This window comes from Notolepis coatsorum (genome assembly GCF_963971535.1).
Source record: "Notolepis coatsorum genome assembly, chromosome: 2".
In the NCBI taxonomy this organism is placed as follows: domain Eukaryota; kingdom Metazoa; phylum Chordata; class Actinopteri; order Aulopiformes; family Paralepididae; genus Notolepis; species Notolepis coatsorum.
In genome coordinates, this window is record NC_140166.1 from 198,704,447 (window position 1) to 198,776,535 (window position 72,089).

A 72,089-nucleotide genomic window follows, 5' to 3' on the forward strand; every position below is an offset into this window, starting at 1 on the left:
GTTTGAGTTCCATTTGAATAATATTGGTAAGGCTGTTCCCGAAGCCTGTTTTTGGATTCAAACTTCGAACCTTCGTTGTCCGCCATGGCTTATACCCTGGGGGGGTTGTTTATAATTCCTTGATCGTCAGTAACGGCTTTATTTAGTATGGGTTGATATATTGATCAGACTGATTGCAAACAAAGAAATGCAAAATCGGGTTGAAAATAACGTTAGTGTCCTCTTACCGTTCGCCGATGGAGGTAAAAGAACCCAATTATTTGACGCCGATCTCCTAGATCCATTTCCGGTTTGTATGGCGCAATAAACGCCGAAATCATATTGATTATTGCGTTATGGAAGCTCCAAATGCACGCCAGTGTTTGTCTGGAGTCCCGTAACAAGATATTACTGCCGGAGGGATTTCCTCGACGCACCGACCGCCACTTCCGGTTTCACGTGAATGTAACTCGCCCGACCATCCATCAGGCGGCGGTATTGAGGCGTTGCAATATCAGAACAGGGTCTAGCTGGCTCCCGGAGGGAGGCTGGATGAATTATCAAAGCCATGGTGAAAAAATGAAATATTGATCTAAAAAATGGCTTACGCCATTCCTGGCATTCAACGCATGGCAGGCAAACACGGCTTAAGCCATTCTTGTCGCCCAATGATTAATACATTTTTTTTAAATAAAAACATAATAATTTTATAAATGTTTTAATTTTTTATCCTCAAACTAAATCCTCAATTTGAATAAAGTGATTCAAACTTCGTCAGGGTTTTTCTAACAGACGTTCGAACCTTCATTTTTATACTTTTTTTTTTATATATATATATATATATATATATCCTCAAACTAAATCCTCAATTTGAATAAAGTGATTAATCTGATTAAATTAGTCTTTTTTCTTTTATTATTTTGTTAGTGATGTAATAAAAAATAACACTTGAACAAAAAAATATGATAATATACGATTGGTAAACACTCTGATTAACCAAAACACTTAAAAGAGAACTGGATGAATTATTATAATAATATGTGGTTGGCACTTCTTTATCGTTGCTATTGTGGCAATTCTAGAGTTAATACATGTAAATGTTATTCATTGATAACCCAAAAAAAACATTATCTACTTGAGGAGAGAATGTGTATATCTGTGTTTTAACTTTGTGTACACACTTACCCGCCCATAATGGGAGTAGGTATGCGTTACTCATAAATTGTTTCTGCTTGGGGAGAAGTCTTGGTTTTGGGGAGAGTAATGCTTAGGGTTTCCAACCTGCTCTACTTCTATAAACAAAACAGTGAACAAAATGTGTATTTTGCAGCTTTAGGGGCTACAGGCATGTAGTTCACCAGTTTGATAAGAATATATTATTTGGGAAACAGAAAATACTCTGTTAGACTATAACCACTTGTAGGGCTGGGCGATATGGCCAAAAATGATATTGCGATAACGATATCGATAACAATATCATATCACGCAATATCCATATGTTATGGTTTGTAACCGACCCCAATCGCACAACACAAGACAGGTATGATGGTTTGCCAAGAAACAGATATTTATTGAACAACAGGGAAATACAGGGAAAAGGGCACTGTCCCTTTAAGGGAGAATCACAAATACAGGAATATAATATGAGGGGAAGGAAAGGTGCCTTTAAGAGGCGGGCAGGAAAAGGGAACACTAAGGGAAAGTAAGGGAACGCCTAAGGGAAGGTTAAGGGAACGCCTTGGGACAGAGGAACTAGAGACTAGGTAAACCAGGGACAAGGAGAACTAGGGAGAGAGGACTAGGGACTAGGAGAGCTAGGGAACAGGAGAAACGGGGACTAGGGGAACTAGGGACAAGGAACTAGGTGGAACTAGAAGGGGAGAACTTGGGACCAGGAACTAGGTGGAACTAGAAAGGGGAGAACTAGGGAACAGGAACTAGGTGGAACTAGAAAGGGGAGAACTAGGGAACAGGAACTAGGTGGAACTAGAAAGGGGAGAACTAGGGAACAGGAACTAGGTGGAACTAGAAGGGGAGAACTTGGGACCAGGAACTAGGTGGAACTAGAAAGGGGAGAACTAGGGAACAGGAACTAGGTGGAACTAGAAAGGGGAAAACTAGGGAACAGGAACTAGGTGGAACTAGAAAACAGAGGGGACTGAGGCCCGCGGAGGCGGGCTGGGAAACAGGGAGGAACTGGGAGGACTGGTGGAAATCATCTGGGCCGCTCTGCAGGACAGAGGAGATAGTTAATGCACAAAGGGAAAAAACAGAGCAGGTGCAGAACAGTCCAAATAACAAAGTGAACAAAGTAATAATATCTTCGTGTGACAAACACACAGGGGGAGATGTAAAGTCCAAAAATACTATTCTAAGTGAGAACCAAAAACAGAGGCATTACGCTGGGAGATGAAATGTCCAAACTAACTAACAGAGGCAATACGCTGGGAGATGAAATGTCCAAACTAACTAACAGAGGCAATACGCTGGGAGATGAAATGTCCAAACTAACTAACAGAGGCAATACGCTGGGAGAGTGACATCACAATCAAAACTCACCCAGGCGTATGCGTAAAGGTACAGGAACAGCAGCGGGAAGGGGGCAAGGGGCATTACGCTGAGTGAGTGACATCACAATCAAAACTCACCCAGGCGTATGCGTAAAGGGACAGGGACAGCAACGGGAACGGGGGGCAAAAAGCATTACGCTGAGTGAGTGACATCACAATCAAAACTCACCCAGGCGTATGCGTAAAGGTACAGGGACAGCAACGGGGCGAGGGCATCGCCACCGGGGCGGCTGGCTGTCCGAGCCGAGGGAGAGAGTGCTGGAACAGTGGCGGTGACGAGGGCATCGTCCACCGGGTAGCCGCTGTCGGAGCCGAGGAACAGAGTGCTGGAACAGTGGCGGTGACGAGGGCATCGTCCACCGGGTAGCCGCTGTCGGAGCCGAGGAACAGAGTGCGCGCCACACCTTGGTGTGCGCGTCGGAACAGGGAGCTGGAACAGTGGCGGTGGCGAGGATGTCGTCCACCGGGTAGCCACTGTCGGAGCCGAGGAACAGAGTGCGCGCCACACCTTGGTGTGCGCGTCGGAACAGTGGCGGTGGCGAGAGCGTCGTCCACCGGGTAGCCGCTGTCGGAGCCGAGGAACAGAGTGCGCGCCACACCTTGGTGTGCGCGTCGGAACAGTGGCGATGGCGAGAGCGTCGTCCACCGGGTAGCCGCTGTCGGAGCCGAGGAACAGAGTGCGCGCCACACCTTGGTGTGCGCGTCGGAACAGTGGCGATGGCGAGGATGTCGTCCACCGGGTAGCCGCTGTCGGAGCCGAGGAACAGAGTGCGCGCCACACCTTGGTGTGCGCGTCGGAACAGAGAGACGCCTCGGGGTGCGTCTGCGAGGAGGAGTGTGCCAAGCACGAAGGTCTGGAAGATGCGCGTCAGTGCGCTGGTACGGAGGAGCGTGCCAAGCTCGAAGGTCTGGAAGATGCGCGTCAGTGCGCTGGTACGGAGGAGCGTGCCAAGCTCGAGGGTCCGGAAGATGCGCGTCAGTGCGCTGGTACGGAGGAGCGTGCCAAGCTCGAGGGTCCGGAAGATGCGCGTCAGTGCGCTGGTACGGAGGAGCGTGCCAAGCTCGAGGGTCCGGAAGATGCGCGTCAGTGCGCTGGTACGGAGGAGCGTGCCAAGCTCGAGGGTCCGGAAGATGCGCGTCAGTGCGCTGGTACGGAGGAGCGTGCCAAGCTCGAGGGTCCGGGAGATGCGCGTTGGTCTAGATGTGCGTCAGGACGAACAGCTGCGCTGGGGTCTGCAGTGGAACGCTGGGGTGCCTCCCGTGGAAGTTACAGGGAGCGCAGAACAGTCTCCTCCACAGGCTACGGCGACAGCAGACGAAGGCTGGAGCAAACATCTCAAGGCTGGAGAGATCCATCTTACAGCATTGGTAGACCAGAGGATCTCCCGAAAGAGTCTAGATGTTAGAGAATATGACTCGGCATGAATACAACACGACCCCACGCCAAAACGAGGGGAAGCGCCCTGGTATTTAAAGCCCACAGGGGGACTAATTAGCCTGCCACCACAGGTGCGAGAGATAATAGAATATCAAACAGGTGTGGCCACTAAGGGTAAGGAACGAGAGGGTGGGGGCTAGAGAGAGTGAGTAGGGAATTCCTAACAGTAGGCTTAAAGAAGACAGAGAATAGGGAATTCCTAACAGTAGGCTTAAAGAAGACAGAGAAAAGGAAGTGAGCAGCGGGCAAAACCTCACAGTATCCCCCCCTCCAACGGGAGCCACCCGGCGACCCAAAACAAATACAGACAGAGTGGCAGGGGGCAAAACAAGAGGTACTGGCCAAGCCAGCAGGGGAAGCCACCACAAGAGTGGGGCTAGCAAAAGAAACAGGGTCGCCGAGGGGTAACTAGGGTAGCAGAGGGGCAACTGGGGGAACTGGTCTAGAGGAACTGGGTCTAGAGAACTAGTCTAGCGAACTGGGCAAGAGAACTGGTCTAGAGAACTGGTTTAGAGAACTGGTCTAGAGAACTGGTCTAGAGGAACTGGTCTAGAGGAACTGGGTCTAGAGAACTGGTCTAGAGCAACTGGCCTAGAGGAACTGAGGGGCGAGCAGGGTAGCTAAGGGGTAACCATGGAAGCACCGGGAAAGGGCTAGCAGAGGGAAGGTTAGCTGCCAGGGCACTGATAGCTACAGGGCCTATGCTAGCTGTACTGCTACATCAACATAGAGGCTGCGCTAGCTGCCGGAGCTAGGCTGGCAGACAGGGCTGGACCAGCATGAGAGCACAAGCAAGCTGGAAGGACAGTCCTAGCTGTGTGAGATAAACTGACCTTGCTAGCTGAAAGGGCAGTCCTAGCAGTGGGAAAAACTACACAAAAAAGTGGAGGCCATGCAGAGGGACCGGGTTAGCTGCTTGGGCCTGGCTAGCTACAGGGCCTATGCCTGCTGCAAGGCTGCATTAACATAGAGGCTGTGCTAACAGCCGGGGCCAAGCTAGCAGACCGGGGCTCTGCTGAGGGACTGGGTTAGCTGCCAGGGCATGGCTAGCTACAGGGGGGTCAAACAGGGCAAAACGGGAAGCAAACAGGGGAGCTAACCGGGGAGACTAACAAGCTAAACAGGGGAGTAACAGGCTAACAAGGGAGCTAAACAGGACTAACAGGGAAGCTAAACTGGGCTAACAGGGGAGCTAGATGGGAACAAGAAAAAAAAGGCAAACTCAACATACACAGTCTGTGCTGGCTGGGGTCGTAGACTTGGTGGGGTCGTACTGTTATGGTTTGTAACCGACCCCAATCGCACAACACAAGACAGGTATGATGGTTTGCCAAGAAACAGATATTTATTGAACAACAGGGAAATACAGGGAAAAGGGCACTGTCCCTTTAAGGGAGAATCACAAATACAGGAATATAATATGAGGGGAAGGAAAGGTGCCTTTAAGAGGCGGGCAGGAAAAGGGAACACTAAGGGAAAGTAAGGGAACGCCTAAGGGAAGGTTAAGGGAACGCCTTGGGACAGAGGAACTAGAGACTAGGTAAACCAGGGACAAGGAGAACTAGGGAGAGAGGACTAGGGACTAGGAGAGCTAGGGAACAGGAGAAACGGGGACTAGGGGAACTAGGGACAAGGAACTAGGTGGAACTAGAAGGGGAGAACTTGGGACCAGGAACTAGGTGGAACTAGAAAGGGGAGAACTAGGGAACAGGAACTAGGTGGAACTAGAAAGGGGAGAACTAGGGAACAGGAACTAGGTGGAACTAGAAGGGGAGAACTTGGGACCAGGAACTAGGTGGAACTAGAAAGGGGAGAACTAGGGAACAGGAACTAGGTGGAACTAGAAAGGGGAAAACTAGGGAACAGGAACTAGGTGGAACTAGAAAACAGAGGGGACTGAGGCCCGCGGAGGCGGGCTGGGAAACAGGGAGGAACTGGGAGGACTGGTGGAAATCATCTGGGCCGCTCTGCAGGACAGAGGAGATAGTTAATGCACAAAGGGAAAAAACAGAGCAGGTGCAGAACAGTCCAAATAACAAAGTGAACAAAGTAATAATATCTTCGTGTGACAAACACACAGGGGGAGATGTAAAGTCCAAAAATACTATTCTAAGTGAGAACCAAAAACAGAGGCATTACGCTGGGAGATGAAATGTCCAAACTAACTAACAGAGGCAATACGCTGGGAGATGAAATGTCCAAACTAACTAACAGAGGCAATACGCTGGGAGATGAAATGTCCAAACTAACTAACAGAGGCAATACGCTGGGAGAGTGACATCACAATCAAAACTCACCCAGGCGTATGCGTAAAGGTACAGGAACAGCAGCGGGAAGGGGGCAAGGGGCATTACGCTGAGTGAGTGACATCACAATCAAAACTCACCCAGGCGTATGCGTAAAGGGACAGGGACAGCAACGGGAACGGGGGGCAAAAAGCATTACGCTGAGTGAGTGACATCACAATCAAAACTCACCCAGGCGTATGCGTAAAGGTACAGGGACAGCAACGGGGCGAGGGCATCGCCACCGGGGCGGCTGGCTGTCCGAGCCGAGGGAGAGAGTGCTGGAACAGTGGCGGTGACGAGGGCATCGTCCACCGGGTAGCCGCTGTCGGAGCCGAGGAACAGAGTGCTGGAACAGTGGCGGTGACGAGGGCATCGTCCACCGGGTAGCCGCTGTCGGAGCCGAGGAACAGAGTGCGCGCCACACCTTGGTGTGCGCGTCGGAACAGGGAGCTGGAACAGTGGCGGTGGCGAGGATGTCGTCCACCGGGTAGCCACTGTCGGAGCCGAGGAACAGAGTGCGCGCCACACCTTGGTGTGCGCGTCGGAACAGTGGCGGTGGCGAGAGCGTCGTCCACCGGGTAGCCGCTGTCGGAGCCGAGGAACAGAGTGCGCGCCACACCTTGGTGTGCGCGTCGGAACAGTGGCGATGGCGAGAGCGTCGTCCACCGGGTAGCCGCTGTCGGAGCCGAGGAACAGAGTGCGCGCCACACCTTGGTGTGCGCGTCGGAACAGTGGCGATGGCGAGGATGTCGTCCACCGGGTAGCCGCTGTCGGAGCCGAGGAACAGAGTGCGCGCCACACCTTGGTGTGCGCGTCGGAACAGAGAGACGCCTCGGGGTGCGTCTGCGAGGAGGAGTGTGCCAAGCACGAAGGTCTGGAAGATGCGCGTCAGTGCGCTGGTACGGAGGAGCGTGCCAAGCTCGAAGGTCTGGAAGATGCGCGTCAGTGCGCTGGTACGGAGGAGCGTGCCAAGCTCGAGGGTCCGGAAGATGCGCGTCAGTGCGCTGGTACGGAGGAGCGTGCCAAGCTCGAGGGTCCGGAAGATGCGCGTCAGTGCGCTGGTACGGAGGAGCGTGCCAAGCTCGAGGGTCCGGAAGATGCGCGTCAGTGCGCTGGTACGGAGGAGCGTGCCAAGCTCGAGGGTCCGGAAGATGCGCGTCAGTGCGCTGGTACGGAGGAGCGTGCCAAGCTCGAGGGTCCGGGAGATGCGCGTTGGTCTAGATGTGCGTCAGGACAAACAGCTGCGCTGGGGTCTGCAGTGGAACGCTGGGGTGCCTCCCGTGGAAGTTACAGGGAGCGCAGAACAGTCTCCTCCACAGGCTACGGCGACAGCAGACGAAGGCTGGAGCAAACATCTCAAGGCTGGAGAGATCCATCTTACAGCATTGGTAGACCAGAGGATCTCCCGAAAGAGTCTAGATGTTAGAGAATATGACTCGGCATGAATACAACACGACCCCACGCCAAAACGAGGGGAAGCGCCCTGGTATTTAAAGCCCACAGGGGGACTAATTAGCCTGCCACCACAGGTGCGAGAGATAATAGAATATCAAACAGGTGTGGCCACTAAGGGTAAGGAACGAGAGGGTGGGGGCTAGAGAGAGTGAGTAGGGAATTCCTAACAGTAGGCTTAAAGAAGACAGAGAATAGGGAATTCCTAACAGTAGGCTTAAAGAAGACAGAGAAAAGGAAGTGAGCAGCGGGCAAAACCTCACACCATAATTATCAATATTTTATTATATATATTTTTTAAACAACAGATGTATGTTTATTTTGCAGCATTTCTTTGTCGTTGCCGCCATCTTTAGTGTTACAGCCCCTCACACTCCAGTTCTCAGGCTGCAGCTGGTTTGAAAGCGAAAGTAAACAGGCTTCTCTGCTGGCTGTGGCTCCAGGGGAGTTGAACAGTTCTGGCTCTGCTAGTTTATTTTCTATCTTTTGGCGCTTTTTTGGTGGACAAACCACTGCACATGTGCACCGTGACTCGTGACTGGAGACTACCTCTGCTAGCACACATAGCCTACTGTGTACAGACGGTTTCAAACTGTATTTTACATTAGAAAGCAAACAAAATAAATGGACAAGAGAAAAATAAATCTCAATTTGGTCAGTATTGTCATTTGGACGAGCAAAGCCTGGCAGGCAAGAAAGACAAGTCTGTCCACTGTCTCTGGGTTTAACAAATTTTTTTTTTTTTAATTGATTTTTTTTTTACTTTTCGATATTGATTATTAAAACCCTTTATCTGCCAGGGATTATTCTGATCTTAATCCACTGTCTGCCAGTACTGTACGTCTATGGAGATGTTCCCCTTCTTTGCAGGGCTATAACTTTTTAAATTGTATTGCTAAATTGACATTACTATGGCCCATTCAACGTCAAGTATCTATCGTTTAGGATAGTATAAATTTGTATAAAGTATAAATATGTTTTTATCGTTTTCTGCAGCATTCTGCAGAACGTGATTTATAGCCACAAATACATATAGATCATCAAATGTAGTTTGATACCGATTGACGTCAGATAAAAAAATTCAATTGTACAAGGTCCTAAACGTCCTGCCTCATCATCTGCTGGTGACCGGAGGGTGGGGGGGGGGTGGGGGGTTTATAAGTCCGTGGCCGACGTTAAATCATTTATGTAGTATGGGCGATACATAGATCACAGCAGTTTATATGGATCATAATATTCAAACACGCTGAAACTTACCGCAGCTTCCTCTGACCGCAGGGTGGTCAGCGTGGAGCAGAAAGTTCGCGATTATGGGATGTTGATATATGCGATCCATTTCCAGGTTGTATAATAATATATACGTCCAAATCATGTTGTTTATCGAGTTATTGGCAACGGATCGCTGTCCAGTGTGTCGAGCTGGAGTCCCGCTAACGATAGCGAGTGCCCGGACCGAATATGGATGAGCACCACTTCCGGCGCGTCACTTCCTGTTTGGGCGATCCGCCGATCGGCCACCAGATGGCGCTCTTGAACCGTTGGAGAGTTGAGAGGAGATCAACAGGAGATCTCAAGTCTCCGTGGGTGAAATATGATTGCCATCACAGATTTTTGAAATATTGATCTCAAAGATGCCTTACGGCGTCATTGGCAGATTACGGATGGCGGAGAATGACACGTCATTGGCGAATAAAGGGTTAAAATATATTGCGATAATTATTGTTATCGTTATATCGCCCAGCCCTAGCCACTTGAATGTGTAAACACCATGTCTTATGCCTCACATAGGGTGAACAATATGTATATATATACCATCTTATATATCTTTACATATAGTTTTCAAAGGCATTTTTTTTTGTCTCATGAGTGTTTTACAAAGGTGAGCGAGAGAGAGAGAGAGAGAGAGAGAGAGAGAGAGAGAGAGAGAGAGAGAGAGAGAGAGAGAGAGAGAGAGACGATATAGACAGACAAATGATCAACCTATCTTTTGCTATTTAAAGCTTGTTCTGGAAGAAATTACTGTGAGTGTCAACTTTTACAGGGTGTCCGCGGATCCTTAAAAAGTCTTAAATTTAGGGCGGCTAAGTGGCGCAGTGGGCAAGACGCTCGCCACTAACGCAGGCTAAATGGTCCCGACGCTGGTAGAAGTGGAGCTATGTAGCCAGCAGGCTAAATGGTCCCGACGCTGGTAGAAGTGAAGCTATGTAGCCAGCAGGCTAAATGGTCCCGACGCTGGTAGTAGTGGAGCTATGTAGCCAGCAGGCTAAATGCTCCCAACGCTGGTAGTAGTGGAGCTATGTAGCCAGCAGGCTAAATGCTCCCGACGCTGAACTGCCTGGCCCTGCGCCGGTCTGTCTGTCGAAGACCGAGGGAACTGCATCAGGCTTCAGCTGATTAGTGGTTTTCTGGACAACAACAACAACAACAACAACAACAACAACAACAACAACAACAACAACATAATCCGAGGCAATGAAGTGTTCGCTGCAGATCTTCATTCCCTGTCCAACAGGCTGATCGCGCCGCCTGAGTGCAGCCAGCCTGAGCCAACGTGCCAACAACTGTTTTTTTCACTGGTAGTTTGTGGAAATTAACCAACTTTCCTCTCTCTTTCACACGGTAAAATTAGAGCAATACAAAAAGAACCACCGCGGTCCCGTTGTTTGGTAGGCAACATTTGACTGACCCGACAGTCCATGTTTACTATGCAGCTAACCCACAGTGTATACACCAAACCAACACCGTGACGTCAGCATGATGATAACAAACTATCATTACACATGGGCAAAACAGAGTCCATTCTCTTCGGTTCAAATAACAAACTCAGCAAGACCGACGGCTTCTCAGTTACAGTGGGTGACAATATTGTCACAAGGAAAGATGAAATTACCTACCTGGGTTCCATCCTAGAGGCTAATCTCTCCTGTGACAAAATGGCATCCAATGTAATAAAAAAAGTCAACCAACGAACTCGATTCTTGTACCGGATCTCCTCTCTGGTAAACAAGAATACCCTGAAGACTCTGGCAGGAGCACTCATTCAGGGGTACTACGACTATGCTTGCACCTCATGGTACCAAAGCACCTCAAAGGCGCTAAAAACAAAATTACAAACATCTCAAAACAAACTGGTCAGACTACTGCTTGACCTTACTCCTAGAACCCACCTCACCCCTGCCCACTTTGACAACCTAGGATGGCTTAGAGTAGACGACAGAGTACAGCAACTTGCAATGGGCCTGGTCTACAAGATACACTACACGACCAAGGTACCCATGTACATGTCAAAATACTTCCCAAAGGTCAGTGAATACCACGATCACAACACCAGAGGGAGCTCCACAAATCATGTTAAACCCAGATTCGGCTCAAATAAGGGACTAAACACGTTTCGCAATTATGCCACATCAATGTGGAACGCCCTACCCAAAGCTGTAAAGGAATGTGGATCACTACCCACTTTCAAAACCTCTCTCAAGGGACACCTACGGGAGACTGCAATTCAACACTGGCCCCTGTAAATATCCTAACCCAACCCCCTCCAATGTACAGTCATTTACCTAGTATGGTTTTGTCAATAGTCCAATGTACAATTTTGTTTGTTTGTACAGTGTCTCCTCCCCCCCCCCCCCTCAATGTACAGTTTTACTTGTTTATACAGTGTGCCCCCAACCACCTCCAATGTAAATTACCCAGTATGGTTGTCAATATCCCAATGTACCCAACCCCCCCCCCACCCAACCTCCTCCAATGTACAGTTTCTACGTCAAATGTATATACTCCCTTTTCTTGACTCCTTCTGTATCACAAACAGTACTGTATTTGCAAATCTGGTATGTCATAAATGTATAGATGTAGCAGTACTGACTATCTGTATGTCATGTATGTCATATATGTCCTGATGAATTGAAAATGGGGGACCCTGATGTAAACAAGACGAAAGTCTTTCTCTGGTCTGCATCCCCTTAACAATTGTGTGTATTGAGCTGTACTGTATTGTACCCATTCTGCAATCTGTTAATAAAGTTTTCAATCAATCAATCAAAGCAACAAAATGGCGGCGCACATGTTCATAAATGCTACATAAATGGACATTACAAATCGTTTTTTCTTAGAAACGCCTTATTTTTATAAAGTGATTTTTTCTGTGGTTTATCTAAATACTAATTTGATGCTATGACTGTGTTTATCGCTATGCTTCATCTCCCCTTTAACACTTTGGCGACCACAGTCTTGCGGCGATTTATGCCTCAGAGGACAGAGGTTTGTTTACAAACCGATGTACTTTCTAAGAGCTATATATATAATTTATAGTATTGCTATCTGTCCATTCTCATTGTCACTTGAGTGCATAAACCGTGCCTTCATAATGGCTTAAAGAAAATAAAAATCCATCGGTTGGTTGTCATTTTATAGCGTCGTGAATATAAGGTTTATCGCGCTTTTCGTCTCGTCTTTTTTCCAGGAAGCTAGATAATAGGCTAAACGTTGGCGCCGTTATATCAAACGCCATTTCTGCTGTATATATACGAATGAAATAAAACAAACTGCGTAGCATCCGGACTATTACAGAGCATCTATGGATGAAATGGGGGCGGCGGGGAACGCCGATTAATATTATTGATTAGCAATAGAGTGTGCGTTCAGGTAGCCAATGTCAGTGATCAATCACGTTAGGTTTTAAAACAATGTCCAATCCAGCTGTAATTTGGGGGAATAGTATCCTACCGTCAGGCCATGTGATCGCCGGCAGCATTTCTTCATTAGTCATCGGATTCTGGTAGATCGATATGTCCATTGGCTAATCATAAATCCCATTATTCCAGGCTGAAATATGCGTTCGGTAACGGGATCAAAGATGGAGTATGTTCCGCTGGGATCGAGGCTCATATGAAACGCCCACAGACAGTAAAACAAATTTTTTCAATCGCCCTCAATGATACTGCAGTGGAGCGATGGCGCCCCTAAGCGGATCTGGCCGGTATTGCATGTTTCGAAAATCAAATATGCGGGTAGGTCCTGCAAGTCGATCGGGGACGCCGGGTTTTCCTTTTTACCCCCTTGATGCCATGGTCCACTTCAATGTTAAGTTAACGTTAATATCGCCTAATCTATGTTTTAAATTATGGCTATGTGTCTAATCTGCCCGTCGCTTATCAAAGACTACTTTTCCAGTCAGTGCTGTCAAGGCAGATTGGTTTTTTATCGCTTAATTTCCGTTTCAGAGCATTTAGAAAAGCACCCGTTTTGAGATAAAAAACAGTTCATTCCAGACCATTCTATGATAATCGTCTTTTACTGGAATATTCCAGAACGCTGATATTCGTCGGCCTAATTATTAATCGTTTTCAAATAAACACTAGATGATCAATATTATACGTGCACGCAAGCACATTCGGGCCGCGCACGGATAATCGCCGTGTTAATTTCCTCTTGGGACTTTTACAGTGAAACCGAAAGAGCCCATTTCACAAAACAGCCTATATCTTCATCAAAATTTGTCTGATTATCCTAAAACTGATAACATAGATTCCTTACCTGACATCAGATGGTATCCAACTGGTATATTCCAATTCCTGATCACCATTCGAAAAAATCGATAAGTGTATGGATCCAACGTGATACAGTAGTACACATGATTCCGCGGGGCTGAGAGGCTCCAGAATGAACTGTGGTAACCCCGGCTGGATCAGTGGACTGGAAAATGTGGAGTACCGGATTTTTTCCCCCATCCATTTTCATTGAGTCCATTCCAAAATCCCTTATGTCATCTGGGAGACGATAGGGGGCACTTTTTTCCACATATGATCGCCGGCGGCGCTCGGGTATACTCGGGTAGGCTCGCGTGATGCAATATGATTTCAGATCGCAAAAAAAAAATAAAAAAAATAAGAGAAATCTCGTGAGTGGCTTTCAACATAACTATCGGAAACCCGAGATATCTCGTGTGTGGCAGTCAAAGTGTTAGCGTTATTAATATGGAATAAAACAATAACAACTTGCTGGTCCACAACGCATGGCACCGAAACACGAGTTAACTCGTGGCTGGTCCCTATAGTGTTAACGGTGTGCTCTGGGTCTGCGGCTCTGCAGCGGCACACTGTTGACAACGCTGGCTTTTTCACGGCACTGGCTTTTTCACGCGTGTCCAAATCTCTGGCTAAGTTAATAAAATTATCAAGGGAAGTTGGCTTCTCCTTAGACGCCAATTCGTCTTTTAGGACGTCGCTGAGGCCCTGGCGGAAGGCCCCTCGTAATGGCTCGTCGTTCCACTGGGAACCAGCTGCCAGGATACGGAATTCAATAGCATACTCGCTCACGCTGCGATGTCGTTGGCGGATGGTAAATAAGGCGGCTGTTCTATCCGAACCACCGGGGGGATGGTCGAAAACTCTTCGCATGTCGCCGATGTAATTGGAGTACGAATCGCAGAGGGAGGAATTACTGAAGTGGAGGGCTGTCGCCCATTCTAGCGCGGGACCCGTGAGCAAACCAGACAGGTAGGAGACTTTGGATTTGTCGCTCTGGAAGGTTAGTGGTTGTTGCCCGAATACTAGAGAACATTGGAACAGAAAGGCTCGACACTTGGAAACGTTTCCGTCGTAACGCTCTGGCGCGGGTACGTGGGGCTCACTGTACTGGGATACAACAGGTGGAGACACCACGGGTGGAGAGACAACAGGTGGAACGACTAGCTGGGATGTTACATATGCATTGAAGCGCTCGAATTGTTTGTCTCGCTCCGCGGAGCTGAGCGTGAGAGCGCCGAGCCGAGAAACGGCTTCGTCCAGTAGTTGTGAGTGTTGATTTACCCGAATGGCGTGTCCGTTGACGGTGGCCTGGATGTTCCTGCTCCATTCCCTGGCGTCCTGTGTCGCTGAGTCCGACGTCATGGTCGCAGTGTTCTGTGAGGATAGGGGTTTTTGCGGATCCCAATAGCAACAACAGGAGGAGAGAGAATGGAGCGGTTTAGGGTTCTTTAACACTTTGATCGCCATGGTTAAATTCATAATTTACCATCCCTAGCCAGCTCTATTTGTCTATGGAGAAGTTCCCCTTCTTTGCCGGGCTATAACTTTTTAAATTCTATTGCTAAATTGACATTATTATGGCCCATTCAATGTCCTATATCCATTGTTCAGGGTGTAGCAACGTGATACTTTTTCATTCACATATTCATACTAAAATATGGTCTAAAGTATGTTTTTATCGTTTTCTGCAGCTTTCTCCAGAACTTGATTTATAGCCCCAAATGCATTATATTGATGATCAAATACAGTTTGGTAGCGATCGGTGCCAGATAAAAAATTTCAACTGGAGGTACTTCTAGAAGTTACTACGTATCATCTGATGATGACCGGATGGGCGGGGGGTCGTTTATAATTCCGTGGGCAACGTTATATCATTCACCTAGTGTGGGTCATATGATCATCAGAGCAGTTTATATGGAACACGTTAGAAAATAACGCTGGATCTTACCGTATCTTCCTCGCGCCGTTGGACGATCAGCTTGGAGTAGACAGTTTTCGATTATGGGATGTTGATCTAGATGAACCATTTCCAGGTTGTATAATACTATATACGTCCAAATAACGTTGTTTATTGAGTTAGGGCGAGCGATTGATTATCCAGTGTGTCGAGATGGAGTCCGGCTAACGATCGCGAGTGCCCGGACGAAATATGGATGAGCACTTCCTGTTTGGCGCGTCACTTCCTGTTGGCCGATCTACCGATCGGCCACCAGATGGCGCTCTTGAACCGTTAGAGAGTTGAGTGGAGATCAGCAGTATATCTCAGGTCCCCGGAGGAGAAATATGATTTCGATCACAGATTTTTGAAATATTGATATCAAAGACGTGTTACGGCGTCTGCGGCAGAATGAGCATGGCGGGCAATGACGAGTTACGGCGTTTCCGGCGATTAAAGTGTTAATTGTTCTTCCCCAAACAGGCAGAGTTATAACAGGAATGTGCGATAGACAGGGGTTATAATGTTCTTGGGGGGGAATGAGAACAGGTGCACTTCCAATGCAGCTGTAGGCAGGGGACACAGGTCTTGTGTCGCTGAGAGAGAGCAGGGGTACTCCTTGTTAGGCGCGAGACGTCCAGGCAGGAAGGGCGCTGGAGCGGGGGTCCTGGGGCACAAGAGACAGGAGGTTAGAGAAGGGATACAACAGGAGTAGATACAACAGGTGGAATCGTCGTACCTAGGTAGGTAGTTTAACACTGCGACGCCGGATGACAGGATCTGCCAGGTGATATAGGGACCGCTTGATGAGGGAATCCCTTGCAGCCGCGCTGATTGCTCCTCATCTGGCAGTGCGGGAACGCTCCAGCAGGCTGGGTGCGTCAGGCTGACGGCAGAGGAAGGCTCGAGCCCCGATCGTGACAGAAACTTGTACATGTTGCCAAAGCAAATGATTAATAACATAAGCATGGATTACAAAACACATATTAATGTCATAGTACATACAAAAATTATCATCATAAAATAGAACATAAAATATTATGGCATAAACATGTCAGGTGACTGTCACTCACTGTCCCAACTCCAAGTTTCAAGTTTCAAGTTTCTTTAATAGTTGTCATACAGAAGTACAGAATACTTTCATACAAAATGCTTCTTACTGTTACGCTCCAGAGACTGTGCTAGACAAGATAGTATCAAATAACATAGTATAGCATGTAATTTAGAAGTAGAAAAAGAGGTCACAGTGTTCAGTATAGACATATGTACAATGTTCGATGCAGAATAGACGTAACTGAGTTACCATATAATATACAATACTATGCAGTGTACTAATGTACAGTACTATATAGTGCAAGCAGAAATGGGATGAGGTACAATTTAGGTACAATTTACAGTAAGGTGTACGAGTTGTAGTGCAATCCTTCATCAATAAATATAAAGTGTGGGGAGTGGGTGCTACAGTGTGTTTGTTTAAAGTGAGTGTGTGCTATAAAGTGTGTGGAGTGGGTGCTACAGTGTGTTTGTTTAAAGTGAGTGTGTGCGTGTGGATGTGTGTGCTATGTGCGTTTGATGGTTGTTGTTGTGTAGTGTTCATTGTTCGTTTAGCAGCCTGATGGCCTGGGGATAGAAGCTTCTTCTGAGTCTTTCTGTGCTCGCCTTGAGACTCCGGTATCGCTTGCCTGACCGCAGCAGTTCAAAGAGGCAGTTGTTCGGGTGACTGGAGTCTTTAATGATTCTCTTAGCCTTGCCCCTGCAACGCTTGTTGTAAATGTTCTGGAGGGTGGGGAGCCCCCCTCCAATTGTGCGTTCGGCTGAACGTGTCACTCTTTGTAGTCTGCTTCTGTCTTGTGCAGTGCTATTCCCAAACCAGGAGGTGATGTTGCCAGTCAGGATGCTCTCTATTGTACATGAGTAGAAGTTCTTAAGGATCTTCTGACTGACTTGGAACTTCCTTAGGCGCCTGAGGAAGTAGAGGCGTTGTCGTGCCTTCTTCACAACACTGTCAATGTGTGTGGTCCATGTCAAGTCCTCGGATATGTAGGCTCTGAGGTACTTAAAGCTGTTGACTCTCTCAACCGGTGCCCCGTCGATGCTGAGGGGGCTGTAGTCCTTGACCCCCGACCTCCTGAAGTCCACAATCATCTCCTTTGTTTTGCTGACGTTCAGGGAGAGGCTGTTTTCCTGGCACCATCCCGCCAGGACCTTGACCTCTTCCAGGTAGGCCCTCTCGTCGTTGGCAGAGATCAGGCCCACCACCACTGTGTCGTCAGAAAATTTGATGATTGTATTGCTACTCCGCTGAGCCACACAGTCGTGTGTGTACAGGGAGTAGAGGAGGGGACTCAGAACACAGCCCTGGGGGGCCCCTATGTTGAGGGTGATGGATGAGGAGGTGCAGTTGCCTGCTCTCACCACCTGGGGTCTGCCCGTCAGGAAGTCCAAGACCCACTGGCAGAGGTCATAGTTCAAGCCCAGGTCCCTGAGCTTGGCTATGAGTATGGAGGGGACTATGGTATTGAATGCCGAGCTGTAGTCGATGAATAGCATTCTCACATAGTTCCCCTGCCTCTTGTCCAGGTGTGATGCTGCTGTGTGCAGCACATGGGCTATGGCGTCCTCCGTGGACCTGTTGGGGCGGTATGCAAATTGCAGGGGGTCCATGTTGATAGGGAGGGAGGAGCAGATGTAGCCCTTTACTAGCTTCTCAAAGCACTTCATGGCTATGGAGGTGAGAGCTACAGGGCGGTAGTCGTTGAGGCAAGCAGGCTTGGATTTTTTGGGTACAGGGATAATAGTGGACTTCTTCAGGCAGGTGGGGATGACAGCCTGTTCTAAGGACAGGTTAAATATGTCCGTGAATACCGGGGCCAGTTGGTCGGCACAGACTTTTAGGACGCGGCCGGGGATGCCGTCCGGACCTGCTGCCTTCCTGATATTCACTTTTTTAAAGGTCCGCCTCACCTCATGCTCTGTTACCCTGAACACTGAGTCTCCATCAGCAGCAGACCCCCCCCCCCCCCCCCCCATTGCCGTGGCTTGTGGGCTGGTGTTGTTATTACCAGCATCAAACCTCGCATAGAAGGTATTGAGGTCATTTGCTAAGGAGATGTCACTGTTCAGTTTGAGGGAGGCGCCTTTGTAGTCTGTCATCGTTTTGAGCCCCTGCCACATAGCTCTAGAGTCAGCCTGTTCAAACTGGAGTTCAATTTTATCCTTGTAGCGCCGTTTGGCCTCTGTCACTGTCCTCCTTACGTTGTATCGCGCCACCTTGTGGTCATTCATGTTGCCTGCCACTAGGCCGTCGTTGTATGCTTTGGTGCGCGCTCTCAGAGCTTCACGGACGGATTTGTCTACCCAGGGTTTTTGATTTGGGTAAACTCTCATTGTGGTAGTGGGGATTGTTTCTTCCACCAAAGTACGAACATAGTCCAGCACTGTCCGTGTAGACATGAATGTTATCTGTGTCTCCACGGTGCTCCAGTCTGTGCAGTCAAACGCAGCCTGGAGCGTCTCCTCTGACGTCAAATCCCATTTCTGCACCTCTCGCGAGACTACAGGAGTGCTTTTGATTCTCTGTTTGTACTTTGGTGAAAGGAAAATGGACGCGTGATCTGACTTACCAAAGCCACTAGCAGAATGAGCCTTGTAGCCACCCTTGAATTGCGTGTAACAGTGATCTAGGATGTTACCGCCTCTGGTGTTACAAGTCACATGCTGATATGGCAGGCAGCAACATAGGCTGCTGCTAGCTCACAGCTTGTTGAGTCCTCCCCTAGTAGGACTGGTAGTTTTCCTGTATCTGGTAGTGCAAGAAAACCTTTTGTTAGTAGTTCAATTTTTTTTAAATGCGTTTCTCTAATATATTTATATTTTTCACATTTGGTGAGGAAGTGCAACTCAGTTTCAGGCTCACTGAGGGTGCAATGACAGCACAGCCTTTGTTCTGCAGGAAGCCAGGTTTTCCTGTGCCTTCCCTTTTCAACAGCGAGGCTGTGCTCACTCAGTCTGTATTTTGTCAAGGTTCTTTTTAGTTGTTGATCAGTCACCATGCTCAAATAATCTGCTATGGTGTACTGTAACTGAGGGGTACAATTCCCTGACTGTATTGATAAGTATGGTATCATTAAACCACTACCGCTTGATGTACTTTAACTTCTGGCCATCCAGTACACGATATCTAAGTATGATGAACACTTTCCCACATATGAAACCAGGTCCACACAAATATAACAGTCGAAGGTTTAATATAGCAAAAGGTATATACAACATTCACTTAATTACATTTACGATTTGAATGCACTTGTAAGGCAAATGAGTATTCGTAGGCAAATCAACACTGAATGTCCAATCTCTGGTTACGCAGGAAGCAAGTATACAACCTGGTTCTTTAGGGAAACTATAGCGATGGTACTTAAGGATTATAGCGGGATACTAAAGGGGTCCTGCTGGTTGTAAGTCAGTAAGGGGGGGGGGGTTTGGAGAGCCGTCAGCTGCATCCCATCTGGCCAACGATTCCTGGGGAGAATTCAGGTACAGAAAACAGTGCCCGCAGGATCTTGATCCACAGATGAATACACTTGGGCCCTCTTGTAGACGGTAGCTGTAGGTCCACAACGAAGGAGAAGCGAGGCGGCCTCGGTCTGGGTTGAGCGCCGTCTCACCTGGGCTCCTCTCGGGGGTAATTCCAACACTCACTGGCGTTGGCTGTTATCCGCTCCACAAATCAAAGCACCCAAAGCAAATAGATATTCCATGCCGTATAGGCTCAGCAGTCGTCCGGGTAGGTAATCCAATGTGCAGGTCCACTCGTCCTCGCCCAGAACTCCTCGGATGAAAGCACCACGCGTGGTCTGCCCAGCCTGGTTAAGACTCTAGATAACGCGAGGAAACGATGGGGGTGCTGCTCACTTTAGAACTCTAACCGAACGACGCACCATACATAATAGACTATTATTACTTAATAGAAATACGTCCCACTCGACGGTACAGTGCCAAACTATGACAATTCAGCTATGAATTTACACGAGGTCTCAATGCCTATTCTGGGGCCAAAAATAGGCCATACTGCACCACACGTGGGTCGTGGGTGAGGCTTCACGTCTGTTACTAGGTTGGAGGGTAAAGGACTAATGGACTAAAAAAAAGTTCTACTTTACTTGCGCCCTATTTATATGCACGGTGAACAAATAGTACCATTCGTATTTCGGTAGCCGTATTCCTACGCGGAACCGGGGCTAGTTGGGACATGTTTGTCGGCACTATTGAACTTGACTCAAGGGGCCTGTCTGCTGGCGCCAGGTTCTTGTCCAATGAGAGAATGAACTATTATGGGCTGTAGTAGACTAAAGGGATATTCAGTGTATATGTACAAAGAATATACAAGGGATATCAAACGATATACAAATACTATTAAATATATATCCATAAATAAATATATATATTCGGTTTAATCTGATCCTTCACAACAGTGTACTGTCGATTTAGAGCCAGATAGCACTGCATTTTGCTCTGTGCTTTTGTTTGCGTTTTCCAATAGGTGATGTAGTTTTGTTTTAGCTGTGTAGTAATTTGATTTATTCTGATCCTGGGGTGTGTTAGGAGAGCAGGTTTGTGGACTCAGCCTCAGGACCAGCTGGGTAAGGGGGTTCCTGCTGCTCCGCAGCTCTTGGCACTGCAGGGCTTGATAGTGGTACGAGAGGGGGTCACTTTGTTTTAGGTGTGTCCAAAAGTTAATTGCTCTTTTTTGTATTTTTAGTATTAGTGGGTAACAGCCTAATTCTGCCCTGCATGCATTGTTTGTAGTTTTCCTCTGGACATGTAGGAGAATCTTACAGAACTCTGCATGCAGGGTCTCAATAGGGTGTTTGTCCCATTGGGTAAAGTCTTGTTTTGTAAGTGGACCCCACACCTCACTGCCATAGAGTGCACACATTCAATTAATTTTAACCAGATTCGAATTGGTATTTCTGTTTGTATATTTATTTTTATGGCATAGAAAGCCCGGCGTGCTTTCCCTCTCAGCTCATTGACTGCTTCCTTAAAATGTCCAGTTGGACTTAGTTTTAGGCCTAAATTGTGAAGGTTCGGCGTGGTATAGAAGAGTAGACCCCAAATGCAGGTAACACGAGCAGAGAGAGAAGAGGCTGAGGCAACGGAATGAAGTGAACAGGCTTTTACTGAGCAGTTGCAAACAAGGATACACGTTGAAACTGTTACAAAACTAAAGCGAACTGCAAAACCCGGAAATAAACAATACTCGGAACGGACTCACTGGGAAATACAAGTGACAAAAGGTGAGTATGTGACCGAACACAACTATGAAAAACAATACAATACAAGGCAATGGCACGACAATGAATGTGAGGAACGGGCAGCAATAAGTACTGAACACAAGGCAAAGTAAAACATAACTCACATCATTAACCCTTTCTCTGCCACTCTTATATCCATCCTTACACCGTCCTCTGCCAGCTCTATTTGTCTATGGAGATGTTCCCCTTCTTTGCAGGGCTATAACTTTTTAAATTGTATTGCTAAATTGACATTACTATGGCCCATTCAACGTCAAGTATCTATCGTTTAGGATGTAGCAACGTTCTACTTTTTCATTCACATATTCATACTAAAATACGGTCTAAAGTATAAATATGTTTTTATCGTTTTCTGCAGCATTCTGCAGAACGTGAGTTATAGCCCTAAATACATATTAGATCATCAAATGTAGTTTGATACCGATTGACGTCAGATAAAAAAATTTTATTGTACAAGGTCCTACACGTCATGCCTCATCATCTGCTGGTGACCGGAGGGGGGGGGGTCGACGTTAAATCATTTATTTAGTATGGGTGATATGTTGATTGGAGCAGTGTGTATGTTTAATAATAATCTAACACGCTGAAACTCACCGCAGCTTCCTCGTAGCGTTGGGCGATCAGCGTGGAGCAGAAAGATCTCTATTATGGGATGTTGATATATGCAATCCATTTCCAGGTTGTATAATAATATATACGTCCAAATCATGTTGTTTATCGAGTTATTGGCAACGGATCGCTATCCAGTGTATCAAGCTGGAGTCCCGCTAGCGATAGTGAGTGGCCGGACGAAATATGGGTGAGCACCACTTCCGGCTCGTCACTTCCGGTTTTGGCAATTCGCCGATCGGCCACCAGATGGCGGTCTTGATTCGTTGGAGAGTTGAGAGGAGATCAACCTCAAGTCTCCGTGGGTGAAATATGATTGCCATGACAGATTTTTTAAATATTGATCTCAAAGACGCTGTAAGACGTCATTGGCAGATTACGCATGGCGAGGAATGACGTCTAAAGTCGTCCTTGGCGATTAAAGGGTTAATAAAAGCATGTGTAAAGGCAATATCTTAAAGGAACACATCTATAAAAAGAACAACCCTTAAGGAAACATATGTAAAGATATTTAACACTATAAAAGGCATGTGTAAAGGGGTGAACCTTAAGGAACACATGTAAAGTTAAACACTTACAAAAACATATGTAAAGGAGATGAACCTTTAAAAGGAAACATATGAAAAGATGTTTAACACTATAAAAGACATGTGTAAAGGGGTGAACCTTAAGGAACACATGTAAAGTTAAACACTTACAAAAACATATGTAAAGGAGATGAACCTTTAAAAGGAAACATATGAAAAGATGTTTAACACTATAAAAGACATGTGTAAAGGGGTGAACCTTAACACTATAGGGACCAGCCACGAGTTAACTTGTGTTTCGGTGCCATGCGTTGTGGACCAGTTGTTATTGTTTTATTCCATATTAATAACGCTATTAACGTCCCCGATCGACTTGCAGGACCTACCCGCATATTTGATTTTCGAAACATGCAATACCGGCCAGATCCGCTTAGGGGCGCCATCGCTCCACTGCAGTATCATTGAGGGCGATTGGAAAAAAAAATTTACTGTCTGTGGGCGTTTCATATGAGCCTCGATCCCAAACAAACACCCTCCATCTTTGATCCCGTTACCGAACGCAGATTTCAGCCTGGAATAATGGGATTTATGATCAACCAATGGACATATCGATCTACCAGATTCCGATGACTAATGACGAAATGCTGCCGGCGATCACATGGGCTGACGGTAGGATACTATTCCCCCAAATTACAGCTGGATTGGACATTGTTTTAAAACGCAACGTGATCGATCAGTGAAAATGGCTAATTGAACGCACACTGTATTGCTAATCAATAATAGTCATCGGCGTCCCCCGCCTCCCCCATTTCATCCATAGATGCTCTGTAATAGTCCGGATGCTACGCAGTTTGTTTTATTTCATTCGTATATATACAGCAGAAATGGCGTTTGATATAACGTGACTAGCCTTTAGCCTATTATCTAGCTCCCCAGAAAAAAGACTAGGCGATAAACCTTATATTCACGGCGCTATAAAATGACAACCAACCGATGGTTTTTATTTTCTTTAAGCCATTATGAAGGCACGGTTTATGCACTCAAGTGACAATGAGAATGGACAGATAGCAATACTATAAAGTATATATATAGCTGTTAGAAAGTACATTGGTTTGTTGACAAAGCGTTGTCCTCCAGCCATATATTACACTGCAAGCCGTGGTCGTCAATGTGTTAAGGAACACATGTGAAGTTAAACACTTACAAAAACATATGTAAAGGAGATGAACCTTTAAAGGAACATGAAAAGGATACCTTAAAGGAAACATATGAAAAGGTTAAACCTTTCAGGAACATATGTAAAGATAAACCTTTTAAGGAAACATGTAAAGATAAACCTTTTAAAAACACAAGCTAAAACGCACCACACAACATGAACAGAGACAACAACAAAGCATTAACACTTTCAGTGCCCAGCAGGGGGCGCACATTTATTGCTTGAATGCCCACCATCCACTGTAATGTTAGCGTTAATATCGCCTAATCTATGTTTTAAATTATGGCTATGTGTCTAATCTGCCCGTCGCATTATCAATGACTCATTTCCAGTCAACATTGTCGAAGTGGATTGTTTTTTTATCTGTGCATTTCCATTTTATAGCATTTTTAAAAGCCCTCGTTTTCACGGGAAAATAAAAGATTCCATGATAATCGCCCTGTACTGTAATATTCTAGAACGTTGTCATTTTTCGGCCTATTTATGAATCGTTTTCAAATAAACGCTAGATTATCGATAGTATATGTGTACATGTGCACGCTGGTGCCGCGCACTAAAAATCGATTCTCTCAGTTCCTGATCGATCTTACAGTCAAACAGCCATATCAGTACATTTTTATTTTTTTTTTACTTCCAATGGAGATTTCAGTTAGCAGGATTCTGGATGTGCAGCATGTAGCTTGGATTACGTTTTGGATTGCGGATTTCACTATACAATAAGGGGATTTATCATCAGCCAATGGACAGGATCACCCAGTATCACTGTTAAATATGAACCAGCAGTTTCTCTGTGTGTAGTGTGTGTACACTTGTGTGTTTGTGTGTGTATGTGTGCATGTGCACAAATATGTGTGTATGTGCGCGTGCATAAATGTGTGTGTGTGTGTGTGTGTGTAAGAATTCAACACTGAGCCAGACTGCACGAAACCTAAGCATATACTGAATACTAATACTCAAATAATGTCTTTTACAAAAGATTTGGACAATATATGTGAAATGTATAAGGCCTTATCCATTCTATGTATGCGTGTGTGTGTGTGTGTGTAGGTCATGTCTAAGCTGGGTCTGAAGCCAGTCCACGGTGTCACCAGGATTACTATTAGGAAGTCCAAGAGCATCCTTTTCGTCATCAGCTGACCAGATGTATTCAAAAGCCCTGCATCAGGGGGAGCTCCAGTAGCTCACCACGTACCTCGAGCGCTATTTCGGCGCCGGGGACAACCGTGCTCGTCACGGATCTGGGGTTTAGCGAGTTCGAATCCCGGACTGCAGCCGTGCCTTTCCCAGAGTGTCTTCCCCCCCATCTGAACCCTTTCAGCCTGTTTCTGTCGGTCATCCTTGACCAGAATAAATGCGATAAACGTATAAAAGAGCCAGGGGAATGGCCAAAGTTTAAAAAAAAAAAAAGCCCTGCATCAGATATCTACATCATGTTTGGAGAGGCCAAGGTCAGATTTCCCTCTTTCTTTCTTTCTTTCTTTCTTTCTTTCTTTCTTTCTTTCTTTCTTTCTTTCTTTCTTTCTTTCTTTCTTTCTTTCTTTCTTTCTTTCTTTCTTTCTTTCTTTCTTTCTTTCTTTCTTTCTTTCTTTCTTTCACCTTTCTTTCTCTGCCCATCTGTTTTCACTCTGCTTTGACAAGACAACCTTATTTGAGTCCTAGAGATGACGAACTACATTAAGACCATAAAGATTTCAGATTAACATTGTTTTCAAAACTAATAATTAACGACGGTGAGTTGGACTGCTGTGTACGTTGTTTATTGTTTTTGTTTATTACCATGGTGAAGACTACTCTTCCTGGGGTCCAGACATACAAAAATAACATTAAAAACATTATCCGGCACACAAATATCTAAAAAGCATTACATATTAAAAATGGAAGATGTATCTCACCTGACCCTGAATGTATCATTTTGTTTCTGCTTCTTCTAATAAAAAAAGTTATAAAAAAAAAAAACATTTCACATTCAATTATTTCTGTCATTTTCTTTGCTTTGCTGCCGGGGTTACCAGTTGTCAACAGCACTCAGGCTGGAGTTGAGTCCAATGTGATTTCAGAGTGAAAAGGACATTCATGGCTGACATTTTTAACTGTAGCATTTCTACATGTCTAATAAGTATGTAGCCCGAAATTGCAATAATAGACAGAAAATCTAACGATTCTCTATCATGAAAAAGGGTTGATTTGACCAGAGAGGGAGTGGCCCAAGAACTCTCAGGTAATCCACATCTGTGCTAACATGTGTCTCTGTCTCTCTCTCTTCTCGTCCTCTACGTTCTCGTCCCTCTCTCCTCTCCTCTCCCCAGATTGAGGACCTGTCTCAGCAGGTGCACAAGGCAGCAGCGGAGAAGTTCTTTTTTATCCAAAGTGCTGTAGTGCATGCATGTTATTATTTTGGGTAGTCCCAGTGGGAATCGAAGCCTGAAGCTTGGCAGTGTTATGCTCTATCCATTGACCCACATAGAGACAAATATGAATATGAATACGTATTTTCAGTGTGCTGGCTAATAACACAGAACCATTTTTGTAGTGTTTGTAGTATAATGTTTTAAAGTGCTGCCCAAATGCCAATTCTCCCGATCTCCATATCCATATCCATCTCTCTCTCTCTCTCTCTCTCTCTCTCTCTCTCTCTCTCTGGTGGATGAGGGAGGTCTGGAGCAGAGGGACATTGAGCTGGTGATGGCTCAGGCTAATGTGTCACGGCCCAAGGCCATTCGCGCCCTGAGACACAACAAGAACAATAGACAGTCTCCTCCCCACCGCATGTATATATTCCCTCCCCGCCGTATGTATATTTCCCTCCCACCCACCCACCCCCTCCTAATGTACAGTCCCCTCCCCATCATATGTATATACTCTGTCAGGATCTAGGGGTAACAGTACTGTATATTTTAATACCGCCTATGTCACAAATGTATCAGTACTAAATACCTATATGTCCCTATGCCATAAATGTCATGTATGTTGTGTATGTCATAAATGTCTATATGAATTGAAAATGGGGGACCCTGATGGAAACAAGACAAACGTCTTTCTCAGGTCTGCATCCCCTTAACAATTGTATGTATTGAGCCGTACTGTATTGTACCCATTCTGCAATCTGTTAAATAAAGTTTTCATTCATTCATTCATTCATTCATTCATTCATTCATTCAATGCTATTATGGTGAGGGTGGGGGGGATGACGAATGGAATACCCCCTTGGTTACTGAGCAGCCTCTACACAGATCAGTACCATATTAAGACCACTAGGTGGCAGTGACAGCTCACATACTGAGAGAGGATTCTGTTCAGAGCAGTGTGACAATGCAGATGGAAAGAAAGTGTTTGTGCATGTTCAATGTGTTACGAGTGTAACATTCATTCTATCTATCTATCTATCTATCTATCTATCTATCTATCTATCTATCTATCTATCTATCTTTCTTTCTTTCTTTCTTTCTTTCTTTCTTTCTTTCTTTCTTTCTTTCTTTCTTTCTTTCTTTCTTTCTTTCTTTCTTGCAGGAGCTGACCATGTGAGAGGTGACAAGACTTTCAACCTCCAAACCCCCTCCAGCCTATCCAGCTGAAAAGGCTCTCTTCTGTATCGCTGCTATGTTGCATCCCCAGTACCTGCTAAATAAAGTCTGTTATAACAAGCCAGAGTGGCCTGAGCTTCCTTACGAACCGTCCATGTCACCCGTTTCTGTCTCTTGTCTCACAATTGTGACTTATTCACTTCGCCGCCATATAAGGCTTGGAAGGTCGACATCAGATCTCTGGGGCACGCCGGTGTGAGTAATGGGATGGGATGGGATTACTCCCATTAACACATTGAACGCCCTAAGTTTCCCCCATCCTTCACTGACAGACACTATTTCTAGTCCAACTTGTAAAAAAATAGTTTGTTTCTACACACTGTAGTTTGTAGTTTATTACACGCTAAACATCGTCCATTTCCAAGATAATCCAGTCTTTTTTCATATATCGCGAGATAAAACGCGTTATATGCAATAAGCCCAAACCGCTCTGGTTGATCCCCTGAAACCCCAAATACTCCAAAATCAAAGGTATATACCATGTACACATGTGCCTTCACAAAAATTATCAAGAGGGGGGGGGGGGGTAGTCTTACCCCGAAAATGCGATCATTACAACACGCTTGGTTTATGTCCGGTAAAGTAAGCCACTGAGAGCTTTACAGAAACATGTTTCAGGTTCGGTAAAATAGACAAAATAGATAGGGGGTCCTTACCTTAGCCAGAAGGTAATCCAAAAAGAATAATTCCAATGATCCCATCGGCGATCGCGATTACTCGTTTATATCTAATTACACGTGTTTATGGGACACTATAGGTTTTGAGGCGAGCAGATCTGCTAGCGATTGCTTTGGAAGAGCTCCTCCCCCTCAGAGCGAGTCTCGATAGTCCGGTTCATTCATTGCCTCTCCTGTTCCCTTTCTATCAGAGTTCAAAAGGTAGGTGATACTGCCACCTGGTGAGATTCGATCGGCATTGCAATTCCAACATAGGCAAACGAGCCAGGGACACATAGAATGATCCGGATGATGGTTTAGAATGGGGGTCAGAGGAAAAAGATCAAAGGATCAAAACCCAAGAAATCTCGGGTATGGCGCTCAACCGCTGGCGAGATAACCCGAGAAATGTCGGGTCTGGTCCTGAATGAGTTAATAGAATAGAATAGAAATCCTTTATTTTTTTTTTATCCACTTTTTCTCCCATTTTCTATATTTTCTCCCATCCCAATTTCGTATCATCCAATTCAACCCTCCCCTGTCACGAACGCTGTTTCTTGCCTCCCACAAGCCGGCTGCAATGTGGACTAAGTCATACATAGCACAAGTCCCCTCCGGTACTTGAGGTAACAGCAGTCGCATCTTTTCACCTGCGCAGCTCGATCTCTCAGTGGCGAGGAGTAACGCGTGGGAGGCTCACGCTGCCCCCGACACTTCCTGATTCTACTGCGCAGGCGCACCAACCGACCTGTAGGAGTCGCTGTCCACAATGCCCGATCCCCACCCATCAGTTTCCCACCCCCTAATACGGCCAATGTGTATTAGTACGGACGACCAGCTAAACTGAAAGCAATGTGGAGCGCTGGGCTCGAACAGGCGAGCCCAGCGTCTCCAGTATTCGTGGCGAGCGCCTTGCCCACTACGCCACGTAGCCACCCAGAAATCCTTTATTTATTCCAAAGGAAATTCAGATCGCTAACAGTAAACCGTAAACATTTAGGTAGTCAAAAAAACAAAAGTCACGAATAAGAATAAAAATAAAGAATAAAATATGGTCCGTATACATTCTAAAATATTAAATATACAGCCAAAAATATAGTGTGTTAACTGTAATAAATACATACATATATACATATACAGAAATATTAACTGTGCGTTGACGGATAGATCTTTAGGTGTAAAGATGGTTTGGAAGTCTCAGTGGTGTTCTTAGGTGACCCCCCCCCCCCCCCCCCCCCGTTTTATGTTTTCATCCACCAACAAGTTTCACCCTTAAACTATTGCATAATTAATGCTACATTGGACAAATCCTGTATCAAACAAATACTTATATTATTCTTCATGATTTTGCACAAGCCAGAAAAGAAATGCAACAATGGTCTACACTACAGTATTATGAATGAATGAATGTTGTTTTGATAGATAGAATAGATTCTCGAATCCCCCACCCCCTCCCCACGTCGTTCTGAGTGAGTGGGACCTTCCCAGGCAGTTGCCTGCCTAGCTCACAGCCACAAACAGGACCTTCCCAGGCAGTTGCCTGCCTAGCTCACAGCCACAAACAGAGCGCCCACTCCGACAAGGTTAATTGACCTGACGTGATGTGCAATGAGCGATCGAAAACAGCGCAAATGTCACCATTCAGGGAAAGAAATATATATATATATACAAGATGCTGCCTATGTTGCAAGTCTAAATATTATACTTTTAACGTATAAACAAATGACTGTTTATAGTTCAGAAGTATTATATTTAGACTTAGACCTCAAAATGAATAGAAGTGAATGAGGAGCCTGACACCTTGGGGCAATGATGGTGTTGACAGCAGACGACAGGGACAACAGTGGTCACTAGCTCACTTGTAGATGACTTTACATAGAGGTAAGACTGCTGACTTTTGCAGTTCTACTGAAATGAAATATCAAAAGTATCTGGTGTTAAAATGTACAGTTTTTTCTCTCTCCAAACGTCAAATGTATTTCTCCCTCCCTCCTTTGACTCCCCTCTCCTCTTGCATGCCCGAAGATGGATCGAACATAACTTTTCAAAATAGCTCAAACAGTCGACGGCCAGTGTTGGAAGGCAATAACATAACTTGATGCACTGACAAAACAAACATTTCAAACTATGCAAGCATCATCCTGCCAACAGCTTTATACAACAGAGAGGTCCCACCCATTCCGCTGGACCACCATGGGACAATGGTGAGACAAATAATTTTTTGTAATATACCCTTGTACATGTTGAAATACTTCCCAGTGTTTCCCACAGGATTTTGTGAGACTGTGGTGGGTGAACCTCTGCCCCTCTAGGGGGGTCCGTGGGCATGCTCCCCCGGATAATCTTTTTTGTACATTTTAAAGTTAAATTAATCAATCTGGTGTACTTTGAGAGCAAAATAAAGAGGCTAGATCTATCATGAACTTTGTGCTCAAAACACAAAATCTACTAGACTAGAGCATACATTTGAGCCATCAAAGAAATAAAGCAAAAGTGGTTACCTGTGTTGAACTGGTTTATTTTTTAGAAGAAAAAAATATATACTGGATTACTATTACGACTACTACCACTGCCAATACTACTGATACATCCCTATTGGCAAACTTTTGTCTAATTTGTCCCGCCACAGTTTTATAATGAACCGATTTTTTTTTTGTATACTTAAAAAAAAAATAATAATAATTACCGCCAGTCTAGGTAATTAATGGGAAACACTGCTTACCAAAGGTCAGTGAATTCCACGACCACAACACCAGAGGGAGTTCCACAAGTCATGTTCAACCCAGATTCGGCTCAAACAAGGGACTAAACACGTTTAGCAATTATGCCACAACAATGTGGAACGCCCTACCCACAGCCGTAAAATAATGTGAATCCCTACCCTCCTTCAAAACCACTCTCAAAGAGCACCTATGGGTGGCTGCAATTAGAAACTGGCCCCGGTAAATGTCCAACCCCCCCCCCCCACCCAACCCCCTCCAATGTACAGTTTCTTCCCCTTCGAATGTAAGATCTCTTTCTCTTAAACAGTACTGTATATTGTGTATATGTCTTGTATGTCATAAATGTCTTGATGAATTGAAAATGGGGGACCCTGATGTAAACAAGACGAAAGTATTTTTCTGGTCTGCAATCAGCCGTACTGTATTGTACCCATTCTGCAATCTGTTAATAAAGTTTTCAATCAATCAATAAATCAAGCTTAGCTATCAATAATGTTAGCTAACTTTCGTGACTTGCCAAACATCATATGTAATTCATGGTACAATTCAAACAGGACCAAAAAGTTATTTATCTCTCACCGTTGACTACCTTACATATTTCTTCCAAAATAGGGAACTCTGCATGCGCAGATTGCCCATGGAGTCTCTCTGGATTGTCTAGGTTTGAGTTTGGGGAGTAGGTGCGAAAAAGTGACTATGCTCACCTCATCTCGCAATGGCAGATATTGCGTTCACCCCCCCCCCCCCCCCCCCCCCCCACACTCAATAGTGTGTCACAAACAGGTGGTTTGAAACAAATAGGGAGTCCACACGTGATACCAAGTTTAACAAAAGAATAATTTATTTAATCCTATCTAAACAACAAAAAGCATAATGACATAAACAATTAAATGGTTTGTATGAGAATCAGTAGTGAGTGCAGTGTGTGGATGAGTGAGTAAGTATGCTGTGGTGTGTGTGGTGTAAGTATCAGTGCTATAATATGTCAAAGGTTTCAGCTTGGGTGTTGGTACAACATGTGCCTAGGAGTGGAGAAAGCAGACAGAGGGGTTAAACAGGGGAAACATATATACTGTGCAGGCAGCTCTCACTGCCCAGGTGAGTCTCATTGGCTTAAAGGGGACCTGCATTGCTATTCCTAGCACTATTTGGGCAACTTTACACAATTCCTGTGAGTCTATGGAAGGCATCTGTAAGGTTTATTAAAAATATATATATTTCTAATGGAGTACTCAAAATAGCATATATCTGCAGAGCCACAGAGCCCAACGTCTGGGCGGGGCTTCGTGGCGTGGACTAGCCTTGTGGCATGGGTTGGTCGCTTTAAAGCATCATTAAAGAAGTGGGGCCTGGCAGACAGCGCTGCATGTGAGTGTGGAGACCCTGAGCAGACTGTTGACCACATCCTGACCATCTGCCCCCTATACAAACCACCCTCGGAAGCCAGCCTCTTTGATGTGGGACCAGAGTTAAGGGCATGGCTACAAGATACGGAGTTGGACCTCTGACGTTACACGAAAGAAGAAGGGGGGGGGGGGCTCTCTCGCTCGCTCTCTCTCTCTCTTGTTTAGACAAACAACTTTTGTCTTGTTTACATCAGGGTCCCCCATTTTCAATTCATCATAACATGACATACAGATAGACAGTACTGTTACATCTAGACATTTATGACATACCAGATCTACAAATATACTAGACATTTATGACATACCAGATCTACAAATATACAGCACTGTTTGTGATACAAAAATAGTCTAAAGAGAGTATATAGTCCGTAATGACAGGAACAGGCATGGAGGTGGTGTCTGTATGTACATTCATAAAGACACCAAATTCATTAACCGTACGGACCTAGATCATGAGGCTATTGAAACTGTATTTGTAGAAATTCTATTTGAAAGGGCTAAATCTGTTCTAGTCGGCACAATTTACAGACCGCCAGACCAAAATGGCTTTTATGATGTGTTGGATGTGTGCTTAGCTGGAGCTGAGGATGCAGAAAAGATTCTTATTGGGGATTGGAACACGGATATGCAACAAAAAGATGCACCGTCTTCAAATCCTTCAATAGGTTTTGTGATCTGCACGGCCTCAGCCAGCTAATCACCCAACCCACACGTGTATGCGAGTCAACTCAGACTACCATTGACCTCATCCTGACCTCTGACAAGTCCAAGATCTCCAATAAAGGGGTTATAGCATGCGGGTTAAGTGATCATTATATGATATTCTGTACCCGCAAAAAGCTAAAACAAAAGGCTGGCTGTCACAAAACAGTCACATCTAGAGACCTCAAAACCTACTCTAGCGAGGCCTTTAACCTTGAATTGGAGATCCTGGACTGGTCAGATGAACTCAATGGTACACTGGTTGAAGAAACATGGCTTGGTTTCAAAACCAAATTCTCAACAATACTAAACAACATGGCCCCCCTAAGAACCACCAGGGTAAAAAATCGCGCTGAGCCGTGGATGCACACTGAAATACTGACCGCTATGAAAACCAGAGACAAAAAATGCTCTGAGTTTTGTAAAAGTCAGTCAAAGCTTACCAAAAGCAAGAGCAGTGAACTCCAAGCCCACGTGACGGAACTCAAACTGGAAAGAAACAGACTAAGAAATGACGTAAAAACTCCACGATCAAAACAGCACAAAAAAAATCATCAATGATAAAACTGAGGAAAACAAAAACAAAACCACGTGAACTTTGGAAATTACTCAATAATCAACTAGGCTGCAGTAAAAAACTTAAAACCGGATTCTCAAACATAAACATAAAGACGGACAACACGCTCATCACAGACAAGCTGGATGTAGCCAATTACTTAAACATTTTCTTCACAAACATAGCCACAACACTGGTAAACAAACTACCCTCCCACTCAGGGCATTATGGGGTAGAACACATAGTAGCATACTACAAGAACCTAGGGGTCCACAAAGACGACTTCAAACTGGAAATGGTAACAACAGATGAGGTACTCAAAAAACTGAGCGCCCTCCAACCGAACAAGGCCACTGGCCATGACAACATCCCCTCCAAATTCCTCAGAGACTCAGCAGCCGCCATCACCCCAGTCATCACACACATAATAAACCTCTCCATAAAACTCCATAAGGACTTCAAAATTGCGAGAGTAACACCCCAGCACAAAAAGGGCAGTAAATTAGACCCAGGCAACTACTGCCCTGTTTCTATCCTTACCTCCATCTCGAAAGTCATGGAAAAGATTTTATACGAACAGGTCGAAAAGTACCTCGCGAAAAAAAATCTAATCTACGAATTCCAATCTGGCTTCAGAACATCCCACTCCACTGACACATGCCTTCTCTATTTACCACATCAAACAAGAGGTGGACGCGGGCAAATACTGCGGCATGGTCATGCTGGACCTACAAAAGGCCTTCGACACTGTCAATCACACCATTCTGTTTGACAAGCTAAAAGCAATTGGTTTTTATAGTCTATCAGTGAGCTGGATGCAATCCTACCTGGAGGGGAGAGAACAGATGGTGGAGGTAAACGGTACCCTATCCCCCCCCCTCACAGTGAGCTGTGGTGTTCCACAAGGAAGCATACTAGGACCGCTACTGTTCCTAATTTATGCAAATGACATGTCGTCAGCTTGTGACTGCAACTTGTTCCTGTTTGCGGACGACTCAGCCCTGCTGGTCTCTGACAAGAACAAGTTACAGGTTGAAAAAACCCTCAGCTCGGAACTAGGCAAAATCTGCATAATATGGCTCGCTGATAACAAACTATCATTACACATGGGCAAAACAGAGTCCATTCTCTTCGGTTCAAATAACAAACTCAGCAAGACCGACGGCTTCTCAGTTACAGTGGGTGACAATATTGTCACAAGGAAAGAAGAAATTACCTACCTGGGCTCCATCCTAGAGGCAAATCTTTCCTGTGACAAAATGGCATCCAATGTAATAAAAAAAGTCAACCAACAAACTCGATTCTTGTACCGGATCTCCTCTCTGGTAAACAAGAATACCCTGAAGACTCTAGCAGGAGCACTCATTCAAGGGTACTACGACTATGCTTGCACCTCATGGTACCAAAGCACCTCAAAGGCGCTAAAAACAAAATTACAAACATCTCAAAACAAACTGGTCAGACTACTGCTTGACCTTACTCCTAGAACCCACCTCACCGCTGCCCACTTTGACAAACTAGGATGGCTTAGAGTAGACGACAGAGTACAGCAACTTGCAATGGGCCTGGTCTACAAGATACACTACACGACCAAGGTACCCATGTACATGTCAAAATACTTCCCAATGGTCAGTGAATACCACGATCACAACACCAGAGGGAGCTCCACAAATCATGTTAAACCCAGATTCGGCTCAAACAAGGGAATAAACACATTTCGCAATTATGCCACATCAATGTGGAATGCCCTACCCAAAGCTGTAAAGGAATGTGAATCACTACCCACTTTCAAAAACACTCTCAAAGAACACCTACGGGAGACTGCAATTCGAAACTGGCCCCTGTAAATGTCCTAACCCAATGTACAGTAAATGACCAAGTATGGTTGTCAATATTCCAATGTACAGTTTTGCTTGTACAGTTGTACAGTGTCCGCCCCCTCCCCCACCCAACCACCTCCAATGTACAGTCCCCCCCCCCCACCTACCCTCCAATGTACAGTTTCTACGTCAAATATATATACTCTCTTTTCTGGACTCTTTTTGTATCACAAACAGTACTGTATTTGCAAATCTGATATGTCATAAATGTATAGATGTAGCAGTACTGTCTATCTGTATGTCGTGTATGTCATATGTTATGATGAATTGAAAATGGGGGACCCTGATGTAAACAAGACGAAAGTCTCTCTGGTCTGCATCCCCTTAACAATTGTATGTATTGAGCTGTACTGTACTGTACCAATTCTGCAATCTGTTAATAAAGTTTTCAATACATTTTCAATCAATCAATCAATACATTTGAGGGGGAATAAACTGTACATTGGAAGAGGTTGGGTAGGTGGGGAAAACTGTACATTGGAGGGGGTTGGGTGGGGGGGACTGTGCATTGGAGGATTGGAAGAGGTTTAGTTGGGTAGGTGCCTTTATTTCTCAGCCTTTCCTGAGCTAGACATTATCAAACAGATCTCAGTATGTTGTAAACGAGAGCGAGAGAGACGAGCGAGAGAGCCCCCCCCCCCCCCTCATCCGCAGTAGTACAAAGCCAGGTCCATGCCACAAGGCTAGTCCACGCCACGAAGCCCCGCCTCAAGCCACGTCCATGCCACGAAGCCCCGCCCAGACGTTGGGCTATGTGGCTCTGCAGATATACCCTACTCACAGTCACAGAGTCTGCGACTGGTAGACAGAGAGAGATAGAGAGAGAGAGAGAGAGAGAGAGAGAGAGAGAGAGAGAGAGAGAGGGGGGGGGGTGGGATAGAGAGAGGGGGGAGGGAGAGAGAGAGAGCGAGAGAGATAGAGGGGGTGGGATAGAGAGATAGAGGGGGGAGAGGGAAAGAGAGGGAGAGAGAGAGAGCCCTGGACTCAGCGGAACTGAGAATGAAACGCTGTCTAAACAAGCACACGCAGACGCGGGCTCTCTCCTCTCTCTCTCTCTCCCTCCCTCTCTTTATCTCTCTCTCGCAGAGTGCATGCAGTCTAGGTGTCGGGTTTCACTATCTGCCTCGCAGTTTGAGGAAGTGGTTTCCACTCGCCAGTGGCGGCTGGTCAATAGAGGGCGCTAGAGCGCCGCCCCCCCTGGTAAAGAGAGCAGGAGAAGAAGAAAATGTTTTATTTTTTATTTTAATTTTAGACCCTTAAAAATAAAATAAACATGTTTAAAATGAATAATATTTACTCATTTTAAGTATGTTTGTGTTTCCAATGCACAATATAACGTTAATATATCAAATATAAATAATTGTTTTGTGAGTCACAGGAAGTCACGTCTGATAGAGTGTAACAACCTCTTAGGCTGGGCGGAGACGTATCGCGCACGGCAGGGCGTGCACTGGTATCATTGCTGTATCCTCGCAGCCAATGAAATAGGTCAAGCAAATATATTTCGCCTATCAGTGCGTGACGCACTGTGCATTGAAATATGATGTAATATGATGGAAGCCGGGCGCGTTTTCAAGCGAATAAGCAAGCAGGGTCCTTCCGTCCTTCCTGCTGTGTTGTCAGTCACGCCCCCAGTCCGGACAGTTTGAAAACAAGCTGTCATTTTCTAGCTGGTTGTACAGGTGGCTATTGGCTAACAAGAAGCTATATGGCTAGCTGGATGCAGTGGACATGGACATCAACAGTCTGGACAGTGGACATATACACTTTATCAAGCCCTGCTGCCTGCTGGACAGTGGTGCGTTTCAACTAAACAAGTGAGTCGCGATCTCTCTCTCTCTCTCTCGTTTAGAACTGTAGCCTTGGATGTGTGTGTCTGTGTGAGAGAGAGGTAGAGGGGGATACTAACTAATTAATTTCGCCGCGGGGGGGGCATAATCACCTGGACAATATATTGGTAACTTGTTTAAAATGACAAGATATACATCTGTGATTATTATTGGATGGAGAGAGAGAGAGAGAGAGAGAGAGAGAGAGAGAGAGAGAGAGAGAGAGAGAGAGAGAGAGAGAGAGAGAGAGAGGAGAGAGAGAGAGAGATTTGAGATCGGGGTGTGCGTGTTTGGAAACCTAGCTGCATGGACTCTGTGATCATATTGATTGATGGCAATGGTGATAGTTGTACTGTAACTGTACCTACTTAAATATCTATATGCTTGTGGTTCCACCGACGCTCTGACGCACACAGTAGGCTACTCAGTGTGTGGTTTCGCGATGCGTGCGCACGCGCGTGTTTGTGTGCAGTGTGACATTGTGCTACCTTGGTACATGTACATTTTTGGTATCGACCCCCCTGGAGAAAAATTCACCAGCCGCCACTGCCACTCGCTCTGCTATCGCTGTGTGGGCTGTCCGCTTACCAAGCGCCCACTGACGTCAGCATGCGCCTCAAATCAGAACGACCTAATTAAATCGAGCAGGAAATGGTCTGAGCTGAATGAGAGCAATCCGCCAATATGGTATTTAGACACAAAAACACATTGATACTAACTCCTATTACTATAATACAATGCTAGAGACTGAAAAATGACATTTATAATGCATGTCACCTTTAACACTTTGGATGCCATGCCCGAGATTTCTCGGGTTTATTGAATGCCCACGCCCGAGAATATTCGTATTTTTTTATAATTTTTTTTATTAGCGATCTGAAATCATATTGCATCAAGCGAGCCTACCGTTGGATATCCAGTCACCCCAGGCTCTCAGATGTGAAAAAAGCGCCCCCTATCGTCTCCCAGATGGTAAATCACCCTTTTGGATTGGACTCAATGAAAGTGAATGGGAGAAAGGATTTCTGACTCCACATTTTACGTCTCACTCACGCAGCCGGCATCGACCGGCATCACTCCGGAGCCTGAAGAGCAGCAGGGATTATGTGTTCTACTGTACACACGGTGGATCAATACAATTATCGATTTTTTCGAATGGTGATCAGGAATTGGAATAATCCATTTGGATACCATCTGACCTCAGATAAGGAATCTATGTTATCAGTCTTAGGATAATCAGACTCGTTTTCACGGATATATAAGCGTTTACCCTATATGTGATATAGCTGTTTTGACTGTAAAAGCCATCAGGAAATAAGAGCAGCGATTATCAGCGCGCGGCACGAGCGTGCGTGCGCACACATATACTATCGATCATCTAGCGTTTATTTGAAAACGATTCATAAATAGGCCGACAAATGACAACGTTCTAGCATATTCCAGTAAAAGGCGATTATCATAGAATGGGTTGTTTTTTCCGTGAAAACGAGTGATTTTCAAAATGCTATCAAACGGAAATGAAGCGATAAAAATACAATCTGCCATGACAATGTTGACTGGAAAATGAGTCTTTGATAAGCGACGGGCAGATTAGACACATAGCCATAATTTAAAACATAGATTAGGCGATATTAAATTAACATTGGAGTGGGTTTGGGCATTCAAGGGGGTAAAAAGGAAAACACGGACTGGCTCTCAAAGTGTTAACGAACCACCCACTCCACCATGCTCCCTGGTGAGTCAGTAGACCCACCCATTTGCAGGTAGAGTGGGGGTTGTCACACCCTCCCCCTAAAGAAAAGGGTCCCACCCTATTAACAAAACATATGTTATTTACAAACAAGCTAAACCAATCCAAAAGTAACAATACTATTTTTCCTAAATTCAATCAATCAATATTTTTGCTAACCAGTCACATATTCCCCTGGTATACACAAATAAACTAAATCATTGCATACAACATAACACAATCCTAAACCAAATCAACTCCAACACCTTTATCCACCAACTCTGCCTTTAAAGTGGTTTTGACAGCCACCTTTGACAGTCTAGCAGGTATCACAATGTCATGCTTCTCAGCAATTACTAACAACTGCTCCTTAGTACACTGATCAATCAGTTCCACTGACGGTGACTCTTCAAAGTCCTCTACAACAGAGGCCATAGTGCACTAATGGTTACAAACAAACAAAACTTATGTCGGGACCATGAAGCGCGAACACCAAGAATAAGACAGTCTGATCCAATGAAACCTCCCCACCCTGAATAACTACAGTACCTATCTAACTAACTACCTACCTCAAACCTTAATCTTCGTGCTACTACTTGCAGGGGGTACTTACGCACTGAAACTCTCTGGGCAGAAGAAGTACCTGTTATACAGCCAGATTCTACAAGAAACAAAACTACCTGTGTACAACCGATAGTGTGTTACACAATACTCGCCTCTAGGCAACCTTTTTAAACAAACTATTAAAAAACATTGGCATCTTCTCAGTTCTGATCCAACATTGGATAAATCTTTTCAGATCCCCCCTAGATTAGTCTACAGGAGAGCACATAACAGAGACATTGTGGTTAAATCAGACCTGCCTCCTAAAAAAACACACTTTTTTAGATGACCTGCCAGATGGCAACAGACGTTGTGGTTTGTGTGCTCAATGTCACTTTACAGAAAAATGCACTGTTTTCTATCACCCAACAACTGGGAAAGAGATAAAAATAAGAGGCAAAATAACATGTACAACTACCAATGTAATCTATATGCTTAAGTGCCCATGTGGTAAGGCATATGTCGGTAAGACAACACATGCTTTAAAAACACGTGCTTTAAAAACGTATTGCCGAACACAGGAGTACGATACGGAATGAGAATGAAAAAAGCCCAGTAGCTTTACATTTTAAAAAGGCACACCACAATGTCTCATCACTAAGATACCTTGGAATAGAGAGAGTGCATCTTCCAAGACGAGGGGGAGATATAGATAATCTCCTACTGAGGAGAGAATCATGGCGGATCCATTATCTTAAAACTATGGCACCAACAGGACTCAATGAAGACTTTGACATTAGACCTTATTTATAAATTTAACCTATAGAGGGAGACAGTCAATATACTTTGTTTTTAAATTTTTGTTTTTGTTTTCAGTGGCTAGGATTTGTACCTTATACACTACTGCCTGTTGCCTATCTGTAAATTATGTCTTAATCATGTAAATGTATCAATCATGCACGTTTTGGGACCGCCCCTGATCACCAGGTGGGGCTGATTTTTCACTTCCTGTATAAAAAATATGTCATGCATGCATGTGTAGAAGGGTGGATTATCCCTGCTTATGGGAGTAGTTATACACAGCCACCTGGTATCAGGATACAGTAGAGTTCGATCCATCTGCACCCCCGTCTTTGGGCCCGGAACGTCGTTCTGGAGGGCGGGCAGCAGGAGTGGATGGGGCCCAGGATTTACTAACCTGGGGGGTGGCACTCTGGTCTTCCTCGCCTTCCAGGGCGGTCAGCAGTAGCTCCCCACACACTCTCACTTCCCCCAGTACCTCCGTTAGCCCTCCCACACCAGGTGGCTGTCAGTTCAATAGTTATATTGGGCTTCCCTTTAAGCAGTACCCTTCCTTGACCACCTGTATAGACCCTTAACGAATATGCTGCGAATGGGGTGGAAGGGTTAAATAAATATACCACAGTCATAAGTATTTACCCGGTCAACAAGGTTAGCATATGATCAGAAATAGACACTCACACGTGCTCCCATTTACTTCTCCTTTATGTAAGCCTGGTCAATTAGCAGTTACAAGTTATACTTTATGTGGTTCATATGGCATGTATTCACATTAGGCACCGGGTGCTCTCACTTGTATTATAGGGGAACACTATTCCCAACATAGGCACCTCGTGCACTGTGCACGCAGCTCTCACTGCCCAGGTGAGTCTCATTGGCTTAACGAACCACCCACTCCACCATGCTCCCTGGTGAGTCAGTAGACTCATCCATTTGCAGGTAGAGTGGGGGTCGTCACAAGTGATATAAACAGACTCACATGAATGAGTGAATGAACGTCTCGACCCGGCGCGGAATGCACAAATGTCCGTGAAACAAAATGGCCGACCAGCTAAGCCGGTCAGCATTACTAATGAGACGCTGCCCCCTAGTACCCGGCGGTAAACTCTTCATCCCCCCCAGACCGGAAAGCTATGAACCGGAATAGATTAACGGTCTCAGTCCCGTATCCAACTGCCGGACTCGGGTTCGTAGCGTGTAGGCGGCCTCCTCACACGGCCTGGCCTAGTAGGCTGGGGCAGCGACGGCGGCACCGGGAGCAGTGTGCCCAGGGAGATGCCCAGAGGCCAGAGGTTGCCTCATCAGAAGGCGCCGGTGGGGAGGTGCCCATAGCTGAGTCGCGGGGTCCATCAGCCGTCTGCTGAGCAGTCCCAGGGCTGTGGGCGGTGGCAACGGCACAGCCGACTGCTGACAGGTGCAGGGTGTGGCTGGCGTGTAGGCACGGAGGAACCGATGACTGCGCAACGTCAGATGTCCCGATCCGTCAACCCTAACCTGATATTGATCGTGGCCTAGTGACTCCACCACCACCCCTGACCTGTCCCATTTGTTGGGGCTCTGGCCTTTCTGGTTCTGGAGGAATACTCTCTCGCCGAGTGCCAATGGGCGGAGCGGTCTCGAGTGAGTCCCCAGAGACTCTGTGGTATGGGACATCCGGGTCCGAAGGGCGTCCTCCTTTGCCGCCCATGCCTCGCGCCACAGCAGACGGATATGTGGGTCCGAGAATTTCTCGAGGCGGTTGACGAAGAAGAGCGAACCTCGAAGGGGGCGGCCGAAGATGATCTGTGCTGGCAAGAGGTTGCAGTCGGGGTCAGGTGTGTTGCGCAACTGCAACATAGCACGCAGGAAGTGGTCCTGATCAAGACCGCCCGTCGGGCCGGTGTTGGACATCAGGAGGCGCTTAGCAGTCTTCACTGCGACTTCCACCCTCCCGTTTAACTGCAGAAAGCTAACAGAGGACACACAAGTGTTTGACGTGACATAAGCGGAGGAAGTCCTCAGTATGGCTCGCTTTGAACTCCGGACCACCGTCGCTCGAGAGCTCCTCCGGTACGCTGAAGGTGGCGAAGAATGTGCGGAGGTGTTGAACCAGGCCAGCTGAGCCCGCCAGGGCAGTACCCACCGAGGAGCTCAGGACCTCTACCCAGCCTGAGAGCCCATCCCCGACCACTAGGTAGTTGTCCCCTATAATCGAAGAAGTCTGCAAACACCGCCTCAAATGGCGTGGACGGGGGTGAAGACGGCAGGGTCCTGTAGCCGCCTGTGATGGAGCATTAGGGTTACAGTCTGCACAACCGTCCCTGGTGGCTCGGATGTCCTCCGACATCCCGGGCCAGTAGACTATGGCTTGGGTATGCTGCCCCATAGCTGAAGTCCCTTGGTGTGCGGCATGGAGGTGCTGAAGGACTCTCTCACGGAGGAATGGGGGAACGACAACGTGGTCTCAATAGAGCAGGACACCATCCTGTGCGTAGACGGACTCACAGACCGGTGACAGACTCACCAGGGCAGGGTCATTCATGTCAATCCCACCCTCCTGCTCGATGAGGTGGAGGAGGTGGCTGAGACATTCGTCAGCTGCTGTCTCTTGTGTGAGGAGGGGCCAAGAGACAGCTTCGAGCTCCCGTGCATCATCGCGGATGGAGGCCATGAGTGCTGACTCCATGGTGTCAGGCACGCTCGGCAGCCCCAGTGAGAGGCCGTTCGCTGAGGGAGGGAGAAGGATGCCTCGAAGTAGCATCAGCGGCATAGTTTCTCTTGCCAGGAAGGTGCACAATGTCGAAGCGCCATGGGAGGGTGTGCTGCTTGAGTCTAAACAGACGTTCGTTGTCTCATCCAGCGTACGGTCGCCAAACATCTTTACTAGGGGCTTATGGTTGGTGACCACGACAAGGTTGTCAGACCCTTGCGTGAAGTACAGCGTCTGTTCCAGACCCCAGGCCACAGCCAGGGCCTCTCCATCGACAGGAAATGCAAACCAGCGAGGGTGATCCTCCATCCTCCTGGGCAACAGTCCGGTATGCCCGAGGCACAGCGACAATGTTGTTGGAGCAGGAAGTAACCAATGCCAAGCTTGGACCAGTCAGGGCGGAGGCAGGTGCGCTTCTGCATGTCGTAGATCTCCATGCCCTCATGGATGGCACCAATTATAGCTTGCTTGGATGTCTGGAAGGCCTCCTCCAGTTCGGGGGACCATAGGAATATGCACCGCGGGCTGAGGAATGGATTCACGTAGGGGGCACACTGTGGTAGCCGTTCCAGGTGTCCGTGACAGTCTTCCAGGTCCCCTTCGGGACGCGGCGTGCGAGGTGGAATGGGGACTCAGTGGCGAAGGTCTCACGTTGGCAGAACTTTTTGAGAGGTGAGAGGTCCACGGTCCTACAGGGGGAGCAAGTCGTGCTTCAGAGTGACTACCATACAATGGCACCACGTAACTGGCTCGCTGTATGGCACTCGTTCAATGACTCCAAGGGCTTCGTCCCGCAAGAGGTCGTTGTGGATTCGAACTTGTTTTGGTCATTGTTTTTTCCCTCTTGTGGACGTTTTGAGTATTGCACTCATTTTCTTTACATTTACATTTACATTTACATTTAGTCATTTAGCTGACGCTTTTATCCAAAGCGACTTACAAGTTCTGTGCGACAAGACAGCAAGAAGGGTATAACTCTATCAGCTGAGTAACAATGTTCATCAAAGTGTTGCGTGTTACAGTGTAGGTTAGTTTATTAGGACAAGTGCATGACATTAAGGTTAGTCGGGGTTAGATTTTTTTTTTTATTTTTTTTTTATATATCATTTCAGATAATGGTTGAAGAAGTGAGTCTTTAGTCGACGGCGAAAGATTGGACGGGATTCGGCTGTCCTAACTGGGATGGGTAGTTCATTCCACCATTGTGGGGCAAGGACTGAGAATAGGCGGCTTCTCTTTGATGACCCTCCGGGAGCTTGGATAGGAGTAGATCTGAGGCGGCCAGAAGATGCAGAGCGTAGGGGTCTTGAGGGTGTGTAGTTAGAGACCATTGACCGGAGGTAGGCGGGAGCGGTTCCCTTTGCCGCACGGTATGCTAGGTCGAGGGCCTTGAAGCGGATACGTGCAGCAATGGGGAGCCAGTGCAGGTCCCTAAGAAGTGGGGTGACATGGGCCGACTTCGGTAGGTTTGAGATCAGGCGGGCCGCTGCATTTTGAATGAGTTGAAGAGGCTTGGTGGCAGTGGCCGGGAGGCCAGCTAGCAGTGCGTTGCAGTAGTCGAGGCGGGAGATGACTGTTGATTGGACGAGGAGTTGGGTGGCTTCTTTTGTCAGGAAGGGGCGTATCCTTCTGACGTTGCTCAGGAGGAATCTGCAGGTTCTGGTTGTCGCTGCGATGTGAGCAGAGAAGTTCAACTGGTCGTCGAGGACAACACCAAGGTTCTTGGCGGTCGGCGACGCGGTCACAGCTGCATTCTCGACTGTGATGGAGAGGTCGGTCAGGGGGGAGGATTTGGCCGGCAGGTGGAGCAATTCTGTTTTGCTTAGGTTCAGTTTGAGGTGGTTGGTCGTCATCCAGGCGGAGATGTCGGACAGACAGGCCGAGATCCGCTCAGAGACGTGGATATCTGAGGGAGGGAAGGAGAGGAAGAGTTGAGTATCATCGGCATAAGAATGATATGAGAAGCCATGAGACATGATAATGTTACCCAGTGATTTAGTGTAGAGGGAGAAGAGAAGGGGTCCTAGGACCGAGCCCTGGGGGACACCCGTCCGGAGGGGGCGGGTGGCCGACAGAGTCCCTCTCCATGACACTTGGTAGGAGCGGTCATTGAGGTATGATGTCAGCCATGTCAGCGCAGATCCAGCCACTCCCATTCCTGCGAGGGAATGTTCTAGCTTTGATGCTATTGGCTGATTCAGTCATGTGACGCTGCCAGGTCAGCTATTTAATTATCCAGAAGGTGTTTTGCCATGAGGTCTGCTCTCAGCTGCAGCTCCTATTTGTCCAGCTCTGTCTGTGCCTTGGAAATTATTGCTTGTACGTTTTTGTATTGTGCAAGCATCATATTGTATTTTGTTTATAGATGTGTGAGTCATCTGTGAATGCTCAGTTAACATGTTTGCTTAGTTTGGATACATTTGTGTTAGCTCCTGGTTAGCCTACCTGTATTGCTAATGCTATGCTAATTCTCAGTCAGCTCAAAGGACTTTCTGTTTCATATTTTAGTTGAGTGAACTTTGTACATATTGTACTTTATTTAAAGGGCACATTCACATCAGCAAGTGACATTTCTAACTTTTGCTCATTTAGTCATTTTACATTTAGTTGAAGTAATTTACACTTGTATTGTATACTGTAATGCAATGTCATTGACAACAATTGTGTGATGCATATATTCTTTTTTGTGTATTTCAGTTTTACAAAAATTGTACTTGGAGAACAGACAACAGTAAAGACAATCAACTTTGCTCCAGCTTCTGGATCTCCTTTACTCTTGTTCACTACCTGTTGATTTGTGTACAGACACACACTGAGGGCAGGATACCTATTGACTACCTAAATGTGTATTGTTGTTCAATGTGAGCGATCTGTAGTGCCGAATTTCCCGTGGGATTAATAAAGGATTTCTATTCTACTCTAAAGCACAACTTCTGCAATGATGTTACAAGACAGGGATGACTTCAGCAGATACCATAGTATTACAACATTGGCAATCAATCACTTTTATTCTATAAAATTGGTTAGGAGTAGAAAACGAACGCTTGGATATGGAGTCCATATAAAAAAAAGTGTCGTCTGACGAGAACACATCGAGACGATGAATTCAAGTTACGAGAAATTACATCACGCAGAATGAGAAAAGCATACGCCATTTACACTGAATTGGCTCATGTTTCCACACAGATGAAAGGGTATGATGTATTTCAGAGAGTGCTTGGCAGTGGTTAGTTGGTATGTAAGACATGGATAGATTACAGGCGGGGCAAATGACCAGGACACGGCTGAGAATAGGATAGGATGTGGACACGGGTTATTGTCAGGCAAACACTAAAAACTTTGCGGTTGGCTTTTTGTTGATTAACTCTAAAATGTCTTTCACAGATCCCTCTAAAATAACAAACGTGGGTTGTCGAGTGCATTTCTTCTTTTGACTCAACACTGGATAGAATTAAGGCGAGGAGGGGGCAGTAGGAGTTAGATCATTTTGTGTACTGTACTGTGTAGGGACTGTCCTGTGAATGAGGCTTTTCTCATTCACTAGGCTGGGTGCGGCTGCTACTGTTTAATCACGGTGATGCACTGTCCTGCTACTGTTTCATCACTGTCCTGCACTGTCCAGCACAGTACAGGACACAAAATGATTTAACTCTCTCTCGGAGGGGGAGTAGGAAGAGGATGAGGAAGAGGAGGAGGCCGTAGTCTCCTGACTGGCACCTCTTGTGGTGTTGGCACGGGCACAGATGTTTCACAGAAAAACACCCACAGTCCTCTCTGAAAAATGGGGTCAAAGGTTGTGGGCTTGCTCGAGTCAATTCTTTGGGATGTATGGATGCCTTTTTATTAAGGCGTGGATGGTGCCGGGAGGACGTTGCTCTCAAAGTGTCCCTGGTTGACGATATTGCCCGCTGGGCAGTACCGGGCCACCACGTAGGAAGACCCGTCCGAGGCCACGGCTTTACCGACGCCGAGCTTCTTAGTGCTCTTCCACACCATCGCTGTGAAATGACCTACAGTACATCGTGAGAGAGAGAGAGAGAGAAGTTGTAGAAGGAGTTAAATCGTGAGAGGAAAGAAAGAAAGAGGGAGAGAGAGAGAAACACAGAATTCATAGTTAGTACATGGTTGGTTTCCGTGGTAACAGTGTGAACCCAACAAGCTGAGGTCCTCCAAATATTTACACTCATAGGAGTTTACATTCCTCTCTCCTCTTCCAGCTTCCCTCCCCCAACCCCCCGCCCATCCCCCCATATACCAGCCGACATCGAATGAGTCAGTGTGAAGTCAGTCACAGGAGTCGCTAGGAGCGAGAGGGATGTGTGTGCGCCTTAGTTTAACATGGTCAGTCACACTCGACACGCGTGCAGCCAATGGGAAGGGGAGAGGAGTGGGATGGGATTGGCACGTGAGCTTGGCGAGTGACACACAGGACTGTGAGTCCCCACCCCTTCCCCGGGATCTCCATGCCCGATGAGCGACCCACAGGGGCACACACACACACACTGACAGAGATCTGATGTCACAGCCCCACGCCTGAGTGAACATGACACTTGAGGCATTCACTGCAGGATGACATCGGAATATAGATGAGAGGGGGGTGCTTTTCTTGTTTATGATTATTAGATTAAAATGTATTGTAATTATACAGTACAGTACGAAACAGAACGAAAATAAGTTTGGCATCCAACCAGAGTGCAAATGTAACAGTAAAGTGCATAAGTAATTTATTTTCATACATATCATATACTGTATAATCTTATGTAGGCCCTATGTGAACATTGTTTGGCGTGATGCCAAACGGGCCGTCGTTTCACCGATTGCTTTAGTATTGAGAAGCATCCTCATACCAGGCTCCGATACAATCCAGTGGGTTTAGTTTAGTTTATTCGGATCCCCATTAGCCATTGCCACAGGCATAGGCTACTATTACTGGGGTCCACACAAATCAATACAATACAATAAAATCAATACAATACACCTCAATAACACATAAAGATATTATATAATAAAATATCTAAGTTCACCAATCACACATCCCATCTACTCAATCATGTTTCAAGGCATATATGTTCACTTAAAGTACAACAATTCATCTCAATATAACATACAAATATAGAAAAAATCTAAGTTCACCAATCACACATACCCATCTTCTCAATGTTTACTTAACTGACAGTGCCATTCTTTCTTATGGGTGTAGTGTTTTAGCCTTCAAACACTGGGATACATGTCATTTTAAAAACAGGAAGCTCACAGTATAATCGGATGTGTCTTTCGTTTGTTCGACTGAGGAAAAGGGTGCCATACGGTACATCACATCAAACATTATGATGGGTTTCATGGCTTACCAGTGCCAGAGGAGAATCCAGGCCGGTTGAAATTATACTGCTTTACTTCATCGTACCAGCGGTCTGCCACATCTTTCCCTGTGCACGAGCACACACACACACACACACACACACACACGAAATGTTTATTTATGTCCACATGAACAGAAGTACAAGGATGCCTCATACAAAGGACATAAACACTGCAAGTGCAGTCAGAAATTATGAAAGAACAGCAAGGTACAAGGTGCATGGGCGGCAGAATACACACACACACACACGCAGGCACTCTGCGTTACCCTAGTCCACATACTATTGGAAACTTCTTATAAATCACACCGTCCTCCACGGGCATTCTTCTACAGTGAGTCACGGTCTGTGAGCGCACACGCACAGAGAGAGAGGGGGGTTAAATAGATCACAGCTGTTGAGTGACTGGGTTGTACACTCAGCGTGGACCGCCCACTCTCTAGACTACACTATCGTTGGAGGGATGCTCTTAAGTGTTGGGTAGTAGTAGCTTCACTACATGTAATGAAAATAGTAGTTTAACTACATTTTGCAGTTGCTTGCTGGTAGTTCAACAAATTTCTTGTTGTAAAATAACTATTATAGATGATTCTGTTAACAGATGGTTAACCGTGTGGTAGGGAAAGGTTAACCTTCTGTAGTGTGGTAGTGAAAGAGTTAACCCTTTGTAGTGTCGTAGTGAAAGGGTTAACCCTTTGTAGTGTGGTAGTGAAAGGGTTAAGGGTATATTGCAATAAGGGGGTAGGACCTGGAAGTATTGCTTCTTCCTATTCCTTTTCGGACAAAATACTGTTTTTGTTTATTATTTTATCTTACTTTATTTAATTTAATTTTCACAGCAAATTCTTTGTATTTTTTGTTTTTCATTATTATTTCTTGTTTATATATATTGTTCGAAATAAACTATTCATTCATTCATTAATTTAAAATTTGCAAAGTTATTGTAGTCGTTTCTATTTTGAGGTGTAGTTAACGACTTATACTACAAACTATTTCTTTGTCTATCAAATAAAGGAAGAAGAAGTTTGAGAGACATGTGTCACCTGAATAAGGGATTCGGTGGCTCTTACAATGAAGCTGACAGGCGGTCACAGGCCCGTTCTTCAGAACATTGTTCTGATCCAAGTTTTTAAGGTGAGACACCCCAGGTGAATAAGCAAAAAAAATATTTGAATAGATATCACTATGACACTTTCCCAGTTTGTTATGTACATAACAACTTAGAAAAAATTTATTGCAAGTTTTCTGAGATCTTATGTTTATATATGCAAAATAGGCATCACCTCATTAAATATGCACTAATTTGCATATGGTTTGGGTATAAATACCAACATTGGATGATGCCAGATTTTTTTAAATGGTTTCATTATGTTGACACATAACACAGTGAACTTTTTACAGACGGGATTGTGGATATGTCTTTTTATCATCCCATGAATCAGGAAATGCTGACTACAGTCATAAAAAAAAAATCGCCATGTTTTTTGGTCTAAATGTACTATAAATCAGGCTATGAATGATATATCAACAAACCCCTCTGTAAAAAGATGCAGGGTATATATAGGAAGAAATGTGGAAAGTATGATGTATGTAGGTGCTATGGAATGGTACATGTCTACCCTTGCGTGTAAGAAAGAAATGCATAAAAACTCATTTTTGGGAAAACGCCTTCAAAGTTCTGTATTGTAAAACGCCATCATTTTTTTTTAAACAACTATTTACAAACACAATACCTAATCAAACCATTAGTAATTGACAACCTAAACACATACCTGATAACTGAATAATAATAATAATAATAATAATAATAATAATAATAATAATAATAATAATAATAATAATAATAATAATAATAATAATAATAATAATAATAATAATAATAATAATAATAATTAATAATAATAATAATAATAATAATAATAATAATAATAATAATAATAATAATAATAATAATAATAATAATAATAATAATGTTATTGAACTGAACAGAACTACACACAGGCTACAAACAGTGTAGTAACAGTGTAGTACCCCCTAATAGGCAAACAAATATTTGAATAGATATCACTATGAAACTTTCCCAGTTTGTTATGTACATATGGGGAGTAGGTGCTGAAAAAGGGACTTTAGCTCGGCCGATTAAGTTCCGATCGATTTGGAATTGGTCGCGCCGTGTTCAGGAGACTCAGGCGCATAAAAGTATATTCGATCCCGTCTCTAGCACCCACACAGCCGTAGCTGCAACCACTTACATGAAGGCTCTCATCCACATTCATTAATTTGCTTCCCCCGCAATCTCCTCCATGATTTCAGAATCCCGGAAGTGTTGCGGTGGTCTATGTAACGTTGGGCCATGCACAGGCCTTCTGAGCTCAAAATAATTACTGACTTAAGACATTTATATCGAGTAGGAATACACTTACAACACAATCATGCTTCCATTCTTGCGTTTATTTCAAAACAAACAAACATCTGACTCAAGGTACAACAGTTTTATTGGGATGTTTATTCTTAGGCTTTTCTCCAGTGCGTCCAGCTCCTCTTTCGATGGATTGACATGCTGTTTTTATTATTACCGTTAGATGTAGGCCCGTCATCTATTTCTATCCATTTGTTTATTGTTAACGGGTACGTTAAATCAAACGTAATATTGTCGGAGGAGTAGGTCATGTTGACAGTCGAGTTACCGTTTTGCAGTTACATGCAGTTGCCGTTTTGATGGCAGTTGAAACTTTCTACAACATTCTAAAGCCAGCGCAGAGGTATATTCATGGTGATTTAACCGTGAGTGTATCATGAATATACTCACGGCTTAGAACACTCGACCAATCACAATGTGTGGTGGGACCTACCTGTTGTATAAGAAGATAGATACCAGTTTCCTCTCTGTGCGTTCAGTAGAAAGCTATCTGGCTGCATGTTAGCTTAGCACAATGAATGGAAGCGGATATGACTGGTTAGCCTAGGCATTGTCCAACTCCAACTAACACCTCTCCCGAAGGCTAACCGGTATCTTCTTGTCTCTCTCTGGAGAAGACGATAAGCCAATTTCCCAAAATGTTGGCGTGTTCTTTTAAAAGTCACATTGAAGCTAGAAACTGGTGCACAACTTTTCGTAGCACATGGTTACAAACCGGTTCATGAGAATGTGTTAGTGCGTGTGCGTGAGTGTGTGTGTGCGTGTGTGTGAGTACCTGGCTGATCGTAGGATGCCCATGCCAGGTTCTCTCCACAGCTCCCCCTGCTGGACGCATTGCTGTGCTTCAGGATCCTGGTGCTGGCCAGACTTTCAGCATAGCTGCACACAAAACACAGACCGTTTGAACTCGCCTCCACAGCCTCAGCTTGGCCCTCTGGCCTCAACTCCATCAGAGAGAGCAGCCTCCCTTTCTGCAGTGCCACACGCTACTCATATGGAGGAAGACTGAAGAGCCATCTATATAAAATCTTACAGAATTGCCTATATTGTCTAAATCCACATAAGCAATATTCTTACAAGAAGATATATAGAGAATCTGCCGAAACGATAGATGAAATGAGGGAGGCACCGAAATGATAATCTGACAGCAGAAATGGCTGTTTCTTATAAAAACGTCCTGAAGGCAGGGCGGTCAGGTGGCGTAACGGAGATTGCATTCGTCACCAAACCCCGGAGCGGCTAGATTCGCCTGTTCGAATCCAGCTCACAGCTCCGGGGTTGTCACCAGCTTGGCTGGCCGTTCACACTAATACAATTGGCAGTATTAGAGGGTGGGAGAAGCTGGCGGGGTGGGTCCAGGTCGTTGTAAACAGTGACTCCTACAGTTCGGTCGGGGCGCCTGCTAAGCGTGGATAGGACTTGAGTGGGATAGTGTGATCCTTCCACACGCTACGCCCTCTCAATGAGAATCCGCGCTGCCAGGTGAAAAGAAGCGGTTGATTGGCTGGACGTGTGTCGGAGGAAGCACATGATAGCCTCCACTCTCCCAGACCGACTGTGGGGGGTAAGTGCGCAGCGACCAGGAAGGGGATTGGGAATTGGCATAACGACTAACATTGGGATGGGAGAAAATCGGAGGAAAATGGAGGGGAAAAAATATCAAAAAAAAATTTAAAATAAACGTCCTGAAGGCAGAAACTATCCGGTTTGTACATGGGGGGGGGGGTCACACAGTAGGAAGATCGTAATGCAGGAGTATCTTTAACCGGGGGTTGACATGTCCCTTCATGGTTAGCTTAATCCCCGTCTCGCGCGCACACACACACACACACATGCACGCACGCACTGTGGATGATGCACACTGTGCTGTTGTGAACCCAAGGTTAAACACACATTTTTACGCGCAACGTATTAAAATCTAGACCGACGAGTGATCAGTGGCTATAGGGCATGCTTGGCTTGACTTGATTAGACAAAAAGACGGATGTAAATTGTGACTCTGAACTCACTCCCCGTGTCTCACATTGGGGAAGATAAGCATTAAAAAAAGCGGAGGTCCCCCCCCCCCGCTCTCTGGAACATGGCGAGCGATAACCCTGGTTGAAGTTGCGGATGAGCGACTTTTCTAATTGCTGGGTGTGAGGAGGACGCCAACACTGCAGGATTAACAGGCGGGTCAATCAAAAGGTAGGTTAGTTTAAGTCCCGTAGGTTAGAGTCCCTGTCTGGATTTGTTTTGAGACAGTCACATATCCTTGGAGAATTAGATTTGATGTGGAAAGCCCTTTTGGAACTTTCTTAACCTCTTAACATTCTTGCAAATTTTGCATAAATCGCCTATCGAATGCTAAATTTGAAGCTATTCTTGAACTATTTGTATAGCACATGCATAAGTCTGGTCCCTTTGTTTTTTTTTGTCATCTGCTGCCAGTGGTGACCTCAGGAAGCTCCAGGTGGTCCAGAACAGGGCAGCACGGTTGGTACTGGGCTGCTCACTAAGGTCTAATGTGAGCCGTATGCATGCCCGCCTCTCTTGGCTTAACGTTGAAAATAGATTGTCTTTTAATATACTTGTGCTGTTCAAGTTGGTCATGAGCAGTAAAACTCCTGTTTTTATACATAAACAGATTGATTTTAGTAATACTGTGCATGAGCATTACACTAGAGCAGGGGTAGGCAACCCTAGGCACGCGTGCCTGCATAGGCACGCGGGGGCATTTTCATAGGCACAGGGGGCAGCATAAAATGTTTTATTTTTTGCTTTGAAATATTATAGTGAAATATTTTGCACTGTTGTCGCATTTATCTTGTTGAAATCCTCCCACAGGTTATTTTTACTACCACATATTTAATTGAGACCCTTTATTTGTTTATTATTTCAATTTAGCTGGAAATACATTGCTACATCATTCAGTAACATTTGCAGAGCCTTATAACAAAACCATTATTACGGTCACCATTGTGACCAGTGGGATTAATCAACACATTTTATTATTTATTTTTCTATTTCATTGAACATTGCACATGTTAAAAGCCATTTTTTTTACTCAAAATGTGAGTATTACCAAGTCAACTTGTGTTCTTAAAACAATGACAATAAACATAGTTTTATTAGGTTGAAATAATGTGGTTGTGTACTTATTTTTCTGTTAACTTATTATGGATTGAAAACTGAAAACCTTAATGCACAGTAACTGAACTCAAGTTCTGGTAACTTATTATTATAATTTTTTTTACAGTGTAGTCTTGCGATCAATCAAAACTTATTTACACGATATACCTCACATTCACCCTTCATTCACATCCTGGTGTTCTCCTGGTGTTCTTCATTAGGCCTGTAGGTGGAGCTATGACAGCACACGTACAGTACACACACCGATGGTGTGATGTGTCCAAAAATGAATGGGCAAATGTGAGTGAAATGGTCGCACTGTATGCAGCTGTTTGTCTGCATTGCATTCCCCCCCCCCCCAACTCAGATTTAGGGTTGATACAACCATCATAATAATATTGTTAATAATAACAATAACTATAATGATGTAATAATGTAAAAATTATCATTAAAAAGACCTGATTATGAGAAAAAAAAATTACGATGCATGGAATATTGTTGAGGCACACTAGTTACAACTATATTTCAAACAGGCACTCCATGTCAAAAAGGTTGCTGACCCCTGCACTAGAGGTTCCAGTAGTGGGCAGCTCGATTTGCCAAGTCCAAAAACCAATGCTATAAGGAGATGTTTTATTTTTAGAGCTTTAACTCTTTGGAATAACCTGCCTCAAAACCTCTGCTGCATTTACAGTAGATTCACTTTTTAAAATAATCTTAAATTGTATTTAACACTGTAAAGTATTTTTTATTTTTATTTTATGCTTGCATGTAATTTTAGGATTTTTTTTTTTTTTTATTATTATTTTTTAAACATACACATAAACATAACAACAAATTAGACACACAGGCATTAACAGTAAACATCCAATGAAATCACCATTTGAATCATTATAAATGTAGTTTTACGAGATATATACCTAATACTTGCTATCTAATACCCTACATACATAATGCTCTTGCTCGCTCACCCCCCCCCCGGACCCCCACTTGGATAATCCATCCATTTTCTTTCGTTTCTAACCAGGCACTACACTTCATATGCTAGCTTTTATTCTCTCCACCACTTCTAACCAGATTGCAATGTTGGTTTCACTGACACCTAAAATTCTTGCTGTAGATATTTCTAGATAAATCACATCGAGATAGGTAAGAACCCATACCTTCCGACACATTTTTTCCGGTTGAATCCATCGTGATGCTATCAGCTTTTTAGCAGCTGTGAGACCGGATAAAACTAGTCTCTTTAGCTGTATAGGGGCTCCATACAGAAAAACATCATTCAACAGCAATACAGAGGGATGTACAGGTATGTTCAGAGATAAGAATACTGATAATTGCTGGGTCACTTCTTTCCAAAATATCTTAACCGGTGGGCAATCCCAATACATGTGCATGAATGTACCCTCATCCCCATTTGTACATAAGGAACATAGGGAGTCTTGTTTAAGTCCCATTCTGTTCAATCTTATAGGAGTCAGGTATGTCCTATGAATATAATTAAGATTAATTTGTTGATGGTCCGGGTTACGTGACGCAATTCGAACGTTTGCCCAGACTTCTTGCCAATCAAAATCTATTTCCAAGTCTGGTATATCCCTCCTCCAGACTGAGTCTAGGGGGAGGATTCCATACGAAGACGTCAGTAAGTGATGATAAAAATCAGATACGAATACTCTCTATGTCTCTCTTTCATAGAAGAATTTGTGATATCTGTGGTGCTCAATTGGTATCCTTTTAGCCATCTTAATTGTTAGTTTCATTATGCATTGTGTGTGGAGTACTGTTTATATTTTTTTTATTAATCTTTTAGCGTTTATCGCTTCTTGCTACTGGGCAGTCCAGTAGAGAGAGAGAGGAGGAACGGGAGACAGAGTGGGGGGAAGACATTCGGCAAATAACGACGGGTCCGGGAATCGAACCCGGGTCGGCCGTGCCGCGACTCAGCACGTTATGTGATTCACCACTGGGGCGCCCCTGAGTACTGACTTTTAATATATATATATATATATATATATATATATATATATATATATATATATATATATATATATATATATATATATATATATATATTTTTTTTATTAGCTTTCAAACAATGTGCTGCTTCAGATATACTAAAACAATGGGACGCCGACAGACGACAATAAATGTACTGTGACGTGTCACTTGTACTTTACTTTTGAGGGAAGTTTGTACTTTTACTCCACTACATTCATCTGAACACATTAGTTACTAGTTACTTTCAAGAAAAATATTTTGCATACCAAAGTAGGCAAAAATATATATGGAGATTATATACTTTCATATTTGAAGCCTGCAAATTTCAAGAGGACGTAATCAGAGCAGCATAACTGGACCACATACCACTTTAACATAACCTATAGAGGTCAATTGATCAAGGATTGGAATACACAAACACAGAATGGATACTTTTACTTTAGGTGAATCAGCAAATACTTCTCTACTTTTACTTTTTTATTTTGAACGGATTACTTTGAGTTTTTACCAGAGTACTACAGTATTTTTTCTGGGTATTTCTACTTTTACTTAAGTAAAGGAATTGTGTACTACTTCCACCACTGTTCAGGACATTGGGAGATCTCCTACCAAGGATGGTGAGAGCTGCTGCTGCTGTGGGGCCAATCAATCTTACTGTGAAGTAAATTAACTGAAGTAACAAAACACAAACTAAAGTGCCCCACAGAAGAATTGCAGAATCAGCCTTCTTTTATTACGCACCGAAACTGTGGAACACTCTACCCAAATAAATTAGAGAGATGGGCTCAGTGGACATTTTTAAACAGCATTTGAAAACATATCTTTTTAACTTGGCTTCTGTATTTAGTATATTACTTTTGTTTTAATCGTTTTATTTAACTCTTATTTTTTTCTACTTATTCTATTGCTTGTGATATGCAATTTGTCTACCGAGTCATGCATTTTATTATTAATTTGTACATTTAATTTTTTGTGTTGTCAAAGCACTCTGGGCTGCTTTCTATTTCTATCTTTTTTTTTGAACCTTTTTTCCCCTCCTTTTTCCTCCGATTTTCACCCATCCCAATGTTAGTTGTTATGCCAATTCCCAATCCCCTTCCTGGTCGCTGCGCACTTACCCCCCACAGTCGGTCTGGGAGAGTGGAGGCTATCACGTGCTTCCTCCGACACACGTCCAGCCAATCAACCGCTTCTTTTCATGGCAGCGCGGACTCTCACTGAGAGGGTGTAACGTGTGGAAGGATCACACTACCCCCCTTAGATCCTATCCGCGCGTAGCAGGCGCCCCGACCGAACTGTAGGAGTCGCTGTTTACAACGACCCGGACCCACCCCGCCAGCTTTTCCCACCCTCTAATACTGCCAATTGTATTAGTGTGAACGGCCAGCCAAGCTGGTGACAACGCCGGAGCTGTGAGCTGGATTCGAACAGGCGAATTCAGCGTCTCCGGCGTTTGGTGACGAACGCAATCTCCGCTACGCCACCTGACCGCTCATGAAGGGTGCTTTATAAATAAAGTTCGGATAAAAATCGCGAGCAAACCAATTAACAATGTGATCACGCTGAAAACATACACAGCAGCCACGACTTATTTTTATTATTTATTGCATTTGACAGTTCAAGCATAAACTGTCACTTTTAATCCCCGGGCAGTTTGTCAGTGTTATGTGAAACACTATGTTAATGTAGCTGCTAATTGTATATTTTATTGTTCACCCACCGCGCTGCTTCTTTGCTCCACTTGCTGCTGAGCTTCAGTGGGGGAGCCTGGTGTTTCTTCCTGTATTCATTATGGCTGCGCAACACCTCCTCAGCAAAGACCTTGGAGGCTGAGAGAGTGAAGAGACAGAGAGAGTGACATATATATAGAGAGACATAGAGGGAGAGAGAGAGAGAAGGACAAGACAAGCCATAGGAATTTAAATAGATGCCCTGATGCATCCTCAAGCCTCACGCACTAGCTGACATAAAAGTCCATAGTTGCATTAAATGTAAATGTAAGACACGGCCTGAGCAGCCGCAACATAGTGAGTGTTTTCTCGTGGACAAGGATGAGAAAACATCACCCCCCCCCCCCCCCCCCCTCCTGTCTAGTGCCTATCACTCACTGCCCTATTCTCTGGGCTCTACTCTCAACAATAGGCCGATTCAGGCTGCTGCCACGCATGAACACAAATACAAACACTATCCAAACAGAATGCGGCCATGGCATGCGCCCACTCAGCCTGTTGCTGCTCAGTGCTGCCAACTGCATTTGTGAATCAGTGGAAGGAAATGGGGAGAAAGTAACTGGCAAGCGCTATCGAAACGGCAAAACAAGTTGACAATTTCACAAAACACCTTTTCTCTCCTACAGTAGATTGCCAAAGACAAGCACAGTTCACGGACAACACACACCCCAAATGGTTCTTCTGGGGGAGGGGAGTTCTAGCTCAGGCCAAATGGATGCAATCAAATTCCTAAGCTTCATCCTGGAATTTCCACTTACCTGACTTTCCCATGGTGCTGACACAGGAAGCCTCCTATAAAATCAGTAATGAGGGCACTAAAGCACCCAGAAAGCCTTGTTTTTTCTTTCTCTCCTTTCTCTCTCTCTTTCTCCCTCTCCTGTTCCCCTTTCTCTTTCGGTCTTGTCCAACGCTCTCGCTGATTCTCTGAAACAGCTGTTAAGTGCTGTTACTGTGTGGCCTTCCCCCTCTATTCCTCTGTCCTTCCAGCTCTCCTCTACGTCTGCAAGCTTTCCTCCCTCAGCTTTCAACTCTCTGCAAGAGTATCATAGACAGACTTTCCCCCCTCAAGTTTCTCTCTCCGGCCTGTTGTTGACCTCTCTGTTTCTCCCTCCTGACACATACACACACTCAAACACAAACCACACTATCTTTCCTTCTTTCTATCTCCATGACACAGATAATGGACACACCCTCTACTGTCCTTACAAACGAAAGGGGAGACCTAGGGAGTCTGTTGGTCCAATGACATCATCTCTGTGAGACACTTATGCCCTTATATGGGCCTGTGAGATTTCCCTGTATTCTGCTGTGACTCAGGTCACCCAGGGAATGCCCTCACAGTCCTCTGCTGTGTTGTGTGTCAAGACAATATGCCAGGGAGGATGGTGGCGCTGACTCAGCCCGCCGGGTTGTTAGACTAGTTTTTGTTTTCAGTCCCTCACTTGCTTTCCTCTCCCGATTCCACTTTTGTTTTGCGAGCGCACCGGGTGAATACTGAAGATAAGAATAATGCTTTAAAATGTTTTATCATGGGTCACTTTTCTACAGAGTCTACGCAGAACTAACGGCAGCAGAACTTGAGAACTACTAGGAATGTCTAAGTGTGTCTCACTCTTACCACCTAAACTGCGCAGACTACAACGTATAACGTATGACGTATATCATGCCAGTCAGGGTATCTTATGTATACTGCACCTGTGTATACTCTATACTTTACTCATAATATACAGAAGTGTTATTGACCATATTTATTGTAATGTATAATATACTGTAACTGAGAGTGCATACAGACCCTCATCTGCACCTTTGATTACACTGCTTACTTGCTCATATGCTTATATTCAGAGTTAGAGTTAATTATATTGTTTACACTGCTTATTTTCTTTATCTTTACTATAATTGTATTGCCTATATTTATGTCTTTCGACTATTACCATGCCCATACCCTCATGCTGCTATGATGCCTACATTTTCCTCAACGGGATCAATAAAGGAATATCTTATCTTATCTTATTACAGTTTTTCTTAATTGCTTTGGTGCATTTCTCTGATCAGAATTAAAGTTCTCATAACTGTTAGTGCATTTCTCAAAACAATTAGTACAAACTGCAAAACCTAGTTGATAACCTGCAAAAGCGTGTCACTTGCTCAAAATGGATAGTTCATTCCTCAAAAGCAAGTATTAATGTCAATGAAAGTGTCACTGTCATCAAAATGAAAAGTCCTGACACCATTGTTTATGAACAAGATAGTCAAATGGCTTTGCCATGTTTTCATTATGACAGTTCACTCTGTAAGTGTTTTCCAATGCAAAAAAGTCAGATCTTGGTGACACTTTCTGAAAATGCTCAAGACAGCACTATACACTATTTGCACAGCCATTTGAAATCTACAGTTACACATTGCTGTATTTAGTGAGGTAAATGAGTACAAGACACGTATGTTTCACATTTTTACTGCATATGCTCTTTGCAATTTTAATTTGTTCACAGCATTGTGCAAAAGAAAAATACAAACTAATTTACAACAAACATAAGAAACACCCTTTGGCCTTTGGGTAGAGCTGTGCACAACTGTAAATAAGTCATATTGCAGTACATATTGGAACATACAATATATATATCATATGATATGTAAATCATTCATTCACATCCATCCAGACGTTCCTGTCTGTCTGGCCACATATTTTCATCGACATCACAGCGAATATCATCCCTGGCAGCGAGGAAAGTATCTCCTTGAGTGGTGAATCCACCCTCTGCAGGACTGTGCTGTGATGTCACCACATGCTGCATCCATGGCCGCTAGCAGGGCCAGTTGGGTATGTGGAGGCCGGTCGTATACCTTCCACCTCCAGGCAGAGAAAAACTCCTCTATTGGATTCAGGAATGGGGAGTAGGGAGGGAGATATTCCACCAGCATCCTTTCATGTGCTGCAAACCACTGTGTGACCAGAATTGCGTGGTGAAAACGCACATTATCCCATACAACAACGTACTTGGTCAGATGGTCGCCATTTAGACCCCTCTCATTCTCAGGGATTATGTCCCTGTAAAGAGTGTCTAAAAAAAGTCAGCAGATGTTGTGTGTTGTATGGACCAAGGCGGGGCATATGGGTGAGGACGCCGTTTTCTGAGATGGCTGCACACATTGTAATATTCCCTCCTCGTTGGCCTGGGACATCAGTGGTTGCTCTCTGTCCAATGCGATTCCTTCCACGCCTTCTACCTTTTGCCAGATTTAAACCCGCCTCATCAACATATATGAATGTGTGCAGCGATTCCCTGGCATCCAGCTCCAGTACACGCTTTATCCCAGAGGAGAGAGAGAGAAAAATTATTAAAACTTTTCCCGTGTAACATAATGCATTTTGGACAACATATTGTACAGTATACTATGAACGGTCATGTAAGTGTACTGCATGGCACTACACAAAGTAACCAGTTTACAGCACTGAACATTAGAGTATGCATATAACACATAAATGTTTTACCTGTACATACTGGTGACGGGTCTCCTTCACTCTGTCACTGTTCCGGTCAAATGGCACATTGTACAATTGTTTCATGCGTATCTCATTTCTCCTGAGCACTCTGTCAATTGTAGAGATTGAAACAGATTCAATATTGCCAAAGGTACAGTATTGTCATCCTCTATAACAGCGCTTTGGATCTCTCTCAACCTTATGGCATTGTTTGCAATCACCATTGCACAAATGGCTTCCTCTTGTTGCAGAGTAAAAAAGCGGCCCTCTTCCACCTCTGCGAGGTTGTCTTGCAATCCTATGTGGTGAAGAGTAAAATTACAGTAATGTACAGTAAACATGATATATACTACTTTACACGTAACCCATATTACTGTAGTGTACAATAACAGTGCTTCCCACTTGTAAAATGCTGCAGTAGTGTCATAATGAAAATCTTTACTGTAACACTACAATACAGTAAATCTGTGCTGCAGTAAAGGTGTAAGTCTAAATGTAAAATGTAAACAAGTTCTTGTCCCACTGTAAGCTTCATGTATGACACAATGGCAGTAGTGCAGTGCAGATTGTTTAGTGCTGAATTACTGTCCAATATACACACCTGTTCTCCCGACTAAATGTTTAAATAATTTAATTTACAGTGGTTCTCTCAACATTTGGCTGCACCCATCGACCAGCCTCAGCCATTGTGAGGCCGTGATTGACAACATGGTCCACAATTGACAGATTTTGACAACTAGTTCAACATTTTTGTATGTAATGACTCAAGCAATGACAATTTATAGGGAATGACTATTCAGCAGTCTAATATATGCATTTAGGCCTATATCTCACGTTCTATAAAATACAGCAGAAAACGATAAAAACATATTTATACTCTGGACGGTATTTTAGTATGAATGTGTGAATGAAAAAGTAAAACGTTCCTACATCCTGAACGATAGATAATTGATGTTGAATGGGCCATAGTAATGTCAATTTAGCAATACAATTTAAAAAGTTATAGCCCTGCAAAGAAGGTGAACATCTCCATAGACAAATAGAGCTGGCAGAGGACGGTTTAGGATGAATCAAAGTGGTGGCGGAGAATGGGTTAAGAGGCCTACACAGAGAGGGAGAGAGAGAGATAGAGAGAGAGAGAAGATGATAGAAGATGGAGTGATGTTACAGAGGGGGCACAGAGAGGATTCATCTACTGCAGGGAGGGGCAACTGGCGGCCCGTGGGCCGCATGCGGCCCTCACCGACACTCCATGCGGCCCCAGGCCAATATTAAAAAAAATTATTTACAGATGGAGCACCCGCAATGAAAGGAAAACACACAGGATTCGCCAGGCTTCTAAGGCAGAGTGGCGTTGAGTGTCCAATGCTGCACTGCATTATACATCAGGTAAGTTCACTAACATAATTTCCATCTATTGTGGGTCACTAATAATCAGGGGTGCAGTGGTCATGCCACGCAGTACCATGCCGTCCCAGCACTTTTCTGAGCAGAAGTACGCGCACGGATGTGCACACACAAAAATGAAATGTTATTTCATCTGATGCAGATTGCCTGCACAAACATTGAAGTTGACATTCCTTCTATTGTGCGCCAACAGGAGAGACCACAAGTGTCTCATTAAAGACAGAACCATTATTGACCCACTATGGGGAGGGTGAATGTCATGCCAGTTTGATAAAGGGTCAATGGGAGGCACTCAGGAATGTTTTGTTTAGTAGCAGGATAAAAGTTTATACATTTAACAAAATAATTTATTATTGCACTTTTGATTTACTGTTGTAGTTAAATGCAGCAGGAATGCTGCTTTGTGTTTGTTGAGCAGTGGGCTTTAAGTTCATACATTTATTTTAATAGAAGCCTTAATTATAATTTGTCATTTTTGTATATATTTACATTTACATTTACATTTAGTCATTTAGCTGACGCTTTTATCCAAAGCGACTTACAAGTTCTGTACGACAAGCCATCAGGAAGAGCACAACTCTATCAGCTGAGTAACAATGTTCATCAAAGTGTTGAGTGCTACAGTGTAGGTTAGTTTATTAGGACAAGTGCATGACAGTATGGTTAGTTAGGGTTAGATTTTTTTTTTTAGTTCAGATAATGGTTGAAGAAGTGAGTCTTTAGTCGACGGCGAAAGATTGGACGTGTTTCGGCTGTCCTAACTGGGGTGGGTAGTTCATTCCACCATTGTGGGGCAAGGACTGAGAATAGGCGACTTCTCTTTGATGACCCTCCCGGAGCTTGGATAGGAGTAGGTCTGAGGCGGCCAGAAGATGCAGAGCGTAGGGGTCTTGAGGGTGTGTAGTTAGAGACCATTGACCGGAGGTAGGCGGGAGCAGTTCCCTTTGCCGCACGGTATGCTAGGTCAAGGGCCTTGAAGCGGATTCGTGCAGCAATGGGGAGCCAGTGCAGGTCCCTAAGAAGTGGGGTGACATGGGCCGACTTCGGTAGGTTTGAGATCAGGCGGGCTGCTGCGTTCTGAATGAGTTGAAGAGGCTTAGTGGCAGTGGCCGGGAGGCCAGCGAGCAGTGCGTTGCAGTAGTCGAGGCGGGAGATGACTGTTGATTGGACGAGGAGTTGGGTGGCTTCTTTTGTCAGGAAGGGGCGTATCCTTCTGACGTTGCTCAGGAGGAATCGGCAGGTTCTGGTTGTCGCTGCGATGTGAGCAGAGAAGTTCAACTGGTCGTCGAGGACAACACCAAGGTTCTTGGCGGTCGGGGACGCGGTCACAGCTGCATTCTCGACTGTGATGGAAAGGTCGGTCAGGGGGGAGGATTTGGCCGGCAGGTGGAGCAATTCTGTTTTGCTTAGGTTCAGTTTGAGGTGGTTGGTCGTCATCCAGGCGGAGATGTCGGACAGACAGGCCGAGATCCGCTCAGAGACGTGGATATCTGAGGGAGGGAAGGAGAGGAAGAGTTGAGTATCGTCGGCATAACAGTGGTAGGAGAAGCCATGAGACGTGATAATGTTACCCAGTGATTTAGTGTAGAGGGAGAAGAGAAGGGGTCCTAAAACCGAGCCCTGGGGGACACCCGTCCGCAGGGGGCGGGTGGCCGACAGGGTCCCTCTCCATGACACTTGGTAGGAGCGGTCATTGAGGTATGATGACAACCATGTCAGCGCAGAGCCAGCCACTCCCATTCCTGCGAGGGCCGCGAGGAGGATCTGGTGGTTGACTGTGTCGAAGGCTGCAGATAGATCTAGGAGAATCAGGACAGAGGAGAGGCCTTTCGCTTTTGCTAAGTGAAGTGCCTCTGTGACCGCAATGAGGGCTGTCTCTGTGGAGTGACCAGTCCTGAAGCCTGACTGATTAGGGTCTAGGAGGTCATTCTGTAAGAGATAAGCAGTAAGTTGGTTGGATACAGCACGTTCAAGTGTTTTAGAAAGGAAGGAGAGAAGAGAGACAGGACGGTAGTTGCCTATGACGGTAGGGTTCAGGGATGGTTTTTTTATGAGGGGCGTGACTCTGGCTTGTTTTAGGGAGGTGGGGACCACCCCCGAGTTGAGTGAGGAGTTGATGGTTGCAGTTAGGAATGGGAGGATGTCTGGTGCTATGGACTGGAGGAGTGGGGAAGGTAGCCGGTCCAGCTGGCATGTAGTCGGACGGTTCGACGTTACCAGTGTCAGGGTCTCGGCTTCTGTAATGGGAGAGAAAGATGACAGAGTGAAGGATGAGGTTCTCGATTCAGCATTTGGAATGGGTGGGGGTTGGGAGAAGGAGCTGCGGATGTTCTCCACTTTTTCCTCAAAGAAGATCGCAAAGTCTTCGGCAGAGAAAGATGAGGGAGGGGGGGGTGGGGGGGGGAGTGAGGAGGGAGGACATGGTAGCATGCAGTTTGCGAAGATTCTTGGCAGAGGCCTCGATCCTATGGTGAAAGAAAGAAGCTTTGGCATTAGTAATGGTTTTGGAGAATGTTAACAAGAGGTTGTGATATGTGTCGATGTCAGCAGTGAGGCGTGACTTTCTATACTTCCTTATTTGGGTTACACAGCAATACTTTCAAATTCAGCTGTATTTATAAATTCATAAAGTTGAAATTAAGCATTAGTAAATGTGTTTGAAATGGAATAAAAACAAAGTTACAACAAATTATAATAGTTTATATGCCTTATTTATCACATCTGTGACTATTATGGGCTATTTGAGTGATGGGGTACTACTGGCGGGACTGCCGATAAACAATGCGGCCCCCAGATTGAGTGTGGAAATTTAGTGGCCCTCACCATATACAAAGTTGCCCACCCCTGATCTACTGTAAGCTCTTTGAGTTTTCTTTTCTTTTTTAAGATGGCTGTTGTTGGAAGGCTTCCTTGGTGTACCTCTCTTTCTCTCTCTCTCTTCTCTCTCAGGATTCTGACAGTTCAAGAAGCCTTTTATGATGTAATTAGCTCGACGTGTCTGCCAAGGACGAGTCACTGCGTGGGTTAAGAGGAGTTAATCACATGCCAGTCAAACCTCGACGAACGCGGCCTCCGCGGATGAGTCGCCGCGCAGAGCTTGGCGTAGTTACGGAGCATTCAATTAAATGGAGGTGCAGAAGGACAGCGGTCAAAGAGAGAGAGAGAGAGAGAGAGAAAGAATGAAATGAAGGAGGGAAGGAAGAAAGAAGCAAAAAAGAGATAGAGAGAATGAAAGGGAGGAGGGAAGCAGGGAAGGCAGAAAGCAAAAAAGAAAGAAAGAAAGAAAGAAAGAAAGAAAAGAAAGAAACAAGAGACATATATAAAGACAGAAAAGAAAGAAAGGCAGACAGAAGGAGTCAGAGATGACATAAGGACAGACGGATAGAAGGAGACAGAGACGACATAAGGACAGACAGATAGGAGACAGAGACGACATAAGGACAGACAGATAGAAGGAGACAGAGACGGCATAAGGACAGCCGGTTGACTCCTGCCAAACACTAAGCAGCAGAAATGTAATGTCTCTCAGTCTCTCTGTAGTAATTCTTCCTGGTGTCGACATAAAAACGTACATTGTGACTGTGCAACATAATACTTACATCATAACATTACAAGTAAACAGGACAAAGGACTATACTTTCCACAACAAATTCGTGTTTCCGCGTTCGAGGATTGGCCATGCGCGTTTCTGGTCATGTGACATGTGCGCCAATCGTGGGACGGCAAGTTCTGCGCCTATTTCCGGGTCTAACAGCCTGCAAACTACCTAACGCCTAGTTTATCACTGGTTAAGCTTAGGCGACTCTTTCGCAGTTGGTTACGGTTAGAGTTTGGAATCAGGGCAGGCGTTCTATCGCCATGCTCTAAGACATTTATCATTATTATTTATTATTATCTATTATTTATCATTTATTATTTACCATTTCTGCAAAAAGGAGGATCTTAGTAAAACCAAAAATGTGTATTGGGGGGTCCTACTAATCACCCCAAAGTACCAGAAAATACCCTAAAGTACCCCAAAATACCCCAAAGTATACCCCAAAGTATACCACAAAATACCCCCAAAGTACCCCAAAGCCCCCCAAAGTACAAGTATACCCCAAAGTACCCTAAAATACCCCAAAGTACCCCAAAATACCCTAAAATACCCCAAAATACCCCAAGGTATACCCCAAAGTACCAGAAAATACCCCAAAGTATACCAGAAAATACCCCAAAGTACCCCAAAATACCCTGAAATACCCCAAAGTACCAGAAAATACCAGAAAATACCCTAAAATACCCCAAAGTACCAGAAAATACCCCAAAGTACCCCAAAATACCAGAAAATACCCCAAAGTACCCCAAAGTATACCCCAAAATACCCCAAAGTACCCCAACATATCCCAAAATACCCCAAAGTGCCTGGAAATATACCACAAAATACCTAAAATGAAAAACTAAAATGTGCACATTTTGTGTAATAGTGTAATAGTGTAATAGTGTGTAATACTGTAATAGTGTGTAATAGTGTAATAGTGTGTAATAGTGTAGTGTAATAGTGTAATTTTTTGTAATAGTGTGTAATAGTGTAATAGTGTGTAATAGTGTTACACTATTACACTATTACACACTATTACACTATTACACACTAGCACACTATTACACTAGCACACTATTAGGTCGCTTTCACACAGGGGCTGTTTGGTCCGGACTATCGGACCAGAATTCGATAGTCCGGTTTTTCGGGTTTGTGTGAATGCGCGTCGAACTCGGTCCGCGGACCAAACACACGAACTCTGGTCCGACCAAAAACATAGGTCTCGGTTCGCTTCATCGGACCAAACGCGGACCAAATATAGGAAGTGCTTATTATTACCACTGTGCGTGGCATTCACTGCAAAACAAGCACACTGCATCTATCTCTCTATCTATCTATCTATCTAACTGTGCATCTTGGGTAGATAGAAGAAAAAACGCGGCTTATTATATTATTACCGAGGCGCGCGGCATTCACTGCAAAACAAGCACACTGTACACATATGGGCAGAAGACCAAATAAAACAGCTACTTGTGGGCACTCATAAAAACAACGCGGTGTACAAGTTGTTTAGCGAGAGGATGGTGGTAATGGGCTTCAATAGAACAATGGATCAATGTCACGTCAAAATAAAAAACTCCGCCTCCGCTGATCTGGAGGGCTCGCAGTCCACACACAGACACACACGCGCACACACGGGCTCGCAGCCACACACACACATTTTCCACTCTCTATTGTCCAATAGACGAGCACCATTTTCGACCGCGTGACATTGTTCAGAAAGTTTTGGTGCGCTGACAAATTGCTGTGTGAATGCAGACGAACCAAATGATGAATGCAACAATGTTGCAACTTCACCACCAGAACCGCACCGAGTCCACCAAAACTATATGTGAAAGCACCCTTACACACTATTACACACTATTACACTATTACACTATTACACACTATTACACTGTTACACTATTACACACTATTACACTATTACACACTAGCACACTATTAATTAGAATGGCGCTGCTCCGACCGGCCGCCTTTCTGTTAGCTCCGTCGAGACTGCTTACTTTTGTAAATTTTTATAGTTTTAAGAGTTTTATTTGCACCAACTGTTGGTGCATTATATGTGTATGACCGTCAGTCACTCATTGACATTGGATTAAGGAAAACTTACCGACTGGATTGCTCTCTGGATCGGATTGCTGAACAACAACAGTGGCCAGCGGAGATCCTTTGTTGCGGCCGAAGCAAGGAAAAGGCGCGACGACGAGGTAGAAGAGCCGGCGTCCGAAACAGACTGAGATCCAAGCGACAGAGAACCACATTGCCCAGCATATTGTTGGCCAATGTGCAATCGATAGGAAACAAACTGGACGACATCAGAGCACGGATCCAATTCCAGAGGGACATTCGGGACTGCAACGTCCTCTGTTTCACCGAGACTTGGCTGAGTCCGGACGTCCCAAACCATGCAATAGAACCGGCAGATCACTTCTTCGTTCTCTGTAAGGACCGAACGGCAGAAGAATCACTAAAGACGAGAGGAGGCGGCATAGCTTTCATGGTAAACAAGGAGTGGTGCGATATAGGCAACGCAAAGGAATTGTCTAACCACTGCTCCCCAGACCTGGAGTTTATCACCATCAAATGCCGACCCTTCTTTCTCCCGAGGGAGTTAACGTCCATCATCATGATCGGAGTATACATCCCACCACAAGCAAGCACTGGGGCCGCACTCTCGAAGCTACACGACGAGGTAAACAAACAACAGATAGCTAACGTAGACGATGCTATTTTGGTTCTGGGCGATTTCAACAGCGCGCGTCTTAAAAAGGTGTTGCCGAATTTCTATCAGCATGTGACCTGTCCCACCAGAGGCGAGAACATATTAGACCATGTATACTCGCAATTTAAGAATGGGTACAAGTCACAGGCTCTTAGTCCATTCGGTAAGTCCGATCACGCCGCCATCTTTCTTTTGCCAAAGTATAAACAGAGTATCAAGCGCACGCTGGTAGTATCGCGAGAGGTTAAACGTTGGACTGTGACGTCAGAGGAGACACTACAGGCTGCGCTGGAATGCACAGACTGGAATGTGTTTTCGTGATAACACAGACAACCTCAACGAATACACTGAAACGGTGCTTGACTTTGTCTGTACTTTGGTGGAAGAAACAATCCCCTCTACCACAATTAGAATTTACCCAAATGAAAAGCCTTGGGTAGATAAATCCGTCCGTGAGGCTCTGAAAGTGCGCACCTCAGCATACAACACCGGGCTTGTGACAGGCAACATGGATGAACACAAGACGGCAAGATACAACGTCAGGAGAGCAGTAATAGAGGCAAAACAGCGTTACAGGGACAAAGTTGAACTTCAGTTTGAACAGGCTGACTCTAGAGGCATTTGGCAGGACCTCAGAACGATGACAGATTACAAAGGCACCTCCCTCAAGCTGAACAGTGACATCTTCTTAGCAAATGATCTCAATACCTTCTATGCGAGGTTTGAGGCGGTGAATAACAACACCAGCCTACAAACCACCGCAATGGAGGGGGGGGGGGCGCTGCTGATGGAGATTCAGTGTTCAGAATAACAGAACATGAGGTGAAGAGGACCTTTAAGAAAGTGAATATCAGGAAGGCAGCAGGACCGGACGGTATCCCCGGCCGCGTCCTAAAAGTCTGTGCCGACCAACTGGCCCCCGGTATTCACTGACATATTTAACCTGTCCTTAGAACAGGCTGTCATCCCCACCTGTTTGAAGAAGTCCACCATCATCCCTGTACCCAAAAAATCTACGCCCACTTGCCTCAACGACTACAGTCCTGTAGCTCTGACCTCCATAGCCATGAAGTGCTTTGAGAAGCTAGTGAAGGGCTACATCTGTTCCTCCCTCCCCATCAACCTGGACCCCCTGCAATTTGCATACCGCCCCAACAGGTCCACGGAGGACGCCATAGCCCATGTGCTGCACACAGCAGCATCACACCTGGACAAGAGGCAGGGGAACTATATGAGAATGCTATTCATCGACTACAGCTCAGCATTCAATACCATAGTCCCCTCCAAACTCATAGCCAAGCTCAGGGACCTGGGCTTGAACTATGACCTCTGCCAGTGGGTCTTGGACTTCCTGACGGGCAGACCCCAGGTGGTGAGAGCAGGCAACTGCACCTCCTCATCCATCACCCTCAACAAAGGGGCCCCACAGGGCTGTGTTCTGAGTCCCCTCCTCTACTCCCTGTACACACATGACTGTGGCTCAGCGGAGCAACAACACAATCATCAAATTTGCTCACGACACAGTAGTGGTGGGCCTGATCTCTGCAAACGACGAGAGGGCCTACCTGGAAGAGGTCAAGGTCCTGGCGGGATGGTGCCAGGAGAACAGACTCTCCCTGAACGTCAGCAAAACAAAGGAAATGATTGTGGACTTTAGGAGGTCGGGGGTCAAGGACTACAGCCCCCTCAGCATCGACGGGGCACCGGTTGAGAGAGTGAACAGTTTTAAGTACCTCGGAGCCCACATATCCGAGGTCTTGACATGGACCACATTGACAGTGTTGTGAAGAAGGCACGACAACGCCTCTACTTCCTCAGGCGCCTAAGGAAGTTCCAAGTCAGTCAGAAGATCCTTAAGAACTTCTACTCATGTACAATAGAGAGCATCCTGACTGGCAACATCACCTCCTGGTTTGGGAATAGCACTGCACAAGACCGAAGCAGACTACAAAGAGTGACACGTTCAGCGGAACGCACAATTGGAGGGGGGCTTCCCCCAGTCTCTGGAGCGTAACAGTAAGAAGCATTTTGTATAAAAGTATTCTGTACTTCTGTATGACAACTATTAAAGAAACTTGAAACTATTACACACTATTACAGTATTACACTAAATGTGCACATTTTAGTTTTTCATTTTAGGTATTTTGTGGTACTTTGTGGTATATTTCCAGGCACTTTTGGAGTATTTTCTGGTATTTTGGGGTAAGATAAGATAAGATAAGATAAGATAAGATATTCCTTTATTGATCCCCTTGGGGAAATTCAGGCATCATAGCAGCATGGGGGGGAGGGGGGGAGGGGTACAGGTAGTAAAACAACACAGTATACAGGTAGTAAAAGACAACACAGGCAGTGTAAACAATTTGATCAATATGGTCAATATAATTTACTATCTGACTAGCTGAGGAATATTCACATTATTCACAGTGTCACATGAGGTGCAGTATGCAAGAGGTAGTGTTATAATAATTTACTATCTACTGAGTATACATTAATCAAAGTACCAGGGTAGTCTACTTTGTCCCCCTTGGGTTCCTATAAGTCCCAGGTCAATGTCTGGTAGCAGTCGCTGTCGCTGCCCCCTGTTGTGGGGCCTGGAGGCTGCTAGTCGCTGCCCACTGTTGTGGAGCCTGATGGCCGCTGGTATGAAGGACTGTCCGAGGCGGTTAGTTGAGTGTCGGGGGGGGATGAGTCTGTGGCTGAACGAGCTTCTCATCTTGACTAGCTCGTCGTAGAGGGGGTGGTAGGGGTTCTCCATGATGGCATCCAGCTTCCTTATCATCCCCCTCTCTACCATCACCTCAAGTCTAGGTAGCTCGACTCCCACCACAGAGCTAGCCTTCCTCACCAGCTTGTTGAGCTTGTTGGTGTCCCTTGAGTTGATGTAGCCTCCCCAGCATGCCACAGCATAGAAGAGGATGCTGGCCACAACAGACTGGTAAAAAGACTGCAGCAGTTTGTTGCACACATTGAAGGACCTGAGTCTCCTCAGGAAGAACAGCCTGCTCTGTCCCTTCCTGTAGAGGGCCTCTGTGTTGTCCGACCAGTCCAGTTTATTGTTCAGGTGTACCCCAAGGAACTTGTATGAGTCCACCATCTCCACATCCACCCCTCGGATGGAGATGGGAATCGGGTATACTTTGGGGTACTAGTGGGGCGGCGTGGCTCAGGGGTAGAGCGGGTCGTCCAATGATCGAAGGGTTGGTGGTTCGAATCCCGCTCAAGCCCATGTCCATCCCACTGCCGTTGTGTCCTTGGGCACGACACTTAACCTACTTGCCTCGTATGAATGTGTATGCATGTGAATGAATGTTGGTGGTGGT

General features: G+C 45.1%; 1 protein-coding gene across 1 annotated transcript; it reads right to left on the reverse strand.

Moving 5' to 3' along the window:
* Positions 1–45,944: 45,944 nt before the first annotated feature.
* Positions 45,945–58,720, reverse strand: LOC311224301 (Golgi-associated plant pathogenesis-related protein 1-like). The gene is made up of 5 exons (XM_084309230.1): positions 58,332–58,720; positions 57,564–57,672; positions 51,507–51,610; positions 48,304–48,381; positions 45,945–46,965 (listed from the first exon to the last, which is right to left on the reverse strand). Exons 1-5 carry the CDS (start codon positions 58,342–58,344, stop codon positions 46,799–46,801), a joined length of 471 nt encoding a protein of 156 aa, XP_084165356.1. The 5' UTR covers positions 58,345–58,720; the 3' UTR covers positions 45,945–46,798.
* Between the last annotated feature and the right edge of the window lie 13,369 nt (positions 58,721–72,089).

Coding starts and splice junctions, on each gene's coding strand:
- LOC311224301 (XM_084309230.1), bottom strand. Junction 51,611..57,563: donor TGGAGCAAAGAAGCAGCGCG/GTGGGTGAACAA, acceptor TTTTGTGTGCAG/CTATGCTGAAAGTCTGGCCA. Junction 48,382..51,506: donor GGCATCCTACGATCAGCCAG/GTACTCACACAC, acceptor GCTCGTGCACAG/GGAAAGATGTGGCAGACCGC.